Source organism: Suncus etruscus, chromosome 14 (genome assembly GCF_024139225.1).
Source record: "Suncus etruscus isolate mSunEtr1 chromosome 14, mSunEtr1.pri.cur, whole genome shotgun sequence".
In the NCBI taxonomy this organism is placed as follows: Eukaryota; Metazoa; Chordata; class Mammalia; order Eulipotyphla; family Soricidae; genus Suncus; species Suncus etruscus.
The window spans coordinates 62034319-62091658 of record NC_064861.1 but is presented as its reverse complement, the minus strand read 5'-3'; the positions used below and the strand labels follow the sequence as shown (position 1 = coordinate 62091658).

General features: G+C 50.4%; 1 protein-coding gene and 1 long non-coding RNA gene across 2 annotated transcripts; one reads left to right on the top strand and one right to left on the bottom strand.

Moving 5' to 3' along the window:
* The first annotated feature begins 22031 nt into the window (after nucleotides 1-22031).
* LOC126027484 (uncharacterized) lies at nucleotides 22032-25554 on the top strand. Its single transcript, XR_007502274.1, has 2 exons — nucleotides 22032-22265; nucleotides 25437-25554. It is a non-coding gene; the product is annotated as an uncharacterized LOC126027484 (long non-coding RNA).
* Nucleotides 25555-27969: 2415 nt separating this feature from the next.
* Nucleotides 27970-51087, bottom strand: RIPOR1 (RHO family interacting cell polarization regulator 1). Its single transcript, XM_049786332.1, has 22 exons — nucleotides 51006-51087; nucleotides 37608-37734; nucleotides 37370-37522; nucleotides 37160-37238; nucleotides 35820-35843; nucleotides 35675-35728; nucleotides 35385-35537; nucleotides 35211-35274; nucleotides 35071-35114; nucleotides 34858-34983; nucleotides 33319-33467; nucleotides 33080-33209; nucleotides 31352-32998; nucleotides 31144-31265; nucleotides 30219-30351; nucleotides 29839-29974; nucleotides 29569-29730; nucleotides 29199-29357; nucleotides 28858-29054; nucleotides 28691-28774; nucleotides 28487-28577; nucleotides 27970-28348 (listed from the first exon to the last, which is right to left on the bottom strand). Exons 2-22 carry the CDS (start codon nucleotides 37709-37711, stop codon nucleotides 28251-28253), a joined length of 3909 nt encoding a protein of 1302 aa, XP_049642289.1. The 5' UTR covers nucleotides 37712-37734; nucleotides 51006-51087; the 3' UTR covers nucleotides 27970-28250.
* Between the last annotated feature and the right edge of the window lie 6253 nt (nucleotides 51088-57340).

The window sequence follows — 57340 nt, the reverse complement described above, 5'->3', positions numbered from 1 at the left end:
GTTCCTGGATCCCCGGCGGGGAGGGCTGGTCCGTGCACCCCAGTTTTTTGGGAGAATTTCTCCGCCCTACAATAGAACCTCCTTTTGGTGTCCTCGAGGGCCCCCCAACCCAGAGAAGCCCACCAAATTCTGGGCTGTATTTTGGGGGGGGGTCACACCCGGCAACGCTCAGGGGTTCCTCCTGGCTCTACGCTCAAAAATTGCTCCTGGCTGACTTTGGGGACCATATGGAATGCCGGGATTTGAACCACTGACCTTCTGCATGCAAGGCAAACCCTTTACTTCCATGCTATCTCTCAAGCCCCATCTGGGGTGTTTTTAATTCGACCCGAGCAGCCCTGTTCGTTGATCGAAAGAACTTTTTGTACTCAAGCGCCCTGTGGTTCTGCATTTTGCAATGTGCCTCCCCTTCATCCAGAGAATTGTTTTTAGTTCTGGTTGCGCGGACTCCCGGCCCTGCTCGTTTGCTTGTCTGTGGGGTACTTTTCCACCCACCTCGTTCCCCAGGATGCACCTGCCACCTCTTACCCGAACAGCCATAAAGTTTTGACCAGGACAGACCTCATCCAAAATGTTCTGGGCGCCCTCTGTTCTACCCAGGGGATGTGGGGGAGGGTCTTTGCTACCTGCGAGAAATATGACTCAGAACTGTTCCAAACTCTCTTACCATAGATATTACAAGTAATTGGACTCATTGTCAAATTGGAGCGTCTCTGTAATGGTTGAGACTGCCGGTTCAATGCTGAACAAATCTCGTGTGCGTGTGCCTTTAAGCAGTTAGACTCAGGGTTGTTTTGTTGTTTTTTTTTGTTTTGTTTGTAGTTTAAAATCTTCCAGATAGTTAAATGTTGACAACTAAAGCAGATTTTTTGTTTGTTTGTTTGTTTTTGGGCCACACCCAGCGGTGCTCAGGGGTTACTCCTGGCTGTCTGCTCAGAAATAGCTCCTGGCAGGCACGGGGGACCATATGGGACACCGGGATTCGAACCAACCGACCTTAGGTCCTGGATCGGGTGCTTGCAAGGCAAACGCCGCTGTGCTATCTCTCCGGGCCCTAAAGCAGATATTTTTAAACTGCTTGAGCTGATTAAACTATTTGTGTGAACTGGCAGTTTTTCACCGCTGACTTGAGGGAAAAAGTGAAGAGAAATTCTAAGACCGGGGGCCGGGCGGTGGCGCTAAAGGTAAGGTGCCTGCCTTGCCTGCGCTAGCCTTGGACGGACCGCGGTTCGATCCCCCGGTGTCCCATATGGTCCCCCAAGCCAGGAGCAACTTCTGAGCACATAGCCAGGAGTAACCCCTGAGCGTTACCGGGTGTGGCCCAAAAACCAAAAAAAAAAAAAAAAAAAAAAAAAAAAAAAAAAAAAAAAAAAAAAAAAGAAATTCTAAGACCACATCATAGGTATTCCAGTACTTGAGGAAGTAAGCTGAGAAGGAGGGAGCAGCCAAGAGGAAATCCAGTCAGTGCTGAACAGTGGAATCCAAGGTCAGAGGTTTCACATAGAAGGACTCTAGAACTGCTCAGAGGCTAACTTCAGCCAGAGTTGTCACCTTGGAGATCACTGGAAAATAATCCTGGTGAAAACAGATGTGGACAGGAGTAGAATGTGTTGAGTGAATGGGAAAGTGAGGAAACAGAGGCTACACAACTCGGCATTTAGTAATGATGACTAGAGGAATTTGGGATCAAAGAAGAGATGCTTTAAAAGTTGTAGGATTCGGGGCCGGCGAGGTGGCGCTAGAGGTAAGGTGTCTGCCTTGCAAGCGCTAGCCAAGGAAGGACCTAGGTTCGATATCCGGGATCCCATATGGTCCCCCCAAGCCAGGGGCAGTTTCTGAGCCTTTAGCCAGGAGTAACCCCTGAGCATCAAACAGGTGTGGCCCGAAAAACCAAAAAAAAAAAAAAGTTGTAGGATTCTGGGGCTGGAGAGATAACATGAAGGTAAGGCGTTCCGCCTTGCATGCAAAAGGACGGTGATTCAATCCCGGCATCCTATATGGTCCCCTGAGCCTGCCAGGAGTGATTTCTGAGCATAGAACCAGGAGTAACCCCTGAGCGTTGCTGGGTGTGACCCAAAAAACAAACAAAAAAATAATAAAAGTAGGATTCTTAGGGCCTGAGTGATAGCACAACAGTATGGCATTTGCCTTGCATGCAGATGACCTGGGCTGAATCTGCCACATCCCATATGGTCTCCCAAGCCTGCAGGAGTGATTTCTGAGCGCAGAGACAGGCGTAACCCCTGAGCGCTGCTGGTGTGGCCCATAAGCCCCCACCCAAAATTGTAGGGTTCTTGGGGCCAGAATGATAGCACAGCAGGTACAGCTTTTATCTTGCTATGCAGCTTAACAGATTCAATCTCTGGCATCCCACCAGCACTGCCAGGAGTGATCCCTGAGTATCATGTTATCCTAAAACCAGCCTCCTCACCATAATAATAATGATGATAAAAGGTGTAGGGTTCTACCAAAGAGATAACATGGAGGTAAGGCGTTTGCCTTGCATGCAGAAAACGGTGGTTTGAATCCTGGCATCCCATATGGTCCCCTTTGCCTGCCAGGGGTGATTTCTGAGCGATGAGCCAGGAGTAATACCTGAGCGCTACCAGGTGTGACCCAAAACAAAAAACAAAAAAAAAAGGTGTAGGGTTCTTGAGTGTGTTATATATTGATGGGAATGGAGAAATAGAGAGAGATAGGGAGAGAGAGGGCGAGAGAGAGGGAGAAGAGAGGGTGAGGGAGAGAGAGAGAGGAGGAAGAGGAGGAGGAAGGCTGGCTCACTCTTAGCTGTCCTCATAGGGCTTTGGTACTCTGGTAGGGCTTTCAATCCCCATGTGAATTTAGTGATTTGGAGTTTAAAGTTAAATCAAGGCTGGAGATGGTATAGTGTAAGGTGCTTGCTTTCCACACAACTGACTGGGATTCAGTCCCTACCACTCCTGAGTGTAGACTGTAGAGCCTGGAGTAATCCCTAAGCACTGCTGGAAGTGGCTCAAAAAGGAAAAAAGAGAAAAGTTTGAATTAGCCCATTTTTCTAGAAAACATTTCCATTTGTTTCTTGTGGGAGGTGGAAAAGGCTGAGAAAAGGGTTCGGGGCCATAACTATCAGTGTTCTGGAGTGATTCCTGGCTTTGTATTCTGGAATTATTCCTAGTGGTGCACAGGGGGAATAGAACCCAGTACGGCCACAAGCAATGCAAGTGCCATACCCACTGCATTATCTCTTTGGCCCCTCCCATCTGTCTCTTGATACTCAGGAAATGCAGAGCAGGGCTCTTAGGGCATGGAGTACATACATGCTTTGTATGTGGAACTCACAGGTTTAATCACTGCCACTTTATGGCCCTCAAGCACTCACTTAGTTGGAACTAGCCCAAGAGCTCTGTCAGGTGTGCCCAAAAACCAAAGCAAAGACGCTAGAAGATAATACAGGGGCTAGAGGGCAAGTCTTGGTACAGCCCTGGTTCAGTCTCAGGTACCACATACCCTTTCCCCCACCATATTGGGGTATCCCTGAAGTTTCACAAACATGGCATATTTGGCCCTGCTGGTCCCTGCACCTCATGGCTTAAGCAACATAGTATCTTTGGACCCTTGCTCTGAACTGCTGGCTCCAGTTAGCTGAAAATTACTGGGATATTGCTTGGGGATTGCTCCCAGCAGTGCACAGAAAACCTTGCAGTGCCAGGCCCTCTTCATGCAAAGCATTCACATTAACCCTTAGAGCAGTCTCCCTAGCCCCCATCTTGTTACCTTAAAATGTAAGGTAAAGTATGATTTCTAAGGCTTTAGTGTGGGCAAATATTTAAATGGAATTTTGTTTGTTGTTTTTTTTTTGGTTTTTGGGTCACACCTGGGCCAGGTCACACCTGGCAGGCTCGGGGGACCATATGGGATGCAGGGATTCGAACAACCATCCGTCCTGGATCGGCTGCGTGCAAGGCAAAGCTCCACCGCTGTGTTATCTCTCCAGCCTTTAAATGGAAAATTGATTATAGCTATGAAGGCCAGAATAATTGTATTTCCTCCCAAATTTATGTTGAAATCTTACTGCCAGGTGTGATGGTATTAGTAAATAGGTCTTTACTGGGTACTTAGCTCATAGGGTAGAATTATCATAAATAGAATTAATAGGGGCCGGAGCGATAGCACAACAGTAAGGCGTTTGCCTTGCACGCGGCCAACACAGGACAGACCGAGGTTTGAATCCTGGCATCCCATATAGTTCCCTGAGCCTGCCAGGAGCGACTTCTGAGGGAAGAGCCAGGAGTAAACCCTGAGCGCTGAGTGTGACCCAAAACAACAATAACAACAAAAAAAAAAGTAATAGAATTTGTGCTTTAGGGGAAAAATGGGTATCAGGGACTAGAGCAGTAGTACAGTGGGTAAGGCGCTTGCTTTGCACATGACCTACCTGGATTCAATTCTCGACATTCTATATGGTTCTCTGAGTTCCACCAGAAGTTAAGTCCTGAGCACCACCAGGTATGGGCTAAAATACAAAATAAAATAAAAGACTTCAGGGATCTCCTTTATCCCTTTCACCTTAGACACAGTGAAGGGCTGGAGCTATAGCACAGCGGGTAGGGTGTTTGCCTTCCACATGGCCTACCCAAGTTTGATCCCTGATATCCCATATGGTCCTCTGAGCCTGCCATGATCAATTTCTGAGCTCAGAGCCAGTAGGAACCCCTGAGTATCACTGATATGGCCAAAACAGGACACAGTGAGAAGGCAAGAGCTATGAAACAGGAAGCAGGATTTTATTAGAATGTAACTCTATTTTGGATTTCTCAACCTCCAAAACAGTGAGTAATATTTATTGTTGTTTATAAGCCAGTCGTGGGTATTTTGTTATAGCTGCCTGGATGGACCAAGATAATTATATTTATATCAATTGTATTTACAACTATCTGACCTCTGAAGCATCAGAAACTAGGAATGCGGTTCAAGTAGATTAAAAGCCTGCTTTCTGGGTTTTTTTTGTTTTGTTTTGTTTTGTTTTTTTTTAGCCAAAATCCCAAAACCATGTTGGGGAACCATGCAGTGCTATTGACCCAGGCCTACTGCATGCAGAGCATGCACTCAGCTGTTATCTCTTCAGCCCAGGAGTATTCTTTCTGAAGACAAAGATCCAAAGGCTTTTCAGACCCAGGACTGAGAACACGCTGAGACTCACTAGGAATGAACAAAACAAAAGATATTTTTTTTATTTTACGAAAGAGTTTCTTATAAGAAACCATGATGTGTCCTACTTCATGCAATTGGCTCCAAAAACTAAGACTAAAAAGCCATACCAAAAGGTAAGATACTTCAGATCAAAGAGAAGCCAGCTGAGAGGCAAGTAATATGAGAGTCTATGAAATAGTTGGTAGGATTAAAAATAAGGACAGGGACTGGGATAATAGCACAGCTGTAGGGTGTTTGCTTTGCATGCTGCCGACTGACCCGGGTTCGATCCCCGGCATCTCATATGGTCCCCCAAGCCTGCCAGAGTGATTTCTGAGCTCAGAGCCAGGAGTAATCCCTGAGTGGCACCGGGTGTGGCCCAAACCCTCCCCACCCAAAATAAGGACAGATTCTCTGCAGTACTAGACACTGCCTCACCAGTAAGAACTACAGTAATTTCAAACCTCTCAGTAATTTAGTCAGAGTTCTTCCCTTGGACTGTCTCTGGGATTTATAGTCCTCATTTCAGAGCATTATTAGCAGAAGGCTATTGGCTTACCACACGGCATTAGTGAAGTCACCACATTCCAGGATTTGGCCCTCAACCTCACATCAGAAACAGAAGAAATGTTATCCAAAACCTAAGAGCAAATTCTGTCCTTAGGGACATCAGGCTCACAGAGGTTGGGCTGGAGAAAGAACTCAATGGGCTAGACTTACTCGCCTCTGATTTCCATGTAAGCATGCAGGAGATCCAGGTTCAAATGCCTATACTGTATGGTCCACGGAGCATCAATAAGGGTAACCCTATAGCACTCATATTGGAGTAGTAACCTCTGAGCACTGCTGTGTATGGATTAAAAAAATAAGGTATTAAAATAGGTTTATAGGGGGCCGGAGAGATAGCATGGAGGTAAGGCGTTTGCCTTTCATGCAGAAGGTCGGTGGTTCAAATCCCAGCCTCCCATATGGTCCCCTGAGGCTGTCAGGAGTGATTTCTGAGCGTGGAGCCAGGAGTAACCCCTGAGCGCTGCCGGGTGTGACCCCCCCCAAAAAAAAAAAAAAAACAGGTTATAGAGCTTGATGGATGGATAAGTACAATGCTCCTTTATGATTTGGGAAGTGGACCAGCATCCTGGTGCTCACAGAAGACATGTTCTCTCCCTATAGGTGAACCTCCTGGGAAAGAAAATGACTAGAAAGTTTTGGTGAATAGTTAATTCTATTAAGTGATGTTAGTTATATAACTTGAATATTTATTATCATCCCCAGTAGAAGCTGGAGTCAGGTTTTCTGTCAGTGAGTCTTAGCTCCTTGTTAGTGATTTGATCTTGGGTGAATTAGTAACTAATAGGTTTCTTCTCCATAAGCTAGGATGATGATGGTACTTCACACAGTTGTAAGAATTACATGAGAAAATACAAGTGTAGCTTTTTGGCTTATGTCTCAGCATACAGCAAATGTACACTGTCATTTTATTTATTTATTTATTTTTTATTTTTTTGGTTTTTGGGTCACACCCGGTGGTGCTCAGGGGTTACTCCTGGCTGCTGGCAGGCACGGGGGACCATATGGGACACCGGGATTCAAACCAACCACCTTTGGTCCTGGATCGGCTGCTTGCAAGGCAAACGCCGCTGTGCTATCTCTCTTGGTTGGTTTTTTGTGTTGCCCCCACCTGTGGTGCTCAGGAGTTGGTCCTGGCTCTGTACTCAGGAATCACTCCTGGCCGGGCACAGGAGACTGACTATATGGAATGCTGGGGATCAAACCTGCAAAGCAAATTTACTACCTCTCAACCCCTGGGAGCCATTCTTATTAGGAAAAGTGTACTTTGCATTCCAATTCCTAGGAAAGCAATTCTGTTTCCAAGATTTTAAGCTCTCGCTGTTGCACCAAGAAAGATGTGGAGTAATTTTATATATATATATATATATATATATATATATATATATTTTTTTTTTTTTTTTTTAATCCTTTAAGCAATGGGGCCGGAGCCATGGCACAAGTGGTAGGACAGATGGTAAGATGTTTGCCTTGCTCTGTGCAAGGCATTTGGTCCCCCAAGCCAGTTGCAATTTCTGAGCGAATAGCCAGGAGTAACCCCTGAGAGTCATCTGGTGTGGCCACAAAACAAAAACAAACAAACAAAACAATCCTTTAAGCAAGAGAATCAACAGATAAAGAGATAGAGGTGTTGATCTTTTTCTTTTTTGGGTTTGGTGTCATACCCATCGGCACTCAGAGATTACTTCTGGTTCTGCACTCCTGGCAGACTCAGGGAACCATGTGCGATGCAGGGATTGAACCTGGGTCAACCACCGCATGCAAGGCAAACATTTTGTTTTTTTGTTTTGTTTTTTGGTTTTTGTTTTTTGGTTTTTGGGCCACACCCGGCATTGCTCAGGGGTTACTCCTGGCTGTCTGCTCAGAAATAGCTCCTGGCAGGCACGGGGGACCATATGGGACACCGGGATTCGAACCAACCACCTTTGGTACTGGATCGGCTGCTTGCAAGGCAAACGCCGCTGTGCTATCTCTCTGGGCCCGCAAGGCAAACATTTTACCAGCTGTGCTATCTATCACTCTGGCCCCTATTTTAAGAAATAATGGACAGGGGCCAGAGAGATAGCACAGCAGCGTTTGCCTTGCAAGCACCCGATCCAGAACCTAAGGTGGTTGGTTCAAATCCCGGTGTCCCATATGGTCCCCCGTGCCTGCCAGGAGCTATTTCTGAGCAGATAGCCAGGAGTAACCCCTGAGCACCGCTGGGTGTGGCCCAAAAACCAAAAAAAAAAAAAAAAAAGAAAGAAAGAAAGAAAGAAATAATGGACAGGGGTCAGAGTAATATAATAGCATAGATGATAAGGCATTTGCCTTGTATGTGGCCGACCTGGGACTGACCCAGGTTTGACCCCTGGCATCCCATATAGTCCCATAATGCAAAGCCAGGAGTAACTTCTAAGCACCACAGCCAGGGGTGGCCCCAAAACAAACAAACAAAATAATAATGGGGCCGGAGAGATGGCACAGTGGTAAGGCATTTTGCCTTGCACACAGCCAATTCAGGATAGACGGTGGTTCAAATCCCGCCACCTATATGGTTCCCTGAGCCTTCCAGGGATGATTTCTGAACACAGAGCCAGTATTAACTCCTGAGCTCCACCAGGTGTGACCCCTCCAATCCCCCCACAAAAAAATAAATAATGAACAACAAGTCTTCTGCCCACTTTTGGGGTAAGACCTCAAGTTGTAGGTTGAAGAGATAGCATTGGGGTTAAGGTACTTGTTTTGCATTCTGCCAACCTGGTTTAATCCTTGCTTTGTCTCCTAAACACAAAACAAGGAGTAAGGGCCAAAGAGATAGCACCGTGGTAGGGCGTTTGCCTTGCATGCAGAATCTGGTCTGTGGTTCGAATCCTGGCATCCCATATGGTCCCCTGAGCCTGCCAGGAGCGATTTCTGAATGTAGAACCAGGAGTAACCCCTGAGCGCTGCCGGGTGTGACACAAAAACAAAAACGAAAAAGAAGAAAATATTTTAGTATATAGAACGGTATTAAGTATAAAGAAAGGTAGAAAGGTGTATCAAGTAAAAAAATCATTATCAAGGGGCTGAAAGCGATAGCACAGCACTAGGCATTTCCCTTGCACGTGGTCAACCCCAGACAGACTCTGGTTCGATTCCCGGCATCCCATATGGTCCCCCACCCCACCCCACCCCGAGCCTGCCAGGATGATTTCTGAGCCTGGAATAACCCCTGAACGCTTCTGGGTGTGACCCAAAAACAAACGAACAAAATCATTATCAAGGACATAAAAAGGTACAAAGGTATTAGTGGGCTTACAGGTCATCCTCTACATATAGGACTAGTATAATCTTTTTCCTGTAAGGTGTCAGGAATTGAATTCAGGATTTCACACATTCAAGGCAACTGCTATGCTACTGAACAGTATACTGGATCTAGAGTAGGATGTGAATCTCTGTCTACAGCATTCTAAGGGGTTGCAGAAATAGAACGCAATAAACGAGTTTATACTTGGCATGTGGAGACCCAGGTTCATCTCCAGATTACCAGTATCCCTGAGCACCAACCAAACCAGGTGGGGTCCCCCAAAAAACAAAAAGACTTTTGGAAAACTTTATCAATTGCCAACACCCACCACTTTCTTTTTTGTTTTGTTGTTTTGTTTTTGGGTCACATCCATTGGCACTCCTGGCTTTGTTCTCAGAAATCGCTCCAGGCTGGGGCACAATCGATAGCGCAGCGTTAGGGCTTTAGCGGCTTGCACGAGGCTGACCCAGGACGGACCTTGGCTCTAACCCCTGGCATCCCATATGGTCCCCCAAGTCTGGAGCGATTTCTGAGTGCATTAGCCAGGTGTAACCCCTCAGCATCACTGGTTGTGGACCCCCCCCCCAAAAAAAAGAAATCGCTCCTGGCAGGCACAGGGGACCACATGGGATGCTGGGATTCAAATCATAGACTGTCCTGGATAGGCAGAGTGCAAGGCAAATGCCCTACTGCTGTGCTATCTCTCCACCCTCAACACCCACCACTTTATCATTACATTTTTTTTATTTTGAGCCACACCCTATTGTGCTCAGGGTTTATTTGTGATTCCTGGGATCTAACTGGAGAAACAAGTCAGCCTCGGGGGAAACAAGCACCTAACCCCTTCTACTATCTTCAGGCTTCTCCTAACATTTTTTTCAGGGGGAGGGGGCAGCCCACATCTGGCAGTGCTTACGCTTTACTTCTGGTTCTGTGCTTAAGGATGTTTCCTGGCAGACTTGGGGGAACTATATGGGGTGCTGTGAATCAAACCCAGATCGGCTGTGTATAACATAAGCACCCCACTTACTGTCCTGTCAGGAAGAGTTCTTACCTCGTACTATCTCTTCAGCCTCTCCTAGCATTTTAAGACTCTCCTTTCCATATCATCTTCGAAGACTAGAGGAATTTCATTTATGTGCTTGGTGGCCACACTCAGTGGTACTCAGGGTTTTTTTGTTTGTTTTGTTTTTGTTTTTGGGCCACACCCGGTGATGCTCACAGGCTACTCCTGGCTATGCGCTCAGAAATTTCCCCTGGCTTGGGGGACCATATAGGATGCCAGGGGATCGAACTGCGGTTCATCTGAGGCAAGCGCATGCAAGGCAGATGCCTTACCCCTTGTGCCAACCCTCTTGCCCCAGTGTTCAGGTTTACTCCTAGATCTGTGCTCAAGGGTTATGTCAATGCTTGAGGAGATCCTATTCTGGGTTGGTTGTGTGCAAATCAAGCACCTTAACTCTTTTTTTTTTTTTTTTTTTTTTTTTGGTTTTTGGGCCATACCCGGTGACGCTCAGGGGTTACTCCTGGCTAAGTGCTCAGAAATTGCCCCTGGCTTGGGGGGATCATATGGGACGCCGGGGGGGGGGGGGGATCGAATCTAGGTTCGTCCTAGGCTAGCGCAGGCAAGGCAGGCACCTTACCTCTAGCCCCACCATGCCGGTCCCAGCACCTTACTTGTACTATCACTTCAATACATATATTTTTTTTGGAATTTTTAAAAATTGAGATTCTGTGGTTTATAATAGTCACTCAGGCATATAATTCCAACACCATACCTATCACCACGGTACACCACTCTCCCAATGCCCCAAGAGTTCTCTCTTGAGATCCATATTATTGTTATGGGGGCTAAACTAGCACTGCCAGGAGGGACAGGATGGCAGGGACGGCTCTTCTTGACAATTGACCTGGCAATGCAGCTTCAGCATTCAGGCATGTGCAGTACTTAAGACTTGATGGTGCTGGGAGTCAGGGTATATGCAGTGGCAGATATCAGGGCCTAGGGCATCATATTGGAAGCACGGTGGGTAGGGCATTTGCTTTGCATATGGCCAACCTGGGTTTGATCCCCAGTATTGCATATGGTTCACAGATTCTGCCAGGAGTGATTCCTGAGAGTAGAGCCAGGACTAACCTCTGAGCACTGCTGGGTATGGCCAAATAAAACAAAAACAAAAAACAAAAACCCAAACTTAGTGTCTGACACAAGTTGGGCGTGTATTCTACCACTTTCAGCCATTTTTTAGCTCTTAGAAAAATTACTGCAAGGGGCCGGAGAGATAGCATGGAGGTAAGGCGTTTGCCTTTCATGCAGAAGGTCATCAGTTCAAATCCCGGCGTCCCATATGGTCCCCCGTGCCTGCCAGGAGCAATTTCTGAGCCTGGAGCCAGGAATAACCCCTGAGCATTGCCAGGTGTGACCCAAAAACCACGGGAAAAAAAAATTACTGCAAGCATAAGTCTTAAGGATTTACATAGGCATACATCTAACATCTGGTTTCTTTTATTCTCTGTGTTCTTCCAGGAATTCTTCAAACATACACTAAAACACTGGTCTTTTCCCTCCTTTATTTTTGTTGTGTCACAGATCGAACCCAGGGCCTCACACATGCATGACAGACATTATTCCACTGAAACATATACCTGGCCTTGGACTACTTTTTGTTTTATTTTGTTTTGTTTTTTTGGGCCACACCTGCCAGTGCTCAGGGGTTACTCCTGGTCTGCACTCAGAAATTGCTCCTGGCAGGCTCAGGATCATATGGGATGCCAGGATCGAACTGGGTTCATCCCAAGTCAACCACATGCAAGGCATTACTGCTGTGCTATCTCTCTGGCCTTTGACTACTCTTTAGTAATTTATCCCACCTGTACATTTTATTTTGCAAAAAAAAAAAAAAACCCTTGGGGCTGGAGAGATAGCATGGAGGTAAGGCGTTTGCCTTTCATGCAGGAGGTCATCGGTTCGAATCCCGGCGCCCCATATGGTCCCCTGTGCCTGCCAGGAGCAATTTCTGAGCCTGGAGCCAGGAATAACCCCTGAGCACTGCCAGGTGTGACCCAAAAAAAAAAAAAAAAAAAACCAAAAAAAAAAAAAAAAAAAAAAAAAAAAAAAAAACCCAACAAAAATTACAATTATATGTCTTTCTTGTAAATTGATGTTCCCTTCTCTTCTCTTTGAAGAGCCATTATAGTTTTATCCTAAACTCAAGAAATAAAGCGATTATCATACATAATTGTTAGTAACTTATTGGCAAAACCAGAATGAGTACTCAACTCATCCAGCCCTCGTTCCTGTTCTTTCTGTGGCTGCTCAGAACTCCATCTTCTCTTACAACATTTCATTTACTCAGGGATGGTACTCTGAAGATGGTACTGTAGCTCAGAAGTTGTCAGGGTAGGTGGGAATGTGTAGAGGGGTGAGATGTGGGAAGTCTGTCAAACTGGCTGTGGACCTGTTTTGTTCCACATACTCTCCCAATTCTTTTTTTTTTTTTTTGGTTTTTGGGTCACACCCAGCAGCGCTCAGGGATTATTCTTGGGTCTACACTCAAAAATGGCTCTTGGCAGGCTCAGGGGACCATATGGGATGCCGGGATTCAAGCCACCGTCTTTCTGCATTCGAGACAAACGCTCTACCTCCATGCTATCTCTCTGGCCCCCATCTCCCAATTCTTGATTATTTCTTTTTGTTTTGGTTTGGTTTTTTTTTGGGCCACACCTGGTGGTACCCGGGTTACTCCTGGCTTTGCACTCAGATATCACTCCTCCTCAGCTCAGGGGACCACATGGGAGACCAGGGATTGAACCTGGGTTGGCCGTGAGCAAGGCAGTCACCCTACTCGCTATGCTATTGCTCTGACCATTCGATAAACTCTTTGAGCAGAGCACCATACCTGGCAGTCTTCAGGGGTTACTTCTGGCTCTATGTTGAGGGTTCAGTCATGGTGAGCTTGGAGGACTATAAAGGGATGCCGGGAATTAAATCTGGGTCAAAAGCATGCAAGGCAAGTGTTGTATTAAATATTAATTATAAAGTCCTAGTGGTGCATGGAGTGGATGGATGAATGGATGGTGGGTGAGGCCTTTCTCAGCCCGGCTTGGCACCTGCAGCCCTTATGGCCTGGAGGGTTTGTAGGTATCAGGGTAATGCGAGGAAATGACCCACAGCAGTCAGATTTCAAGAGACATCCAGCTTTATTTGCAAGGTCCTGTCCGCCATGTGCATATTTCACTTGACTTCTAAGCTAACCAGCCTCTTTCTTGCACCTCTGCATCCATGCTGTCTGTCTCTTCTCTACCTGCTGACTCTTCCTTGCTCTACTTATCTCTTTCACCCCTCCCCCAAGCCTTAATTACCAACCACAGACCCCTCCCAATTGTGGGCTGGTCTGACCATTAGGTAAGATTAGCATTTGGCTTTGGGGAGAGGTAACCGCTAGTATCCTACCCTCTGTGCTATTGTTCTGGCCCCTAGATAAGTTTTATGTGATTTACTTAGATGCAGGTAGAAAGGGGAAGTTTTCTGCTCCTCACACCAGTTAGATCTTCCTGTATTCACCCTAAGTGGGTTTTCATGGTGGAAGTACTTGGACTGATGACTTCTTTTTTATTTTATTTATTTATTTTTGGTTTTTGAGTCACACTGGGCAGCGCTCAGGGGTTACTCCTGACTCTCTGCTCAGAAATCACTCCTGGCAGGCACAGGGGAACCATATGGGATGCCAGGATTCAAACCACCGTCCTTCTGCAAGGCAAACCTCCATGCTATCTCTCCAGCCTTGGTCTGATGACTTCTGATCTATAAGAATGTCCTAAAAAACTACGTCAGGGGGCCGGAGAGATAGCATGGAGGTAAGGCATTTGCCTTTCGTGCAGGAGGTCATCGGTTCGAATCCCGGCGTCCCATATGGTCCCCCGTGCCTGCCAGGAACAATTTCTGAGCCTGGATCCAGGAATAATCCCTGAGCACTGCCGGGTGTGACCCAAAAACCACAAAAAAAAAAAAAAAAAAAAAAAAAAAAAAACTACGTCAGGCTAGTAAATATTAGAGCCATATGATGTCATTAGGCCTCGAGTACCTTATTTATTTATTTATTTATTTATTTATTTATTTATTTATTTATTTATTTATTGTCTCATATTAGTCTAGAAAGGCCAGACTAAACTCCTGGGCATTAGTGGGTAAAAGTCAAGCATGGAGAGAGAAGTAACATTTTGGGCTGCCAGGGAGCTAGCTCAGCAGGAGAGCACTGGCCTTGTAAGCAGATGGTTAGAGTTCAATTTCCCTAATATCACTCCCACATGGCTCAGAGCACCTCATAGCAGTTTGTGACCCCCCAATACTAAAACAAAACCATCTATCTCTGGTACTGCAATCAAGCTGTGTGGCCAACCAACAGGCAATCACCTCAATTAAAAAGTGTGTGAACAGGGCCCGGAGAGATAGCGCAGCGGCGTTTGCCTTGCAAGTAGCCAATCTAGGACCCAAGGTGGTTGGTTCGAATCCCGGTGTCCCATATGGTCCCCCGTGCCTGCCAGGAGCTATTTCTGAGCAGACAGCCAGGAGTAACCCCTGAGCAATGCCGGGTGTGGCCCAAAAAACAAAAAAACAAAAAAAAAAAAAAGTGTGTGAACACAGTGCTAGATAGTACAGTGGGAAGAGCACTTGCCTGCATGTAACTGACATAGGTTCTAGCCCTGTCACCTCATATGGTTCCTCAGTCCCTATCAAGAATGATTTCTGCGGGCTGGGCGGTGGCGCTGGAGGTAAGGTGCCTGCCTTGCCTGCGCTAGCCTAGGACGAACCGCGGTTCGATCCCCCGGCGCCCCATATGGTCCCCCAAGAAGCCAGGAGCAACTTCTGAGCGCATAGCCAGGAGTAACCCCTGAGCGTCACAGGGTGTGGCCCAAAAACCAAAAAAAAAAAAAAAAAAAAAAAAGAATGATTTCTGGGCCTGAAGCAATAGCACAGCAGGTAGGGTGATTGCCTTGCATGCAAACGACCCAAATTCGATCCTCGATGACATCCAGTTTGGTCCTCCAAACCTACCAGGAGTGATTTCTTTTTTTTTTTTTTTTTTTTTTTGGTTTTGGTTTTTGGGTCACAACTGGCAGTGCTCAGGGGTTACTCCTGGTTTTACACTCAGAAATAGCTCCTGGCAGGCTCGGGGGACCATATGGGATGCGGGATTCGAACCACTGTCCTTCCACATGCAGGCAAACACTTTACCTCCATGCTATCTCTCCAGCTCTGCTTTTTTATTTTTAGTTTTTGGGTCACACCCGGCAGCGCTCAGGGGTACTCTTGGCTCTACACTCAGAAATCGCTCCTAGCAGGCTCGGGGAATCATATGGGATGCTGGGATTCGAACCACTGTCCTTCTGCATGCAAGGCAAAACGCCCTAGCTCTATGCTGTCTCTCTGGCCCCACCAGGAGTGATTTCTGAGCGAAGAAACAGGAGTAACCCCTGAACACTGCCAGGTGTGGTTCAATAAATAAATAAATAACAAAACTAAAGCTAAAAAGAATGATCCCTAAGTTCAGAGTCAGGAGTAAGTCCTGTTTACTTCTGGGAGTGCCCCAAAAACAAAACAGCAGTCATGCACATTGCTGTCAGATGTCTACAACTTTCTACTCATCCTAATAACCACAAAGAGAAGGGAAGGGGCCAAAATAAAATGTGCATAAGATGTGGAGGATGGGGGCCGGGCGGTGGCGCTAGAGGTAAGGTGCCTGCCTTACCTGCGCTAGCCTTGGACGGACCGCGGTTCGATCCCCCGGCATCCCATATGGTCCCCCAAGCCAGGAGCGACTTTCTGAGCACATAGCCAGGAGTAACCCCTGAGCGTCACCGGGTGTGGCCCAAAAACCAAAAAAAAAAAAAAAAAAGATGTGGAGGATGGGGTTGGAGCAGTAGCACAGTGGGTAGAGTAGGAAGTTTGTCTTGTATGATGCTGACCCAGGTCTGGTCAGCCTGCCAGGAGTAATTTCTGAATGCAGAGTCAGGATAGCCCCCTAATGCTGCTGGGTATGACCCAAACCCCCCTCAAAAAAAGGAGGGGTGGGGGCCGGGAAGGTGGCGCTAGAGATAAGGTGTCTGCCTTGTAAGCGCTACCAAGGAACGGACCGCGGTTCGATCCCCCGGCGTCCCATATGGTCCCCCCAAGCCAGGGGCGATTTCTGAGCACATAGCCAGGAGTAACCCCTGAGCGTCAATCGGGTGCGGCCCAAAAACAAAAAAAACAAAAAAAAAAAAAGGAGGGGTGGAGAGATAGCATGGAGGTAAGGTGTTTGCCTTGCATGCAGAAGGTCAGTGGTTCGAATCCCAGCATCCCATATGGTCCCCCAAGCCTTCCAGGAGCGATTTCTGAGCGTAGAGCCAGGAGTAACCCCCGAGTGCTGCTGGGTGTAACCCCCTTAAAATAAAAGAAGAAAGAAAAAGATGGGGCCAGAGAGATAGTACAGGGGTTAAGGCACATCTCTTGCATGTAGTCAACCCCAGTTCTGTCCTTACATATAGTTCCCCAGCACTTCCAGGTTTTGAACATTGAGGGCATTTGGCTCAATTCTGCCCCACTCTCCAAAATAATAAATTAAAGATATGGGCCTAGAGGGAGCTCAATGGGCAAGTGTATACCTTACCTACATGCCAGGATTTGATCCTCAGCACCAAATGGTGCTTAAGCACTGAAATATTCTCCCCCACACCTACAGTGGACCACCATATGAGAGTGGGGGTGGGGAAGGTATGGATTGAAGTGTGGAATAAAGACATTGGATACTGGATATCACACTGGTACAAACCTTTAGGATAAAGCAAGGCCAGCTCTCAAACATCTGCTGACACACCACATCCATCTCTTCATGCTCCAGGTTTATATATATCCTGCTTCTTTCCCTTCCTCCTAGTTAATGCTTTCCCAACCATGTCACTCCTTCCAACATGCTTCTTCTGGCCACTCTTCCCTAAAACATGTCACCCATTCATCCATCACTGGTTCAGAAACTTAGGACTTCCTGGGCCCGGAGAGATAACACAGAAGTGTTTGCCTTGCAAGCAGCTGATCCAGGACCAAAGGTGGTTGGTTCGAATCCCGGTGTCCCATATGGTCCCCTGTGCCTGCCAGGAGCTATTTCTGAGCAGACAGCCAGGAGTAACCCCTGAGCACCGCCGGGTTGTGGCCCAAAACCCCCCCCCCCCCAAAAAAAAAAAAAAGAAACTTAGGACTTCCTTTTCTCATCCTATCCATCCTATCTTCTCCATTCAGCCTCCACTATGGCCTCCCCTCCATCCCTGCTGCCTCCAGCCTGGAACAGATGACTATCATGTCTGAACACAGCTCCTGCTCCTCCCTGCTTCCTGCCTCCTCTTCGTACAATGGCCAGAGTGACCTCAAAGCATAGCAGTGATTATCCTGTTTCAACCCCCTGGAAGGTTCCCCAGTGCCCTGGGAATAAACAAATTCCTCAGTCACCCCCAACACCTCTACCTGTATCCCCCCAGATTCTGTCCTCTTTAGTCTTTTCATTTGAGGACAACACTCTGCATGTTCAGGGGACCATGAGGTGCTGAGAACTCAACCTGAGACTCCTGCCTGCAAAGCTTATACTCCAGCCCTTTGAGTCATCTGCCATTGGAGGGTAATTGCTTCTAATTACCCCCTCTGCCTCTGAAGCCACCTTGCCTGCTTCCTCCTGCAGTCTAGTTCCAACATCTTTTCCCTGCTGTGTGCTCTGCTCAGGTTCCCCTTCCTTATCCCATCCCACTTCCCACTTCCCTGTGGGGAACGTGCGTTCTGAAGAGCTGTGCCTTGAGGAGCTTTCCAGGAGTGGTTGGCATTTCTGGGCTTCTTCTGCAATAAGTAACTAGTACTTTCAGACTCAAAAAATGTTTTCATGTTGGGTTTGAGATCAAACCAAGACATCAGTTAAGGAGTTATGGGGCCGGAGAGATAGCATGGAGGTAAGGAATTTGCCTTTCATGCAGGATTGTGGTTTGAATCCCGGCATCCCATATGGTCCCCTGAGCCTGTCAGGAGTGATTTCTGAGCGTAGAGCCAGGAGTAACCCCTGAGCGCTGCCGGGTGGCCGGGTGTGACCAAAAAAAAAGGAGTTGGATAGATTGAGCCGAGAATTAGAGAAACACTTTGTAGAGCTATTCATCAAAAGCTCATTCTTGACCACTTCCTGTATAATTAGCCTTTTCTGAGGAAAGAAAAAAAGAAAAAAGGCAGATGTGGGGCTGGAGAGATAGCACAGCAGGTAGGGTGTTTGCCTTGCATGTGGCCCAGGAACGAACCGGGTTGATCCCCTGCACCCTATATGGTCACCCCGAGCCTGCCAGAAACAATTTCTGAGCACAAAGCCAGGATTAACCCCTGAGCACTATTGGTTGTGCCCCCCCAAACATACACACACACACACACACACACACACACACACACACACACACACACACACACACACACACACACACACACACACGGTAGATGCAGCCTGTCCAAAGAGCATTGCCTGGAGTAGTATTTAAAATGCAGAAATGGAAAAAATAAATAAAATACAGAAACGGGGGCCGGAGAGATAACATGGAGGCAAGGCATTTGTCTTGCATTCAGAAGGGCAGTGGTTCGAATCACGGCATCCCATATAGTCGCCTCAGCCTGCCAGGAGCGATTTCTGAGCGTAGAGCCAGGAGTAACCCCTGAGCGCTGCCGGGTGTGATCCAAAAATCAAAAATAAATAAATAAAAATAAAATAGGGGGGCCCGGAGAGATAGCACAGCGGTGTTTGCCTTGCAAGCAGCCGATCCAGGACCAAAGGTGGTTGGTTCGAATCCCGGTGTCCCATATGGTCCCCCGTGCCTGCCAGGAGCTATTTCTGAGCAGACTGCCAGGAGTAACCCCTGAGCACCGCCGGGTGTGGCCCAAAAACCAAAAAAAAAAAAAAAAAAATAAAATAAAATAAAATAAAATAGGGGCCGGGCGGTGGCGCTGGAGGTAAGGTGCCTGCCTTACCTGCGCTAGCCTAGGAGACGGACCGCGGTTCGATCCCCCGGCGTCCCATATGGTCCCCCAAGCCAGGAGCGACTTCTGAGCGTATAGCCAGGAGTAACCCCTGAGCGTTACCGGGTGTGGCCCCCCAAAAAATAAATAAATAAATAAATAAAAATAAAATAAAATACAGAAATGGGGAACAGGCCTAGCATGTTTGAAGCCCTGAGTTCAATTCCCAGCATTGAATGACCCCTGGAGCACAACTGAGTATGACTTACATAAAATAATGGGTTGACCTTGCAAGCAGCCGATCCAGGACCAAAGGTGGTTGGTTCGAATCCTGGTGTCCCATATAGTCCCCCGTGCCTGCCAGGAGCTATTTCTGAGCGGACCGCCAGGAATAACCGCTGAGCATGCCGGGTGTGGCCCAAAAACAAAAAACAAAACAAAACAAAAAAATAATGGGTTGAGAGAGAGTAAAGGGATAAGACATTTGCCTTGTACATAGCTGACCTGGATTCAATTCTAAGCACCACGTATGTTCCCCCTGGGGGCCCCCAGAGTGATCTCTGGGTACACAGCCAGGAATAAGATCTGAGCACTTCCCCCGGCGTCCCATATGGTCCCCCAAGCCAGGAGCAACTTCTGAGTGCATAGCCAGGAGTAACCCCTGAGCGTTACTGGGTGTGGCCCAAAAACCAAAAAAAAAAAAAAAAAAGATCTGAGCACTACCAGGTGTGGTCCCCTTACCCAAAACGAAAGAGAGAGAGAGAGAGAGAGAGAGAGAGAGAGAGAGAGAGAGAGAGAGGAGTTAAGAGGCCATGGAGAAAGCTCAGAAGTCAAGGGCACATGCTTTGTAGATACAGGGACCATGTTCAAACCCTGGCAATCACTAGGTCACCAAGCACTACAGAGAGTGAACCTAGAAGCTCCTGAAATTCCTGGCACTGCAGGGCCCTAACACTGTACCATCTGATTAGTTGGCCAAGTGTCACCAGAAGTAGCCTCTGAATCTCCTGCATACTGCTTGGGAGATCCTCTCAAAAAGAAAAAAAAATTTTTTTTTGCTTTTTGGGCCACACCCAGTGACACTCAGGGCTCAGGGGTTACTCCTGGCTATGTGCTCAGAAATCGCTCCTGGCTTGGGGGTCCATATGGGACGCTGAGGGATCGAACCGCATTCCGATCTAGGTTAGCGCATGCAGGGCAAATGCCCTACTGCTTGCGCCACCATTCCAGCCCTCAAAAATTCTTTTTTGAGAGGCCTGAGAGATAGCACAGGGTTAGGGTGTTTACCTTGAACGCAGCCAATCCAGGACAGACCTGGGTTTGATTCCCGTGCTCCATATGGCTCACCGAGCCATATGTTTGTTTGTTTTTGATTTTTGGGCCACACCTGTTTGACACTCAGGGGTTACTCCTGGCTATGGTTCAGAAATCTCTCCTGGCTTGGGAGGACCAAATGGGACGTCAGGGGATAGAATCGCAGTCCGTCCTAGGGTAGTGCTTGCAAGGCAGAGACAGATGCCTTATCTCTAGAGCCACCGCTCCGGCCCCAGGAGTGATTTATGAACAACAACAGAAAAAAAAATTTTTTTAAGAAAAGGGGCCGAGGGGAAGAGAAGTGGAAAGGACAGAGAAAGACAGAGAGACAGAGAGACAGAGGTAGATGGGAGAAGGTGGGTGGGAAGAAAGAGGGTATCAGGGTGAGTGAGAGGGAAACTGTTGACATTGGTGGTGGGAAATGTACACTGGTGAAGTGAAGGTTGTTATACATTGTATGGTTGTAACTCAATCATGAACAAACTATTTGTTTTTGTTTTTGGGCCACACCTAGTGATGCTCAAGGGTTACTCCTGGCTATGCTCTCAGAAATCTCTCCTGGCTTAGGGGACCATATGGGATGCCAGGATTCAAACCACCATCCGTTCTGGATTGGCTGCATGCAAGGCAAACTCCCTATCATTGTGCTATTGCTCCAGTCCATGAACAAACTGTTATGAACAACCTTGTAACCCTGATGTTTATTTTTTTGTTTTGTTTTGGTTTGGTTTTTGGACCACACCCGTTTGACGCTCAGGGGCTACTCCTGGCTATGCGCTCAGAAGTCACTCCTGGCTTGGGGGGACCATATGGGATGCCGGGGGATCGAACCACGGTCTGTCCTACGCTAGCGCTTGCAAGGCAGACACCTTACCTCTAGCGCCACCTTCCCAGCCCCAACCCTGATGTTTAAATTAAAAAATATTTTAAAATTCTTTTATGGTTTTTTGGGGCCACATCTTACACTTATTTTATTTATTTATTTATTTATTTATTTATTTATTTTTGGTTTTTGTGTCACACCCAACAATGCTCAGGGGTTACTGCTGGCTCTACGCTCAGAAGTTGCTCCTGGCAGGCATAGGGGACCATGTGGGATGCCGGGATTTGAACCAATGACCTTCTGCATGAAAGGCAAATGCCTTACCTCCATGCTGTCTCTCCGGCCCCCACATCTTACACTTATTACTCCTGGCTCTGCACTCAGAGATCATTCCTGATGGACGCATGGGACCATATGGGGTATCAGATACTGAACCTACAGCGACTGCATGCAAGATAAATGCCCTACCCACTGTACTCTCTCGATCTCAAAAAAATGTTTAATTAGGGGCTGGAGAGATAGCACAGCAGGTAGGACATTTACCTTTCAGGTGTCTGGCCCCAGGTTCGATCCCCAGCATCCTATATGGTCCCCTGAGCCTGCCAGGAATAACCACTAGTGCTGCTTAGTATGGCCCCAAAACCAAACAAACAAAAGTTTAGGGGCTGGAGCAGTGACCCAAAGCAGTAAGGCATCTGCCTTGCCGGCGCTAGCCTAAGACAGACCGTGGTTCGTCCCATATGGTCCCCCAAGCCAGGAGCAATTTTTGAGCACATAGCCAGGAGTAACCCCAAGCGTGGCCCAAAAAAAAACAAAAAAAAAGAAAAATTCTATAAATAAAATAGACTCAGCATGCTGGCCAGCCATAGAACACTTACGTTGCATGTGTGATACCTGAATTTGATTTTTGGCATCACAAAAGTTAAGAGTAAATAAATATTGATTCTCTGACTCCAGATTTCTGAATTGTATTACTTATTTATTTTTACAGTCCTAAGCATGAAAACCAGGGTCTTGCTTATGCGAAGCATGTGCTTCATCACTTGAGCCACACACTCAACCCAGACTTCTAAATTTTAATCTTGATGGATGTCTCACATGAATCTGAGAACCAGGTAAGTTGGAAAGATCTAATCTGATTTTATTTATATGAAATATCTAGGGGTCTGAGCGATAGCACAATGAATAGGGTGTTTGCTTTGCACTTGGTGAATCCAGGTTTGATCCCCGGCAACCCATATGGTCCCCCGAGTCTGCCAGGAGTAATCTCTGAGCCTAACCAAGTGGGGCCCAAAAGCAAAACCGAAAAAACCTGGGGGCCAGGGGTAAGTTGTACAGGGGGTTAAAATGTTTGCTTTACATGTGGTTGACCCTTGTTGGCATTGCATAAAGTCTCCCAAGCACTACCAGGAGGGAATCCCTGAGAACTAGTCCCTGGGGGGGCTGGAGAGATAGCATAGAAGTAAGGCTTTTTTGCCTTTCATGCAGAAGGATGGTGGTTCAAATTCCGGCATCCCATATAGTCCCCTGTGCCTGCCAGGGACGATTTCTGAGCATAGAGCCAGGAGTAAACCCTGAGCACTGCTGGGTGTGACCCAAAAACCAAAAAAAAAAAAAAAAAAAAGAGTAGTCCCTGGGCACCTCCAGTATAACCCAAGCAAATCCTTTCTAGCACAAAATAAGAAATATAGTACAGCAGGGAAAATGTTTGCCTTTCATGTACCCATTTGGGTTCAATCCCGATATGGTCCATTGAGCCTGCCAGGAATGATCCCTCAGCACAGAGCCAGGAGTAAGCCCTGAGTTACTGCTGAGTGTGAACAAAAACAAACAAACAAACAAAATTTAGAACAAACAAATCTAGAGATAGAAAATAGAGGAGCCAGAGAGATAGTACAGCAGGTTAAGGTGCTTGCCATACATGTTAATCCCCAGTATCCTATATGGTCCCCCAAGGACTGCCAAGGATCAAATCCAGGCAGACAAGCACCTTACCTGGTACAAAAATATATGTTTGTTTTTTGAATTACACCAACTGTTCTCAGGGTTTATTTCTGGTTTCATACTTAGGAATTACTCCTGGCAGGTTTGGGGGCGATATGAGGTACAGGGTTTGAACCAGGTTTAGCTACATGAAAGATAAGAGTCTGCCCAATGTACTATTACTTTGTTTCCGCAATGATTTTTTTTTTTGGGGGGGGGGGTCACACCGGCAGCGCTCAGGGGTTATTCCTGGCTCTATGCTCAGAAATTGCTCCTGGTAGGCTCAGGGAACCATATGGGATTCCAGGATTTGAACCGCCGTCCTTCTGCATGCAAGGCAAACACCTAAAAACATACTATCTCTCCGGCCCCCCAATGATGTTTTTAATTTAATGGCATAACGTAAGCTGTAAGTGAACACATTAGAAGTTTATTGGGTTTAATACAATATAATTTGAAGCACATTTCACCTTTTTCCTTTTAAAAATTAATTTTTGGAGCCTGTATAATTTTTGTTTGTTTGTTTGTTTTTTGTTTTGGTTTTTGGGCCACACCCGGTAAGGCTTAGGGGTTACTCCTGGCTATGCGCTCAGAAATCGCTTCTGGCTTGGGGGACCATATGGGACGCCGGGGGATCGAACCTCATCGTCCGTCCAAGGCTAGCGCAGGCAAAGCAGACACCTTACTTCTAGCGCCACCACGCCGGCCCTGGAGCCTGGATAGTTTAACACCTGATCTGGATTTAGTTTATGGCACCCCATGTGGTCCTTAGAGTACCACCAGGAGTAATCCGTAAGTGCAGAATCAGGTATAAGCCTGAGCACTTTGAGGTGTGGCCTGAAAACAAAACAAACACAAAAGAACTGACAGAATATGGAAATATTCAGGGCAGGGCGTTTAATTAAGAGCATTCTGATGGGGGCCGGGCGGTGGCGCTAAAGGTAAGGTGCCTACCTTGCCTGCGCTAGCCTTGGACGGACCGTGGTTCGATCCCCCGGTGTCCCATATGGTCCCCCAAGCCAGGAGCAACTTCTGAGCACATAGCCAGGAGTAACCCCTGAGCGTTACCGGGTGTGACCCAAAAACCAAAAAAAAAAAAAAAAAAAAAAAAAAAAAGAGCATTCTGATGGCCAAGAGTCACCGAAGAAGGAAGAAAGCCGGTTGGTTGTACACATGACATTGGCTATCTGAACAAATTCTAAGTGCCTCAGAGGAGGAACAGGTTTTGAGATGACAAGTCTGGTTTTGCATACCCTGAGTCTGAAACATGTAGCTATTCCAAAGGCAGCAGAAGGCTGGAGTGTAGAGTCAAGTGGACACAGGGCCACAACTTCAGCACGGAGAAAGAAGCCAGAAATTTAGGCTAGGACAATGTGGTTCAGAGAATATGTCTCAGGTGGTGGATGTGGCTCCGCAGTAGAAGTCTGGCCCTGCATGTATAAGGCCCTGGGTTTAATCTCCAGCACCACATTTATGAAGATAAAATAGCATCTCACCAGGCATGGGAGAAAAAAAATAACATCTCACAGAGAGAAGGAAATGGACTCGAATGAAGTCCTGTGAAGCAGTATTTGTAAGAGGATGTTTGAGAAGGAGGTGGCAGGGAAGGTTGTAAAGAGATTCAGAGGAAATAGCTGGAAACGTAGGTGTTAGGCATAGCAATTCAGCTGCTTATTCAGCTGCTCTAAGTCAGCGTTTATTAGGGCCCATATGTCCTTAAGATCGCCAGAGACGAGAAATTTGCCTACTGTCATCAAACTAAAGATCAGATTGATTGGAGTGGGGGGTTGGGCCACACCCGGTGGTGCTCAGGGATTACTCCTGGCTCCATGCTCAGAAATCTGCTCCTGACAGGCTCAGAGTGATGGTCAGATTGAACTATTATCCAATTGTACTCATACTGAAGATTAATGACAATTTTATTTTCGATAGATTGTGTTTCCCTAACCATTTACACAGGCCCTGGAATCCTTCCCACGTTCGTTCACCTTCTACTGCCCAGGGCCCAGAAAGCCAGGTCAGGCTGCCAAGCTTTCAGCCTGGGGGTGGGGGGAGGGAGAGGAACAGCCTGATGCACACACCCCAGGACTTTTAAGGGGGAATGAAGGGAAAAGAGAGAGTATATCATATGCTTGGGGTTCAGCAAATTGTACCCACACAGCAGGCACAGAAACACACAAGGCAGGCACCCCCGCTCTGTGGGTGAGACAAAGCAGCAGCCCTCTTCCCACGTGCCAGCCCATCTGTTTCCTTGCCTTCACAAACAGCCTTTTTTTTTTTCTTCTTTTTTTGGTTCTCCACAGCTTTCAATGCATGAGAGAGAAAAGTAGAAGACCAGAGGAAAGGTAAGGTTGGAAGAAAGCAAGAGGAAAGGAGATAGGCCCCAGTGACCCCTCTGCCCCCACAATAAATCATATCCTCCATTCCCTTGGCATGTTCCTCTTTGGCACCGCGCACTTACTGGTTTTCTTCCAGAGAGACTGTTGGCTGAGATGACCAAGACATGGCTGTGACCTCCAAGGATTTGATGGATGCAGTGTTTCTCTGCGTGCCATGGGATCTGGGAGACCTACTTCCTTCTGTCCCTTCCCAGAGGGTGCCCTGGCTTTTCCCACTGGAGCACTGACTGCTATAGTGTCCTCAGCCTGCACTCAACTGAGGCCAGCAGCTCCTACTGTCCAGAGTCTGGGCAGCAGAAACAAGAGACTCCATGAAGCTGTGACAGCAGAGGCGGAGACAGGGAGTGTGGGAGCAGATTGGACCTGTGAGAGGCCTATGGGATGTCTTCTGCCCACCCTTAATTCACACCTACTCTTTATCTAAAGCTGTGCCCCAAGGATCCTAGAATTCTAGGGCTTCTCCCTTCACAGAACTGAAAAGCTGGGAGTGGGGGCCATATGGGTATGCAATGACAGGTGCAATGGACCTCTCAGAGTCTATTCCTGAGCCTCTATTTCTCGTGCAGACCTCAACCCCATTATGGGTTGAGCTAAGACCTGGTACTGGCCTGGTCCTCTTGTCTGCACTTCCCCAACCTGGTTAGCCAGTCTTCACTTGCTCTTTCTCCACCATACCGGCCACACTAGGGAAGCAGGGCCTCAGAGACAGCCGCCATCCATTGGGCCTTGTGACAGCTTTGGCTATGGGTTTGGTCTCAGTTACTTTTTTGCCTTCTCCCTCCTCAGCCTACCACCCTACGACCCTGAAAGCTGAGCCGAGCACCCTGCCCTGCCACCCCACACTTCCTGATTACAGAGGGTGCCCAGAAGAGTGCCAGAGCCCTGAGGACTGCCTGGCCTGACACACACACCCCCCCCCCCCCCCCGCTGCCACAGCCAGGATGAGCCACTTGCATCCACACACAGGTGTTTCCTGTGTGCCTTCCTGTTGCCGTTTTTTTTTTTTTTTTTTTTTTTTTTTCTGCACAGCTTGGCTTTCCTAGCAGGTGGTTAAGGACCTAACCAAACCTCTTCATCTGTAGCACCAAAACACTGGGGTGAGGGGGCAGGGCTCCCTAGGGCTATGGGTCACGGTGGGGGGAAATGGCATCTCCTCATTGGCTTTTCCTGAGGGCGGGCACACACACTGTCCCTAGTGTGTCATGCTGTTGTGTAACCGCTTCAGGACACCAGAGTGGGTTTCAGAAGCAGAGGCCCTGTCCACAGTCTCCTTTGCCCCTCGAAGAGAGGGGCGGGGGCATTACTACAGTCTGGAGTGGGGCCCATCACCCCCAAGTCCCACTGGCCTTCAGAACTCCAAGGCCTCTGTGAGCCAACTTCTTCCCCAGGCAGCAATCCGGGATCTGAGCCCTGTTTCAGGAGCCCAGCTAGGGTGACTGTCACAGGGTTTGGATAGGTTTGTTACCACTGAGCAGAGGGAGGACCATTTAGGGTCGAAGGTCATCCTCCTTGTGCCTTGCCACCCAGCCCCACCATTCTCTCCTGAGAGGAAAGCATCTTTTCTCTCTTACTACCCAGTCCTCAACCAACATCTTGCTAGGGCAGAGATAGTATCAGGGCTATGGTACTTGACTTACATGTAGTTGACCCTAAGTAAGCACCTCATGGCCTGAGCAACACTGTTAGTTTTATTTTGGGGTCACACCTGGGATACTCAGGATTTACTCTTGGCTCTGCACTAAGGAATCACTCCTCTCGGTGCTTGGGGACCATATGTAGAACCAAGCATAGAATCCTGGTCAGCCTTGTTCAAGGCTTTAATTGCTGACCTCTCTCCAACCCCAGCACTATATCCTAGAATCCTAGCATTGAACGTTTGGTGGCCTCCTTTAGTGGAGAATAGTCAGGAGGAATCCCCTTGGGCCTCCTGAGCCCTACTTGGGTAACCCCCACCCCCACCCTGCAAAAAGAAAACTCCTTGTCCTCAGCCCCCTAGAGGAAGCTTCCCAGGCAGAAGGGAAAATGCAGACACTCGGTAATCTGCTGCCCCCTGCTGGCCCATGGTTCCAGCTATCTGCACACTTAGAATCACTTCCTTTATCTTTTGGACCAGCTAGGCAGCTGTTCTCTGGACTGTCACCTTTGGGGCTTTCTCTAAGCCAAGCTACAAGGTTGGGCTCCGCTGTGGCCCATAGTTTCCAGGACACAGGCCAAATCCAGCCTTCTGGCTGAGCTTCCTCAGCAACAACCTATCACCCTCTTCCGCTACCCATTTCTCCAAATCCAGTTCACTTTGGGCTCTTTTCCACCCTATCCCCAGGGCCGGAGCAGACCTTATTGTCACAGCTGGGTTGTGGACACACGTGTCTGGAAAAGCCCAGGCCAGAGAGAGTCAGCACAGAGAATTACAAGTGCAGCTGGATATTAGGAAAGGCAATTTGCTTCTTTTAAAATTTATTTTCTGTAAAACTCTGTAAATAAAATACAAACCAAGGGACATGTCAGGGCAGAGGCACGATGGCCGGGCCCCGGACACTGATCTGTGGCAAGTGTGCTGAGCCGAGGCTGGGAGGCACTTGACCGCTGGCACTGACTCTACCAACTCCAGGGGTGTCGGAAGTATATATTAGCTTTTCATTGATAGGACTCTGTGGGGGCCTCTGTGGGGGCAGGGGTGTCTGGAGCCAGCCCTCACCCTCCCTGCCAGCCCTGTGGGGCTCAGAATGCAGTGCTGGCCATGCTGCCAGGCCCAAAGATACGGGGCAGGGCGTCCAGCGACTCCTCCAGCCGTCGGTGGGCAGACTGTCCCTCTTCTCCTGTAAGGGGTGAGGATGCAGGGTCAGGAGTGGCCCCATCCAGATACTCCCACCTCAAACCTGACTCACCCCTCTTCCAACCAGCTACGGTGTCCCCAAATTCTACGTGACTTCCCATCTGCCAACCCCCAGCCTCACCACATTGCTGCAGGCTCTGCCGGGCAGCCTCCCTCACAGCTTCTGTGTCTGTCTGGCACAGGTACACCAGGGGCTCAATGGCCTCTGGAGCCTGCAGAGGGCAGCAGAGGTAGCACAACAGTGAGTGGCAGCACAGTACTAAAACCTTGGGGTGGGCTGGGGGCTGTGGAAGGGGAAAGGATAGGGATGGGAGGCAGGGGTCACCTTGATGCAGCCCAGGCCCAAGCAGCCAGCCACTCTGGTTTGTATATCCTCGTCCTCAAGCTGATCAAGGAAGCAGAGCAGGGCCTGGGGAAGGGTGGGAGCATCGACTTAGGTTCTGGGAACCTGGGGCCCCTGCCCTGGCCCTGTGTGTTCTGTCCAACTCTTACCCTTTCCCGGAAGGCAGCGCCCAATGCCAGGCTCCGGAGCTGGGTGCTGACAGCTGCCATAACCTTGTTGTTGCCATGGACAAGCAAGGAACTGAGGGCCCGGAGCCCTTCTTTCTGCAGTCGCCCCTCAGGGGCCAGCCTGAGTGCCTTCAGCACAACTGCCTGGTCATCAGAGTTCAGGTTCCGCACCAGCAACACTGAAAGAAGGAAGTAGGATGGGGGCACACCAGGATAAGGTGAGGGGAAGGCAAGAAAATGGTCTGTGTGGGTAAGTCCTTGTCCACACACTAGCCACCAGGAGCTCTGATCAGTCCGGTTTGGGATCAGGGTCAGTGCCATACCCTCCTCAGCCATCTCGGTCACATAAGCCTCCATAGAGGGGCTATCCACGGTTTCAATGTAGCTCCAGAACTGGAAGACGGTGAGCTGCTCGCCAGGACCTGGCTTGGACCTCCTGGGCAGCTTCTGCCCCAGGGCATCCTCCAGGAACTTGACACATACTGTGGGAGACAGGCCACAGTTCTCCATGTGTATGGATCCAGATTTCCCATCTTTTCCAGCCTCCAGCCCAACTCTATCCATCTGGGTCCTTTGGCAGTAAGGTGGGAACCTTTCTATCAGCTGAACAAAGTCACTCTGGGCTGGCCTGACTGAGGCCCCTATTGTGGGACCAGAGAAAAGGATAGAAGGGCAGGTGGGCAGGCCACTCACCAGCCTCAGCTAAGCCTGGCTGACGCAGGGAGAGACGAGCACCATACTGATTGCAGAATGTAAGGAGCACCCGCTCCACAGGGCAGATGAAGAGACTGAGTCCTTCTGTGCACTGGTCCCAGAAGGTCAGGAAGCCAGGCCGAGAGGCCGAGAACTGCACCACTGTGGGGAGTTTCCAGATCAGCAACAGTGCAGACAAGCATGTAAACAGGAGGGGCAAGGAAGCACCTCTGGCCCATAGCTATAACCCAAAGACCACAGGGCCTTTACCTTCCTGGGCAGAAGTGGCCGAGGTCCCCCATCGTTTGCTAAGCTCGCACACTGCTTCAAGCACTCGGGCCTCCCGAAGCAGCCGCTCCAGGGCCCATGCTTCCTGACAGCGCAGGGGCCCAAATGTGCCCAATTTCTGTAGAATAGGGGTGGCCAAGGAGCTCTGATCTCTAGATAGGACTTGGGGAAGGTGGAGCCTAGGGACTACAAGTCCCAGCATGCACTGATGTGGTGGGGGCAGGATAGGTGGGAGAGACTACAAGAACCAGATGTTGGATCATTGGGAAGTAGAACAGAGAATAGGGATGGGGGCAGGAATGAAGTAGGGCTCCCTGGGGAAGGGGCTACTGGGGAGGAGGGAGAAATGTCATTAGCCTCACCAGTAGGAGGCGACTGCAGTGGTACAGATGCTGTACCAGGGCATCATCCAGAGCTGGACAATCTGTGCTGAGGGGCCGGGCACTGGTTGAGTCTAGGTTGTCTTCTGCCCCAGACTCTGGGCTGTTTTGGGGCCTGAGAGAAAGAAAGGATCAACCACCCCAGAAGCACACATCACTATCTGTCACCAATGTGTTTTTATTAAGCTCCCCTTACCCCAGCATGGAAGAACAAACAGTACACAGACAACAGACAATGGGTAAGTTCACAAGGACTTACAGAGGAGGAAGGTGCTGGGGCTAAGTGGGCAACAGTGGGAAATTCTGAAGTTAGCTGGCCCAGTGACCCCTCCAGCTAGGGCCGCCGGGACCGCTGGGATGGGCGAATGTAAGTTTGCAGGCGGGATGGTTTATGCAATGTCGTCTGCAAGGGGTTGTGACCCAAGGAGCGCCTGACACGGGGCGGCATCGGTGGGAGGAGGGGCCGGACATGACCCTCAGCTGGGTATCGGCAAAGGCCACTCCGGGTCAGAGAGCTAAGGAGCCGGGTTCTCCGGGAGAGGCGGAGTCGAGACAGGGCTGGTGGATGCTGAGGGGCCCAGGGTTTAGGGAGAGACACTAAAAGGGCTCGTTCATAGGGTAGGTCCAAGGTGAGGCGAAGGAAGGGAGAGGGAGCTGGAGGCTCACGAGCTGATTGGGACCGGCGTGGGAGGCAGACATTGCAGGGACGAGGAACAGGGTGGTCAGAAGCACTGGGGACACAGATGAATTTGGAAACACATGAGGAGGACACAAGAGGGACAAACACAGATGCACCCCACCACCCAAGTCCATGCCTCCTGCCCACCTCCAGTCTGGATGCTTATTCCATGCTCCACTTGGCTCAACCACCTGCTTCCCCCCCACCCCTTCACCTAGCTCTTCTCACCTCTCCGGAGGGCCATCATGGTCTTCATCTTCATTCTCATGGAGGAAGCTAAAACTCTCTAGCGCATTCTCCACGGTTATGCTAAGGCTGGAGGCCCGACTGCGAGTCAGGCCTTGTCTCTGCTGTGGTTATGAAAGAAGTCTGAGCTGCAGTCCTGTCTGGCTGCCCTCCCAGTGCTGTCAGTCCTGCCCTGCCCTGCCCACCTTACCATCAACAGACTCTCCAGTCGGGTCACCTCCTGCTCCAGGCCCTGCAGCTCGGGAAACTGGCCACGGTAGTCATCCAGGGCACCCATTAAGGCACCCAGAGCTTCCTCAAGCTTTCTGTCCCCAGTGCCCCCAGCAGTCCCTGCAACTGGACCCTGGGCAGCCATGGCCAGGCCAAGGTCTTCTAAATGCTGGGGTGCAGGTGTTTGGGGTGAGGGAGGGAGACTTGGGCTCTGATGGATGGATTCTGGGGTTTCTGGGGAAGGGTGTATGAGAGATTCCTGACTAGAACATGCAGGACTTGGGTAGGAAGTGGTGGGAGCTATAGGGTCTGCCTGGATACCAGGGCTTGAGGCTGGGGGGAGACTGGATAGGGAATCAGTATCTGGAAGGGTGTGGTCTGTGTGTGAGGAGGAGCTGGAGGGCCTGGCAAGGTCTACAGATGTGGAAGGGCTTATACTGGTGACAGGACTTCTGGCAGTGTGGGTAGGACTCTTGGCATCCTGGACTTCGTTGTCAGAAATGGGGATAGGACTCGTAGTGGTGTAAGTTGTTGACATCCTCGCATTTTGAGTAGGATTTGCAGTAGCGTGGGTGGGGCTTGCAGTGGTGAGTGTAAGGCATGCAGTGCTGTGGGTGGGGCTTGTGGTGGTATGGGTGGGTCTTGCATTGGTGTGTGAGGGGCTTGTACTGGTGTGTGAGGGGCTTGAGCTGGTGTGGGTGGAGCTTGAAGTGCCATGGGTGGGACTTGTGGTGGTGTGGGTTGGAATTGCAGTGGTGTATGTGGGGCTGGCAGTAGTGTAGGTGGGGCTTGCAGTCTGGATGGGGCTCTCAGTAGTGTGGGTGGGGCTGGCAGTAGTGTAGGTGTGGCCTGAGGTGGACTGGGCAGGGCCTGTGGTAGTGAGAGGAAGGAGAACTGGCTTGTCTGTGAGACTTGTGACAGTATGTGTCAGGTTTTTGACAGAGTGGCTAGGACTTGTGGTAGTAGTGACTGCACCTGTAGAACCGGAGGTAGGACCTGCAGTTGGAGAGCCCACGGAATTTTGGCTAGAACTTGTGGTAGTGTGAGTGAGACTTGGTGCACTCTGGGTTGGGTTTATAGCATTAGATGTGGTTTTGGCAGAGGTGTTGGTAGAGCCTGGCTTCTCAGAAGAGTTAGAATCTTTGTTTCTGTGAACTGAGTCTACATGGGCTATCTTGCTCACAGTAGGACTCATGGCAGATTGGGTCTGGGCAGGGAGGATAGAACCAGAGTGCTCTCCACGGATGGAATCCGGGTGGACTAGCCTGCTAGGTTCACGGGCTGTGTTATCTAGGCCCACATCCTCCACCAAAGCCTCAGCCAAAGCAGCATCCACACTGGCCTCACTAATATGGCTTAGAGTCCGGCACACCCCAGAGTAGGTATGCCCATTGGCCAGGGCTGGGGCATTGGTCCCCACCCCATCCACAGGCCCAGAGGTGGAGGACTGAGGCCTACGGAAGGCAACTTGGATGGGCAAGGGTTCCGGTTGCTGCACCAGGGGCCGGGGGGCTGAGGAGTGGCGGGCAGTGCCTGAGAGCTGTGGGCTAGATGAGTCATCTGAAGATTCAGATGACAGGGACCATGCTGTCCCATTCTCCAACTCCTCCTGCCGCCTCAGCATATTCTGGGAGAGAGGGAAGAACATTCAGAACCATGCCAGAGAACCCCCAGGGGATGGCAGAGTTGATGCTGGGCTGGGACTCACATAAAAGGCCTGCTCCCGAAGAGAGGGTGTGTCTGGAGGGCTTTGACTATAGGTGGAGAAGCGCTTGGTGACTGTAGAGGCCTTGTTGACTGTTGAGGCAGCTGAGGGCTGATCATCTTTATCGAAGGGGCTAGAAAGAACAAGGCTATTAGCAGGTACCACAGAGCTCCCGCTCCCCCCACAACCACCATACCCCGCTCACTCCCACCTCTGTCTCCAAATCCTTCAGTCCCACCAACCTCCAAATGACTTCTAGACTGAGCTTGATGGTGCCAAGGTCATTAATGTCCACAGCCACCACTTGAGGCAGAGCTGCAAACAGGTCCTTGGTCTCGCAGGAGACACTGCCTACGACCACATGGTTGGCGAGGCCCTTGAGTTCTGTCACCTATAGTTCATAATGCATCCAAGAATACAGATAGAAGCCATGAGACTGAGGAATGGCAGAAATCTAAATGAGCAAAAAGACTATGCAAGCATAGAGGCTGGAGTGATAATATAGTGGGTAAGGAGTGTGCTTGCACACAGTGAACTTGGTTTCAATGCCCAGCATCCCATATGGTCCCCAATTCCAGGAGGAATTTCTAAGTGTAGAGCAACGAGTAACCGCTAAGCATTGCCAGGTATGCTCTCCCCTTGAAGTTGTTGTTTTGTTTTTTTTTTAAAGAGACTATAGGGGGCCCAAATGATAGTGATAGGGTAGGTAGGATATTTGCCTTGCACACAGCCAACCCAGGTTAGGTCCCTGGCTTCCCATGTGGTTCCTTGAGCAACACCAGCAGTAATTCCTGAGTGCAGAGCCAGGAGTAACCTGAGTATCAGTGGGTGTGATCACCCTCCCAACATACACACACACACACACACACACACACACACACACACACACACACACAAATTTTTTAAAAAAGAGATTTCAGAGAGCCGGAGAGATAGCATGGAGGTAGGGCATTTGCCTTGCAAGCAGAAGGGCGGTGGTTCGAATCCCGGCATCCTATATGGTCCCCCGAGCCTGCCAGAAGATATTTCTGAGCATAGAGCCAGGAGTAACCCCTGAGCGCTGCTGGGTGTGACCCAAACCCCACCCCCAAAAAATATTATAGGGGCCTGAGAGATAGCACAGAGATAGGGTGTTTGCCTTGCAAGCAGCCAACCCAGGATCAATGGTGGTTCAAATTCCAGCATCCCATATGGTCCCCTGTGCCTGCCAGGGACGATTTCTGAGCAAAGCCAGGAGTAACCCCTGAACACCCGTGGGTGTGGCCCAAAAACAAACAAACAAGAAAAAGAGATTTCTGAGCGAAGAGCCAGGAGTAATTCCTGAGTGCTGCTGGGTATGACCCAAAAACCAAAAAATAAAAAAAAGAGACTGCAAACATCCCAGGATTCTACTGCAAACATCACGGGGTCCTGGGACCAAGAGGAGGGGGCAGGAATTGGAGTTTTGCAGTAGTGGAGGCCATGAGACCAGAAGCAGTCTGGGTGCATGAGGACCACAGAGGTCTAAATTTGGAGGATCATGGGGGTCATGGGATCCCATGAGGGATTCATATCCTCACTCAAGGGCCTCATATCCTTGGGTGACCAAGAGGCCAAATATTCACAAGGTTAGGTGGTCAGAGACAGTTATAGGGTCAAGACATCATAGGAGCACAATCATAGAGCTATGAAAGTGACCAGTGGGCTCATTTACAGGGCCATGGATCCAGATGACGGGAAGTGTCCCAAGGGCTCAGTGTCATGGGATCATGGGCTCAATTGGACTGCGACAGAAATCTCACCTTGATGGAGAGGAATTCCGTGAGCAGGGGAAGAAAGACGGTTTCTTCACTGTCCCAGACTTGCTTTCCACTGCCCTCAATGCGGCCCCGGAGCTTCCACCGCTGACGTCCATATTTCATGCAGATCTTGGGGGGGAGGGGGTAAAGGCAAGATGAAATAGCCCTTGGTGTAGAGTCTCTGTCATCTCAGCCCATGCCTGCACACCCTCATACCTCATACTGATCGCCCACACACAGCCTGGCGAAGCCAGCCAACCCTGGAAGATGGGAAGAAGGCAATGAGCCATCATCTTAAGGGGTCCCAGACAAACAGCTCTGTCTCCCCACCACGCATCTGTCCTACCATGCAGTACCTTTCATCCGGAGATGGAACTCTCCCAGCTGTCCCTCCAGCTCACTCTCCAACAGACACATACTCTGGGAGTGACACAAGCAGGAACAAAAAGGGATCAAGGACCAGCCCCCTTATCTCCCTAATAGGCAGTACTCTATATCTCTGCCTCATGGGCACCCATCCCATCCCTCACCTCAGTGTACTCGCGATGCCCCCTTGTGGCCTCAGCCAGGCTGTCTCGGGCTTCCCGACTCCCTGGTGAGCCAGTGCTGTAGGCACGGACCATGTTGTAGGCACCATCCCGGAGCCTCCGCTGGACACAGTAGGCCTCATACAGCTCGTCAATCTGGGCAGGTGAGTGGGGTAGTGTTGAGAGGCAATAGGGTTTGCTACTGAAGTTGCCCATCAAGGTCCTAGCATCCTGCTAACATTTCTGATTCCAGGCACAATGCCCCTCAGTGTTCATACAGCAATGCACCTTACCTTGCTGGCATGGAACTCCAATCGTCGCAGGAAACGTTCAATGGACTTGACTTGCTGAGGGAGAGCGGCATCAGGAGGGGGTCTAAGGCCTGGGGCCCTTCCCCCTCCCTATGAACCAGCCTCTCTTCCACCACTCTGCACTCACCTTGTCCAAATCGTACAGGAAGCCCTGAGGAGCAAGAAGGGGAAAGAAGGGTTGCTTAGGAAGGATGGGAAGTATCCCAGCAGGGCACTGTCTGCTGCCCCACCTTGCCCCCTCACATCCCAGTCTGCAGCCACTCCAGTCAAAAAGGCAGAGCTAACCCCCACTTCCCAGGTGCCTGACCTCAGGTGCTGAAAGGTCTGGTCTCCAAGACCCCTAGACCTTTCCCCATCTTTTTCTTGTGATCCTTTTGCTGATCTAATTCCTTTTCTGCAACTTCTAGAAAAATAACTTAAAAAAATATTTTCTGAAGCCAGTAAAATTGAGCAGTGGGGGGGGGGTTTATATACCAACTGTTGTGATACTAACATTAAGTTCTGATAAACCACTGCCATCGGACCAGCCAAAAAATTTTTTAACTGAAATCACTTTGAGATACATGGTTACAAAGTTGTTTTTTCCTGATTAAATTTCAGTCCTGCAATGTTCCAACACCCATTCCTTCACTAGTGCACATTTCCTGCCACCAATGTCCCCACCAGTCCCTCTGCCCCCCAACCCTGCCTCTACAGTAAACATTTTCCTCTTTTTTTTTTCCCCCTTTGGAAAAGGACTTCTGTACCTCTTTCTGCATGGTCATCTCAGCTAATGGTCTCCTCCCTATTCATCTGTCAATACCCAGCAGAGGTGTTTCCTCCTCTGGGAAGCCCATAAAGAATCAAAGTTCCCTTCAGGACATGACAACTTAATATCCAGTTGTTGGGCCAGAGCTATAGCACGGTAGGATGTTGGCCTTGCACACAACTGACCAGGGATAGACCCAGGTTCGAGCCCCGGCATTCCATATGGTCTCCCAAGCCTGCCAGGAGCTATTTCTGAGTGCAGAGACAGGAGTAATGCATGAGCGCTGCTGGGTGTGGCCCAAAAAAACAAAAGAAAAAAGTCTATGTCTGAAGAGCTCTGGTCTGTGCTACTGGAAGCTTCCATAAATTACCACTGCATACTAGGCAGAAGGTGTTACACAGCCTAGGTAAATTCAGGATAAAAACTTTTCCAGCGGGCCACAGCAATAATACAGCAGGTGGGGTATTTGCCTTGCCCAGTGTCAACCTGGTTTGACACCCCATTCGGTTCTCTGAGCACTCTGAGCACGATCAGGAGTGATTCCTAAGTGCGGGGCCTAGAATAACCTCTGAGCATTGCCGGGTGTGGCCCAATTTAAAAAATGAAGGTCACTGGAGAAAATGGCCCTGAAGTCACTCTGAATTGTCCCTGCCGGCCAAGCCTCCACACCAAGAAGGCGAAGGACATAGGCGCAGGGCACCCCTGCAGAGCTCACTCACCAGGCGAGAATTCCTTTTAGACTCCTTTATCTGCCCCTGGAGTTTCTCCTGCTCTTGCTGATGCACTTCCAAATAGGCCCTGGGGAAAGGGGGTGACGACAAGACAAGAACCGGCTTGCCTCTGCAGCCTCCTGCTCCCGGGGTACAGGAGTGGGGGGTGTGGGCACCGACTTGGGGGACCCTTCCAGGTACAAAGGGGACTTGGCTTACGTCAGACCCTGCTTGAGCGCCGCATACACCAGGTCCAACCTCTCGGGCTGCGGGAGCTTCGGGGCGGGGTGAGCCACGGAAAACATCCTGGACATGCGGGAGAGCGCGGGGGTCTTCCTTGGGGGGCCCGGAGGGCTGAAGGCCGGGAAACTCCTGAAGCAGAGACTGCGCTGAGAAAGAAGCGGCAACGTAGGGGGTCCCCCGCAAAACCCTCACAACGCCCCTTAAGACTGCGTACCTGGGTCCCCGCTCGTGGCTGCCGAGCACGCCTGCAAACGACTGGCTCCTACTGACCCGGGCGCTGAGCAGGCGGCGCTGGGGCCGCACCGACAGGGACATCATGGAGTGAGTCCGCGCGGGGCTCCCTAGGGATGAAGGTGGGTGTCCAGCACAATCAGGACCCCGAGAGCCCCATTCCCCCCCTGCAATCTGGGGCTCGAGCTTTGCTCCCGATCCTGACCCGGCCAGGCCGTCTAATGACAGGGTGGCAGCGGGAGACTCGGCCTGAGACTCAGCGTGGCCTCGGCCTGGCCCCTGTTTCCTGCCAAGGTGCAAGACTCCGCCTGCGCGGGCCGGGAAGGGGGGTCTCGTGGGGACCCTCCGGGGCTGGGAAAGGGGCAGGAAAGGGGCGGGGCGCGGGAAGAATGTGCGGAAGCGGCTGTTTACCGGGGGGGCGGGGCGGGCTCCCCAACCCAGCCCCTGTGCCCTCCCCCTCCCGGACCCCACCCAGCGGCCCGGCCCGAGCGGGACCAGAAGCACCGGCGCCCCCACCCCGGGAGGACGCGGGAGGTCACGGGGCGGGCCGGCTGCTGCGCGCTCCGAGCCCGGCTAGTTGAGCCGCCCGCCCGACAGGCCCGGCGGGACGCGGGCTTGGCTCCCACGACCTGCCCGCCCCGCGCACCCGGCTCCCCTCCAGCCCCCCTGGGCTTCCCAAAACACCCAGAGCCCGGGGATTCCCAGGGAAATGGGGGACGGTGCCGTGAAGGGTCCCGCCCCCTCCACGCTCCCGCGGCTCCACCGTGGAAACAGAGTCACGACGCGCGCCCTGAGCGAGCAAGCAGTTCCTCCAGGCCCCCCCCACAAAAAAAAAAGATCTCCCTTTAGGCCTCCCCGGCGCAGCGCGCACTTCCGAGCCCCCAGAAGCCGGTTGCACCCCCGGGGGCCGGGCCTGATGCTTTGGCAGCGCAGGAAGGGTTCCTACCTTTCTTTTTAGCATTCATGGTCCGGCCGGTGCTGCGCCCCGCCCCGCCCCACCCCAACGGCTGACGCCCCCCAACCAACCCAGGGACCCCTCTCGGTGCCGGTGCGGCCGGGCTGGGCCAGCTCGCTCCCTCGCCGCGACTCTGGCTCCAGCTCCGGCTCCGGCTCCTCCCGGCGCCGCCCCCCGCCCAGTTCCTGCCGCCTGACTCAGCCCGCCGGGACGGGGCGGGACCAGCCCGACCGGGGGGCGCCGAGGCTCGATCCTGCGCCTCTGCGAGGGGCTGTGACCCCAGGTTGGGGAGTCGAGGGTCTTCTCGACCCCGAAGACGGAGTTATGGGCGAAGGAGTTGAGCGCTGCAGTGGATAGGGAGGAAATTTCAAACAGAACCAGGACACCAGTGGGGGATCGGGTTTGGGACGATAAAAATGGGTGGGAGGACTGGCTTGTTTGTTTTATTTTGTTTTGTTTTGTTTTGTTTTAGCCACACCTAGCGGTGCTCAGGGCTTGGTTATTTCTGGCTCTGCACTCAGGAATTACTCCTGGCACACTCAATGGACCATATGGGGTGCTGGGGATGGAACCTGCCTGGGTCCGTGCAAGCAAGGCAAATGCCCTAAGTTGTACTAGTGTTCGTGGGGTGTGTGGGGTGTGGGTGCGGGTACAGCTGGCCTTTAGAGTTGCCTAAAGAGACTGAACACGCTAAGAGCTAAAAGTTAGGACTATTGTGATGGGAGGAGAGGGTTAAGTGGGAGGGAGGTCTAAGGTGCTCAGTGGAGAGATAATGCCTGAGGGCTGAGGAGAGAGGGAAGAAAAATGGGGGGCAAGATCAATCTCAGATGTTACAGCCCCAAGAAGGAAGTAGAGAAGGACCTGAGTACAGAATGGATCGCAGCCCCATGCACCTCAACCCTCCACCTACAGCAGGAATACTTAGCCTGGGCACTCCTCTTCCCAGAAAGCCCCCAGAAAAAAGATCAAGCCCTGAGCTACCAGCTAACAAAGCTGACAGATATTTTTTGTTTGCATTGTTTTGGGGCCACACATAGTGGTGCTTAGGGGTTACACTTGGGTCTGAGCTCAGAAATTACTCTTGAGGGCTGGAGAGATAGCACAGCAGTAGGGCCTATGTCTTGCATGCGGACGATCCAGGACGGACCTGGGTTCGATTCCTGATATCCCATATGGTCCCCAAGTCTGCTAGGAGCGTTTTCTTTTCTTTTTTTCTTTTTCTTTTTTTTTTGTGGTTTTTGGGTCACACCCAGCAGTGTTCAGGGGTTATTCCTGGCTCCAGGCTCAGAAATTGCTCCTGGCAGGCACAAGGGACCATATGGGGCGCAGGGATTTGAACCGATGACCTCCTGCATGAAAGGCAAACACCTTACCTCCATGCTATCTCTCCGGCCCCATCTAGGAGCGTTTTCTGAGCACAGAGCCAGGAGTAAGCCCTGAGCACTGCCGGATGTGGCCCAAAAACCAAAAAAGAAAAAGAGAAATTACTCCTGCAGTCATGGGATGCCAGGGATAGAACCTAGGTCAGCTGCATGCAAAGCAAATGCCCTACCCACTGATCTATCACTCTGGCATCACACATCTTTTGGTGTCAGCCCAGCTCACCTCTGCTTTGAATATCTCTTCTCCACCCTAGTCTGACTAGTGGCCTTTATGCTCAAGGTCCCTTGGGTATTCCATCACTTCTCAGTCTGATGCTCTTGTACCCCAGAAACTTTTTCAACCTCAGTTCTGTACAGAACTTACTTTTTTTTTTGGGGGGGGCCACACCCAGCGATGCTCAGGGGTTACTCCTGGCTGTCTGCTCAGAAATAGCTCCTGGCAGGCACAGGGGACCATATGGGACACCGGGATTCGAACCAACCACCTTTGGTCCTGGATCAGCTGCTTGCAAGGCAAACACCGCTGTGCTATCTCTCCAGGCCCCAGAACTTACTTTTAACCTCAAGAGATTCAGGGTGGGTCCAGGCCTCTGCATTTCAAACAGTGTTCCCACCCCCAGCAAGAGTCAGACACCAAATTTCCAAAGACCCCAGTTTCAGAAATTCTGTCCTCTCCCTCTTTGGAGATGGATGCGAGCAGCCATGCATTCCGGTGCACTGCCTGCCCAACTCCAACCCCCCCTTCCAGAACACCCCAGCATTGTCACCCAGGGCTCTGGCCTTCCCCTCTCCTAAATCACAACCACACTAATCACAGCCTTTAGAGTCCCTCCATACCCCGACCTGCTTTCTACCTGAGACCTCATCAGCCTTCATCTTAGTGATTTGTTTATTTGCTTATGTTAGATTTGCAGGCCACCCCTGGTGGTATTCAGGGGGATACTCCTGGCACTGTGCTCCAGTGACAATTGCACCAGTGCTTGAGGAATCATGAGGTTCCAGGGATTGAAACAGGATCCAGTAGATGGAAATCAAGTACCTTACCCCCTGGACTATTTCTCCATCCTCTCAGCTTATTTATTCAACTATTCTCGGAGCGACAAGCCTATGCCAACATGTGCCAGTCACTGGAGATATAGCCCTGATTTTCACTGACAACACCCCACACAGCTCACAAGCCTCCTCTGCTTCCTTTCTCTCTGCCAGCTCCCTCCTACTTTCCCTGCACACCCTATTCCCAGCCCCCCTGCTGTGAATATCCCCTGCACTCTGCTCCCCTCCCAGGTTGGCAGAAGATAAACCTGCAATCCAACTCCTCACCTTCTCTGCACCTGCAAACAGGCTGGAGGACGCTGCCAGAGGTCCTGGCACCGCTGCAGAGGTGGCAGCACAGAGCAGGTCTCAACCTCAGCCAGGCTCTCAGTTTCCATCCGGAACCCTCCCCTGGTTTTAGTATCTTTCTCCTTATCAGAGATTAAAGTTTCTAACTTTCTTCACGGGCAAGCTCAAGTCACTCCCCCCGTGAAACAGGAAAATAACCCTGGAATCGACCCAAATGCTCATCAGTGGATAATGGAATGTTATACAGCAAAAAGAATGAAACCTCTACTAACCGCAGTAAACAACAGCATGGATGGGATTGGGCTCAAGGAAAGAAGCAAAACCACAATGGCTGATTGCTTTGAGAGGAAGATCAGCAAAGCAAATGAAATGACTCTGGGGATGCGGAGGTTGCAGGTAGTACAGCAGGTAGGGCAGTGGTCTTGCATGTGGCTAGCCCAGGTTCGATGCCTGGCATCCCATATGGTTTCTGAGCATCACCGCCTGAGCATCACTGGGTGTGGCCCAAAAACGAAAGAAAAAGGAAGAGAAATAGAAATGAGTCTATGGTGACAGAAGTCAGCATAGCAGCTAAACTTGAGAAGTGGGGGATTGTCTTATTTGGTCTGGGCACTGTTTAATTTCCTAATCTGGGTTCTGATCCTTGGTGGGTGTGTTCCTTTGTGAAAGTGTATCTAGTGGTGTTTGTCATCTCTATGTAAGGTTGACTTGACCCTTCCCACCCCATCTGACAATGAGCAAGGATTCTTTTGGTGGCCTCTGCTGGGAACCAAACCTAGTACCTCAGACATACAAGGCAAGTAAGTGCTCTACCTGAGCTACATCCCTAGCCCCTGTGATGGGGAGTAGAAGAGGTACTCCCAGTTTAGTACGTAGGTGGGTCACTCCTGTTGGTGGTGGTCAGGGCCTATGTAGTACCAGGAATTGACCCACGCCTCTTACTTGCAGAGCATCACTCCAGCTTGTTGACTGTTGAGATCTAGATCTCTCCAATCCTGAACACACACCCCTCCTTTTGTTTGCTTTTGTTTTGGGACCAGACAGTACACAGGGGACCATATGGGATACCAGAGATTAAATCTGGGTTGACCATGTGCAAGTCAAACATCCTAGTCACTGTACTATCCAGCCTGACTGAGTTTTATTTGGGGGGGGGGATTGGGCCACACCTGGAGGTGCTCAGGGGTTACTCCTGGCTCTGTGCTCCGGAATCACTCCTAGCAAGTTCAAGCGGACCATATGAGATAAGATGATGGAACCCGGGTCAGCCGCTGCAAGGCAAATGCCCTCCCTGCTGTGCTATCACTCCAGCCCCTGAGCCAGTTCTCTTAAAGAGATGTTCACCTCCCTTTCCTCTACACATGCCTCCACCTCTCTTCCATCCTGGTTCCCTTCATGCTGCCACTTCCCTGAGTAGCCCAGTCTAAAGCCTTAATTACTTATCCATTAATGGATCCAGTGCCCAACTTTCACTTCAGGTTTTTTCCCCCTTTCTTCTCCGCTCCTGGTGCTCCACCTGACTCTGGCTGGGTACACATTTTGATTTTCCAACAAATGCTCTGTCTCCCCCTCCCCTGAAAAGCATCTCATCTTCCTTGCCCTTGAGCCAGGTAGATTTTTTTTTTAGATTTTTTTTTATTAAGTCATCATGAATTTATTCATGATTGGGTTTCAGGAACACAATATTTCAACACTGATCCCTTCATCAGCATCCACTTCCCTCCACCAATATCCCTATACCCTCCCACCACACACATGCCTCTATAAGAGGCATTTTTTATAACTTTGTTTGTTTACTTTTGGGTCACACCTGGCGGCATCGCTCAGGGATTATTGCTGGCTCTGTGCTCAGAACTCGTTCCTGGCAGGCACAGGGGACAATATGGGATGACGGGATTTGAACCACTATCCGTCCGGTATTGACTGCTTGCAAGGCAAATGCCCTACCGCTGTGCTATCTCTGCTATTTCTCTGGCTCTTTCATAACTTTTGACACTGTGGTTTACAGTGTTGTTGCCAATAGGGTTCATGGATAACACTACTACCTTCCATCCCTTCCCTTCCTCACAGTTGAACACTTCCCACTTCCATTGTACTGGGACCTGGGAGGAATAGGACAGGTAGATTTATTGGGTTTACTTTCCTCTTTGCTCAGGAATGATCCCTGGTGATGCTTGGAGAACCATGAAAGATGCCAGAGATTATAACGGGTTTAAGATGCAAGGCAAGCTCCTTAATCCTACCCACTTCTCTTACCCCCCCCCCCCTCTCTCTCTCTCTCTCTCTCTCTCTTTCTCTCTCTCTCTCTTTCTCTCTCTCTCTCTCTGTCTCTCTCTCTCTCCATTTGCTTTTGTTTTTGGGCCACATCTTGGGGTACTTGGGGGATTACTCTTGGATTTGAATTTGATTTCAGGGATCACTTATGGTGGACTTTGGGGACCATATGGGATGCCAGGAATTGAACCTGGGTTTGCTGTGTGCAAGGCAAACACCTTACTCTCTTACATCTCTTAAGGCTCAATGCCATCTAAATATAAATATTTCCAGCATACATATCTCTCTCTCACCCAGATTGCTCTTGTGAGTTCCAGGTCCAGCTACTAATGGCCTGCTGCTAGGTGTCCCCCCGCCCAGAAGCTGGGGCAATTCAGGGATGTTCTTAGGGATGTTTGAGTTTGCTGTTACCTAACTGAAATCACTGTCTTTCTCCAAGGTGCCTTTCCCTATCTTCACCTCCACCCAGCCCCACCTCTTCCTTGCAAGTTTAAGACCAAAAGCAGGAGTTCTTAGGAATGCACCAACCTCTGCCCCCCAGCATCTACTCAGCCATGTCTGGAATCTGCCCCCATCTCTACCTCCCTGCTAGCTAGAATTCAGGAATAAGTCAATACCAATTCTCACTTAGATCTTACAGCAATTTCCAAATGGGCTCCCTTATCTATTGTGAATATAACTCACATGATTTATTTTATTTAACTTTGGGGGAGGGGTCACTTTAGACAGTGCTTAGGGCTTCTTGCTCTGTGCTCAGGGATCACTCTTGACAGTGCTCAGAGATTGAACTCAAGTTGGCCACATGCAAGGCAAACACATAACTTCTGCTGTACTATCACAATGGTCCTCTATTTCTTTTGTTTGTTTGTTTGTTTTGTTTTTTGGGGGGGATTTTGGGCCACACTCGTTTGAATGCTCAGGGGTTACTCCTGGCTAAGCACTCAGAAATTGCCCCTGGCAATTTCTGAGCATGGAGCCAGGAGTAACCCCTGAACACTGCTGGGTGTGACCCAAAAACCACAAAAAAAAAAAAAAAAAAAAAAAGTAAAAAGAAAAAAAGAAATTACCCCTGGCTTGGGGGGACCATATGGAACATCGGGGGAATCGAACCGTGGTCCTTCCTTGGCTAGTGCTTGTAAGGCAGACACCTTACCTCTAGCGCCACCTCACCGGCCCCTATTTCTATTTTTCCTCCTTTTTTTGGGGGGGGGGGGGCCACACCCGGCGGTGCTCAGGGGTTACTCCTGGCTGTCTGCTCAGAAATAGCTCCTGGCAGGCACGGGGATCATATGGGACACCGGGATTCGAACCAACCACCTTTGGTCCTGGATCAGCTCTTGCAAGGCAAACGCCACTGTGCTATCTCTCCGGGCCCTATTTTTCCTCCTTTTTGGTTTTTGAGCCACACAGAGCAGCTTTCAGGTGTTACTTCTGGCTGTGCACTCAGAAATTATTCATGGCCTGGGACTGGAGTAGGATAGCACAGCGGTAGGCATTTGCCTTATACATGACCCACACGGGACAGACCTGGGTTCAATCCTCGACATCCCATATGGTCCCCCAAGCCTGCCAGGAGAGATTTCTGAGTGCAGAGCCAGGAGTAATCCCTGAGTGCCACTGAGTGTGGCCCAAAAACAAACAAAAATCATTCATGGCAGGCTCCGGGGACCATACGGCTGCCAGGGATCAAACTCAGATCAGCCTAGTGCAAGGCAAATGCCCTACCCATTGTACTATCTCTCTGGCCCCTCTGTTTATTTTTGGTTTTGGATGGGGGTCACATCAAGGGTTGCTCAAGGGTCACTGCTGGCTCGGTGCACAGGAGAATATGCAGTTCTAGGGACTGAATATAGGCCTCCTGTGTGCAGTGCATGTGTTCCATTCCCTTGAGCCATCTCCCCAGCTCAGACCTGAATTACTCTGGTTTTTTTTTTGGGGGGGGGGTTGGGGTCATACCCAGCAGCGCTCAGGGGCTACTCCTGGCTCTATGCTCAGAAATAGCTCCTGGCAGGCCCCGGGGGACCATATGGGATGCCGGGATTTGAACCACCGACCTTCTGCATGCAAGGCAAACCCCTTACCTCCATGCTATTTCTCTGGCCCCATTACTCTGTATTACATAGCAGTTTTCTTCCTTGTTGTTACAAGGGAGTGGGTTGGCCATATCCATCGTTACTTGGGGGTTACTCCTGGTGGGCTTGGGGGATCATATCGAATGCTCAGAATCGAATTGCGGTTGGCCGCATGCAAGGCAAGCACCCTATCCACTGTACTATCTCTCTAGCCCCTCGATAATAGTTTTGTTCTTAAAATTATAGCCACCTTGGGGCCGGGAAGGTGGCGCTAGAGGTAAGGTGTCTGCCTTACAAGCCCTAGCCAAGGAACAGACCGCGGTTCGATCCCCCGGCGTCCCATATGGTCCCCCCAAGCCAGGGCCGATTTCTGAGCACATAGCCAGGAGTAACCCCTGAGCGTCAAACGGGTGTGGCCCAAAAACAAAACAAACAAAAAAAAAATTATAGCCACCTGACTGTGCCCCAAATTGTCCTTTATTGTTTGGGTTTGGATTTTGGGCCACGCCCTGCATGCTCTGGCCTTACTCCTTATTCTATGCTCAGGGATCACTCCTGGATGGGCTTGAGAGACCAATATGTGGTGGTGAGGATGGAACTAGGTCAGCCCCGTGTAAGCCAAGTGCCTTACATACTGTGCTGTCTCTTCATCTCTGAGTGCCTTCTACCTGTCCGGCTTTGTTTTACATGCACAAACAGCATTTAAAAACTTTTTTATTATATCACAGTGATTTATCAAGTTGTTTATAATATAGTTGTTTCAGGCATTAAATGTTTCAACACCATGGGGCTGGAGCGATAGCACAGCGGTGGGGCATTTGCCTTGCATGTGGCCAATTTAGGTCAGACCTGGGATCAATCCCCAGTGTCTTATATGGTTCCCCAAGCCAGGAGCAATTTCTGAGCGCATAGCTAGGAGTAACTCCTGAGCATCACCGAGTGTGGCCCAAAAAACAAAATGTTCCAACACCAAACCCACCACCAGTGTGACCTTCCCTCTACCAGTGTTCTGTTTCCCACCTACCACCTTGTAGGCACAACTAAATTTCCTTCATATTACACAAACAGTATTTCAGTTCATTCTGGTCACATCCCTCCAGGGTAACTCTTTTTAGTTCCATTCCACAGGCAAGATACCTGAAGTGGGCTGATTGTGTGACCTTGGACAAGTCTTTTAGACCACACACAATGATGTTTAGGAATTACTCCTGGTGGTGCTCAGGGGACTGTATAGACTATATAGGATATCAGGGATTGAACCTGTGTTGTTTTGGCTGAATGCAAGGCAAGTTCCACTGTGCTATTGCTTCAGCCTGAACTAAGCCATTTCTTAACTTTCTTGGGCTTTAGATACCTATCTGTCGCCTGAGGATGACAGCAGTTGCCTCCCAGGGCAGTGGATCGAATGAAATGAGGTACTGCCATCTCTAGAGGGGATCCAGGACAGGGAGAATTACATCAAGAAGATGGGGTAAGCACATGCCTCATTATAAACAGAACAAATATGAAATGCTTTATTTACAGTTCTTAGTCTGCTCAAGGTTACATAGTTGGGGCCAGAACAATGATACAAAAGGCAGAGCACTTGCTTGTGCAGCAGCCAACCCAGATTTGATCTCTGACACCACATATGGTTCCCCTAGCTCTGCCAAGTGTGATCCCTGAGTGCAGAGCCAGAAGTAAGTACTGAGGATAGCTAGTATGGGCCAAAATCCAAAAAACCATTCTACAGTCGGTAGGTGTGTGTGTGTGTGTGTGTGTGTGTGTGTGTGTGAAAATTCAAATCTAGGTTGTCTGAACCCAGTATTCCAAATCTTTTCCACTGCCCTATTCTTAGTATTTGGTGGGGAGTGGTTTGGGCAACACCTGATGATGCTCAGGAGTCATTCCTGGCCATGCTTGGGAAATCAAATGCTGTCCCAGGGATAGAACCCAGGTCCATCATGAGAAAGACTAGTGCTTCTGACCTCAGCCCTCTGTTCTGCCTCGTGGAACATTCATGAAGTGTCCCCTGCGCCAAGGACAAAGCCAAGCCCTAACAGGACTCCCCAAACCTGTCCCGCTCAGGCCTGCTCCTAGAATCCCTTCAGCCACTCCCCCTCACAATCCCTCCTTGCCCCAAGGACTTTCTGTTCTAGCTCTTGGCCAGTTAGACTCTCTCAAGGCTGCTTCATCTTTCAGCCTGTGAACACCCTTAGCCCTTACTCTTCCAGCGACTGCTACTCTTGGCCAACTAGACACTCTCTCTCACAAACCCTCTTCCTCCAGGAAGTCTACCTTGGATTGCTTCCTCTTTTTAGGCTCCTCATGGCTTCCTCCCAGAGCGGCAAGGCCACACAACTGCAGTGGTCAATTTTCTTGCAGGGGCCTACCTGCAGACTCGGCCTCTGGGCCATGGAGGAGGGTAGGCTGGGATTGAAAACAGGGCTGGGGGGTGGGCCAGCTTAGACTGAAGAACATAACTGACACCCAGACAGGACAGGAAGTCCTAGCTCTACATCTACTGGGCAGAGCCATAGCTTGCTTTGCACACAACTGGTCCGAGTTCAATCCCTGGCACCCTATATGGTCCCCCAACATTGCCAGGAGTGATTTTTTTTTTTTGATTTTGGTTTTTGGGTCACACCCGGCAGCGCTCAGGGGTTACTCCTGGCTCTATGCTCAGAAATCGCTCCTGACAGGCTCAGGGATGCCGGGATTCGAACCACTGACCTTTTGCATGCAAGGCAAACGCTTTACCTCCATGCTATCTCTCCCGCTCCACCAAGAGTGATTCTTTTTTTTTTCTTTTTCCTTTTTCTTTTTTTTTGGTTTTTGGGCCACACCAGCGGTGCTCAGGGGTTACTCCTGGCTGTCTGCTCAGAAATAGCTCCTGGCAGGCACGGGGGACCATATGGGACACCGGGATTCGAACCAACCACCTTTGGTCCTGGATCGGCTGCTTGCAAGGCAAACGCCGCTGTGCTATCTCTCCGGACCCACAAGAGTGATTCTTTTTTTTTTTTTTTTTTTTTTTTGGTTTTTGGGTCACACCCGGCAGTGCTCAGGGGTTACTCCTGGCTCTATGCTCAGAAATCGCTCCTGGCAGGCACGGGGGACCATATGGGACGCCGGGATTTGAACCACGGACCTTCTGCATGAAAGGCAAACACCTTACCTCCATGCTATCTCTCCGGCCCCACAAGAGTGATTCTTAAGCACAGAGCCAACAGTAAGCCCTAAGCATCACAGACTGTGGTCAAAAGATAAAATCTACATCTGCCCCTTCCCCTCTGTCGCATTTGCCCATTCACTGATGATATCAATTGAGGTTCTGCTCCCAGAGAGCATGAGATTCAGGAACTGGATTCAGGGGCTGGACTCCCATCCATTTTTAATCTCACCCCTTCTTCCCCACGGGTCCCACAGGGCCAGGGATGCACCCTTGTAGGTCCACACGTCCCTTGGCCACCAACGGAGTAGCCATCAGAATGACGACTAGATTTTTGGGAAGTGGTGGTAACACAGACAAGATCTTCCCTGTGCCCAGAGTGAGGATGGGGAGGAGAAAGGACTGAATCCCTTAAGCTAAGAGAGCTGGCACTCTTCAAAGCAGAAACAGCAGGTAAGAATCAGGGTTCTCACTCTTGGGGTCAGCTCTGAAGCTAATTAATTCTGGACCACAAAGAACCTAGGTCCCTAAAGCGAGGTGGTCTGCACAGCTCCAGACTTGAGCACCCAGGAATAGCTTCGGTTTGACTAACTGGTGAGCTTGTTTGGGCCTGGAGGTCCGGTCAACCTCATTGGTCACCTCACCACCCAGTTTGGATCCTTTCAGGCCAGCCCCCCACCCTCACCAGCCCACCGTCACCCGGAGTCCCAGCGCCTGCTTCACCCCGCACCCCAAGGCGGTGGCAGGGGCAGCCCCCGAAGTAAACAGTCGCTAAAAATAACCCGGGCTGGGGGACAAGGGGAGGCTGCGAGGGCGACAAGCGCCCCTCCCAGGCCTGCCCCATCTCCATGGCAACCGCCCCCCAAACCCAGCTGCTGACATCATGCCGCAGCTGCCTGCACTGGAGGGCTGGGGGCGAGGCGCAGGCCCGGGACCCCCACCCCGGAACCGGGCGGAGGCTGGCTGGTGGCCTCACTTCCTGCCGGCCCCCTCCCGAGTCAGCTGGTCACATTCCCGGCTGCGCTGCACGCCCGCTGGCCTCCCGTGGGCCTGGCCGACGGTGGCAAGGGGGGCAGCCTCCGTGACTCAGCCGCGCCTCCCCACTTTTTTCTTTTGAACCAACCATGATCCCCTGCGTGTTGCCCTCTCTCCCTCGTCCACGTCCGGTCTCCAGCTGCACGGGACCCAGGAGGGGATTGCAGGGTCGAAATGGGAAGAGCTGGGTCAGGGGAGGGGGTGTCTGAGTCTCCCTGGAGTATGTTCTACTACTCATCACGACTCCCCGTCTGTCTTCTCTCCACTCCACTCCCCTCCCGCCGCCTGCATGCCACGGATGCGGGGAGGAATGCAGTGTGCAGAATTCCGAGGTGCGCCCGATTGCCACCTCTCCACCAGCCCGCTGTGTGACCTTGAGACTGTGACTTAACCTCTCTGAGTTGGTTTCTGCATCAGAGGGTCACAACCTTCCTCTAAAAACAATGCAAACCCAGCCGGGCTCAGGGGAGACCTCACAGGAGAAGCCAGGGCACCCTAATTGGCATACCAGGCTGCACATAGTAGGTGCCCTGAGCCGCAGTGCCCAAGACATGCGTTAGGAGAGTCAGTACCGACCACTCAGGACTGGAGGGCCATGGGGGACCTGAGGCCAGACTTAGTCACCCCCTTTCATCGACCCTCTTTTTTGCTTCCCCTTCAAGCCAGCAGTGCCTTCCCCAAAACCCATCTGCAGGGTGTCCAGGCCCGGCGCTGCTTCCCCGTCGGGCTTGCGCGGCCCCAGGCCGGCCTGGCCACCTCAAAGCGGCCGCCCCAAAGCGGCTTTAGGCCGGCGGTGGGGCCAGGGACGATGAGCTCATCCCCAAGGCCGGCTTGCACGCATTGGGGTCGCCCCCTCCTCGCTCCCGGCTCGGCCTCCCCCTAAAGCCGGTGGTCTAGGCAGCTGGGGGGTGCCCGGGGAGCCAGTGCCAGGGCCCAGATGTGGCGCGCAGGGCCTGGAGCACCCGGAGCTCCAAGGCTGGGCCGGGCCGTGGGCGGGCGGGCAGAGGCAGGCCCCGAGGCAGCGGCTTTTGTGGGGCGACGTGCCCGGGGGAGGGGAGAGAAGGGGAGGACAGACACCGCGCGGTGGGGATGCAACGCGGACGCCCCGGATGCCACCGATCCGGAGGGACCGCCGGGGCCGGGATCCCCGGAGATTGCGGGGGACACTCACATGGCTGCGCTGGGCACCTCCGGCTCGCGCTCTCGGTGCACTGGCGGCCGCCGGCCTGGTCGCGCCGCAGCTGCCGCTGTCGCCGCCGCGGGCTCCCGTCCTCCCTCCCTCCGGCCCGCTCCTCCCCCGGCCCGCGGGCCCCACCCCTGCGCCCGCCGCTCCCGCACCCCTGGAGGCGCCCACTGCTCGCTCCGCCCTCTTGGGTAACGGGGCTGGCGGGGTGCAAGGGGGGAACCCTGCGGGACGCCAGCGCAGGTGGCAGTGTCGGGATCTGCGGGGAAAGGGCCAGGAAGAGCCCCATGCTTGGAGACCCCAGAACCCGGTGTCCCCGCGGGCGTCACTTGCCTGTCCCCGGTCCCTCTCTGGTCCCCCCCCTCTTCCTCTCCACATACACACCCGTTTGACGCCGGCCTCTGTCGTGGGGTGACCACAGCTGGCCTGGATTGGTCCGGGGAAGGATCAGAGCCGGTTTGGGGGAGGGGAGTGCCGGCTCAATATCGACCCACTGCCACTCACCCCTGCCCTTCCATCTATCTAGCCTCGGTTTCCCTGCCAAGGGGGGGCTGGGTTGCTCTTCCTGACTCTGCATTCATATCGCCACTCCCTGGGCCCTGAGTTTAGGGAACCTCAGACCTCGCTCTCTGAGCCGGCATGTTCTGGACACCCCCCACTTGGAGTTGGCCCACAAGTTGGCCAAAGGGACCAAGACCCACTCCTTTTTCCCCTGAGTAGGGCGGAATGCTCCCAGGCTCTCCAATATGGAGCTGAGCTCTGGGGTCCTTCCCCCCACCAGCAGGTTAGCAGTGGCTCATCCAACCCAGAACTTTCTGGGTTCCCACTTAAGGGTTCCTTCCTGTGGCCTTTTCTCTTTAAGGTCAGATGCCCCTAGTAATGGTTACAAGAGGTTCCTGCTATCTGCCTCCCCCACTTCCAGAGGGTTGTTCTGGACAACCCAGAGAGAGCCAGAGTGAGAGTACAGCAAGTGGGGACATCTGAGGGACTCTAATTCTCCCCTTTGCCTTCTTCCCCAGAGTACAATTCAGCCTCTCCCACCTGGCCCCTAGCCCAGTTCCTGATGCAGCCTCCCTTCCTTTGCAAGACCCTTTGTCTAGGAACTTCCAACCTGGCGACTGCTTCCAACCCTGCACTGGTTCTGTCTTCAGCACCCCAACCCCTCTCTCAGATTTTAGCCCCTCTCATCTCAGACACTAAGTCTGGGTGATACAAGGGTTGCTTCCTCTACTGTTTACGCAAGCTCCTACCCAGCTAGAGGCTGCGCCTCTCCAGGCCTCTCAAAAACAGCCCCTGACCACTTTGATGGCCACTCCCCAGCCAGGCATGCTCTCCCACCTCCTGGAAACACAGCCCCCTTGCTCCTCATCCTCACAGTCTGTCCTCACCACCTGGCAGCACAGCAGGCTCGCCCACATGTGTTCAAGTGCCTGTACCTGCCGTGTGGAGGAGCTGGAAGCTCTGGAGGTGAAAGGACCACAGAAGCCCTGAAGCTGGCTGTGGCGGAGTTCATGGTGTAGCTGTAGAATGAGCCAGAGGATGAATAAATGCAGGAGCTATTGTCACAGGGCTGATTCTCTCTCCTACCTTCACCTCCATTCAGCCCTCTAGTTTGGGGACTTCTCAGTCACTGTCCTGCTGCTCCCAATCCCAATTCTCGTCCTTTTATCCATTTATTCCACTGACACCTTGGAGCACTCAGGGCTGGGCAGGCTGTTCATTACATCCGGTGACAGAGACATATAGCTGTGCCACTGCTCAGAGCTCTGATGAGGCATGAGATATGGATTTGAAAGACTCACCAGGGCACTGTCCCAGGAACTCTTTTCTCAGTCTGGATTTACACGTCCAGAAAATTCCTACTTAAAGAAAAGTGGGGGCCAGAGTGATAGTACAGCAGATGGGGCATTTGTCTTGCATGCAGTTGACCCCAGGTTTGATCCCTGATACCTCATAGGGTTCCCTGAGTAATGCCAAGTGTGATCCCTGAACACAGAGTCAGGAATAAGTCCTGAGTATGATAGGGTATGGTTCTCTACACACACACACACACACACACACACACACACACACACACACACACACACACACAAACACACACACACACACACTCCCCCCAGACCAGAGAGATATAAGAGCTTGATTTGCATGCAGCCAAACTGGGTTTGATCCCCAACACCCCATATGGTCCCGAGTCCTGCCAGTAGTGATCCCTGTGTGCAGAGCCAAGAGTAAGTCCTGAGTACTGCTGGTTGTGGCCCTTAAACAACCACTCCTCCCCAAATCAGAAAATAAATACTACATCGCACTGTTTAGGGGCTGTTTCTGGTTCTGTGTCCAGGGTATGCCTGAGGGAATGAACATGTGATTTTTTAAATTTTATTTTTAGTTTTTGGGTCACACCCAGCAGCGCTAAGGGGTTACTCCTGGCTCTAGGCTCAGAAATCACTCCTGGCAGGCTCGGGGGTGAGCCATCCCATCTAGGATGCCAGGATTCAAACCACTGTCCTTCTGCATGCAAGGTAAGTGCCCTACCTCCATGCTATTTCTTCGGCCCCCATGAACATGTAATGTTTGAGATTGAACCCAGGGCCTCCTGCATGCAGAGCCTGTCTCAGCCCTTGAGCTACCTCTTTGCCTCAAAATTTTCACTTTTACTAGGTGACACCCTTGCCCTTTGTAGCCAGTCTGTTCTGTCTGACCATATCGCTCCATTGTTATAGCTAGTTCCTGGTTCTGGGCCATCATCTTTTTTGGCTTCCCTGCCACCACCTTTGTCCCCTATATTGTTTTCTATCTAAAAAACTGAGTGTGATGTTGTGAATCATGAATCTGCATCTGGGGAAATACTCAAAGTGATAAAGCACATGCTCTGTATGCTGGAATCCCAGGTTTGATCCCTGGCATCACAGTATGTGCTCTGCAGTATTGCCCCTCATATAAACAATTAAAATCATAAAGCAGGTTTGAGGGGACGTTGATATGCCTATATCTGCCATCAACCTCTATCTCCCTCTAGCTTCAGCCTAGACTCTATGGCCCAACACATGTGTCACAGGATGATGGCCCTCCATGCTGAGAGTCAAACCCAGAACAAGGTTTGTACGGGGGTCCATAGAGATAGTACAGCAGAGAGGGAGGGCATTTGCATTGCATGTAGCCAACCTAGGTTGACTGAACCCCATATGGTCACCCATGTATCACCAGAAATGGTCCTTGAGCACAGAATCAGGAATGTGTGCACTTTCAGGTGTGGACTCCCAAAAATTAAATAAAACTTTTTGAGGGCTGGAGCGATAGCAGAGCAGTATGTGGCCTACCTGGGACTGACCTGGGTTTGATCCTTGGCATCCCATATGGTTCCCCAGCCTGCCAGGAGTGATTTCTTTTTTCTTTTTCTTTTTCTTTTTTTGGGGTCACACCCGGCAATGCTCAGGGGTTACTCCTGGCTCTACACTCAGAAATCACTCCTGACAGGCTCAGGGGACCATATGGGATGCCAGGATTCGAACCACCATCCTTTTGCATGAAAGGCAAACGCCTTACCTCCATGCTATCTCTCCGGCCCCAGGAGTGATTTCTGAGTGCAGAACCAGGAGTAATCCTGAGTGCCACTGGGTGTGGCCCAAAAACAAAACAAAAAAATTAGAGTTATACCTGGAGTTGTTCAGGGATTATTCCTGGTTCAGCACTCAAGAATCACTCCTGGTGTGCTCAGGGGACCGATGGGATGTAGGAGATTGAACCTGGGTTGACAAAGTGCAAGGCAAATTTCTACCTGCTGTACTAGCCTCTAGATTTAAAAAATTGTTTTTTTTTGGGGGGGTTGGGACCACACTCGGTGGCAATCAGGGATTATTCCTGGCTCTGCACTCAGAAATCACTCCTGGCATGCTCGGGGGATCATATGGGATACCGGGGATCAAACCTGGGTCAGTCCTGGGTTGACTGTGTGCAAAGCAAATGCCCTACTGCTGTGCTATCTCTCCAACCCCAATAAAAATTTTTAAATGTGTCTGCACTCTTCTTCTTCTTCTTCTTCTTCTTCTTCTTCTTCTTCTTCTTCTTCTTCTTCTTCTTCTTCTTCTTCTTCTTCTTCTTCTTCTTCTTCTTCTTCTTCTTCTTCCTCCTCCTCCTCCTCCTGGCAGGCACGGGGTACCAAAAGGGACGCCGGGATTTGAACCAACCACCTTAGGTCCTAAGGTCCTTAGCTGCTTGTAAGGCAAACGCGGCTGTGCTATCTCTCCACCCCCCCCCCCTTTTTAATCACATCTGGCAGCACTCAGGGGTTACTCCTGGCTCTGCACTCAGAGGTCATTACTGGCAGTGCTCAGGGGAACATATGGGGTGCTGAGGATGGAACTTGGTTTGGCTGCATACATGGCAAACACCCTACTCACTGTGCTTTCCCTCTAGCCCCAAGAACCTCTTCTTTTTTATGAGGTTTTGTTTTGTTTTGGGGACTTGGGGGATCATACCCAGAGGTGCTCAGAGCTTACTCCTGGGTCTGCACTTGGATCACTCCTGGTGCTACTTGGGGACCATATGGTATGCCAGGGACAGCATGCTGAACCTAGTCAGCCTGTGCAAGGCAAGTGTTCTACCTGTTGTACTCTCTAGTACCTCTTTTCTGAGGTTTTAATTTATTTTTTAATACATTTACTTATGAGTGTTATTGAGAATTGAACTCGGGCCTCACAACTTGCAAGGCAAGTTCTCCATCACTGAACCACATCCCTGTTCTTTTGCTAATATTTTTGGTAGTGTTGTTGTTGTTGGTGGAATTCACCCACTCAACAGAGAACAAATAAACAAGAGACACTTTCTTTACTGGGTCTACACTTGCCAGTGCTGGGGGCTTGGCACACTCCTGGCAAATGCTTGACATAATGGTATGAGGCTGATAGTCCAGTGTTTGGGACAGGTGATGCAATGGGACCCCTCAGAGCCACTCCAGAAGTTCTGGGAGACATGTGGTGCTGGTATCAAGCTTGGTGCATGTCACATGCCAAGCACATGCTCTCCCACCTGAGTTGTGTCTCTGGAAGGACACTCTCAAAACTGAGCATTGGTTTGCATGAGTAAGAAGAGTTTTGTGGGGGTTGGATAGATAGTAGAGTGGGCAGACACTTGCCTTGCTGCCAGTTCAATCCCCAGCATTCCATAACAAAACAAAGAGTAGTTTTTCATTGTGTACCTTTTTGTCAAGTACAATCGCTCCCTTTCACTTGTAAGTAATTTCTCCCCAAAGAAATAGTTGTGAGGCTAGGGAGCTGGCTCAGAAGGCTGTAGCACACACTTTGTGTGGGAATCTCGGGTTTCATTGTCACTACACATAACATGGATGTCTCCTTATAAAGGGAAAACACACTCCAGATGTGCCTTTTGGCTTTCCTGGTGAAGTGCCTAATTTTCCCCAAGAAATAATTCAGCCAGAAGGCCTGTCGGTAGAAGTCAATCATAACCCCTGTGTGGATTACTGGCTATATTTCTGACATGGCTGTGACATTATATTTCTCTTTTTCTTTTATTTGATTTATTTTTATTTATTTATATTTATTTATTTTGTCTCTTTTGCTGACTACAGAAATTTGGCCTTAGTTATCCTTGCAGTCTAAAGGAATTTTAGTACCAAAGAAAGCTGCTAGAAGTTCCCTACTGGCTAAGTATATTTGCAACTTAAAGTCCAGCCAGCTACCTCTCTTTCTGTCAGCCTATTTGCTTCCAAAGGCCAAGTCAAAACATAGCATCTTCAAGACAATGGTCTTCTCCCTTGCCTTTGAGCACCACAGCAGATGACTTTGCCTCGGGGACTTTCCCTGTCACTTTGAATACCTGCTAACAAACAGGTTAGGCCAGTGGAGAATTAGGCTATTTTACTAGGTATTATTCTGTACCCCTTTCATAAGTTTTATCTCTTTCTATTACCGGATCATAGGAAGTAGGTCTTAGCCCCTAGCTAGAATACTATTTCCCTCAGGTTAAGGATATTTGTTATTAGGAGAAAACCAGGATTCTTGCTATCCCTTAATTTACATTAGTAATGACAGTTAGGGCCAGGATCTACTTTGATATGTAAGAAATTAACCTTCCTTTTATCCTCTGACTCCTAACTGAAACCTATTCTATTCTAAGGTTACAAACCACCTAAAGCTATGTGTATTTGTTTTAAAATCAAACAATGTACATTGATAGTTCCTGTACTTTGAAAGAAACAAATGTTGGCATTCCTTTTATGATTTGATTCTCTCTTTACCCTTTATATACTCCCTTGCCTGAAGATTAAATTTGTTAAAGTCCTGCCAGAAGTGTGTTTTGTTTTG

Bases quoted from the DNA above. Each gene is read 5' to 3' on its own strand.
- RIPOR1 (XM_049786332.1), bottom strand. From the start codon at position 37,711: ATGATGTCCCTGTCGGTGCGGCCCCAGCGCCGCCTGCTCAGCGCCCGG. The intron at 37,523-37,607 runs GTACGCAGTCTT...TCTCTGCTTCAG, and splicing joins AGCCACGAGCGGGGACCCAG to GAGTTTCCCGGCCTTCAGCC. The intron at 28,775-28,857 runs GTAAGAGTTGGA...ACCCTTCCCCAG, and splicing joins GCGCTGCCTTCCGGGAAAGG to GCCCTGCTCTGCTTCCTTGA.